Below are 72,089 nucleotides of genomic sequence, written 5' to 3'. Positions count from 1 at the left end.
TATTCAGATACTACGTATTTTACCTAAACTGCATTATCATGTCTCACAATCATCATTACTCAACTCAACATCATGATTATGCTTTCAATATCAACTTTAACGTTACGGACATCATCAAAAATATTGCCAACACTCGATCATTACGACATGATATCCACAATACAAACAGCAAAATTGCTTCTCGCATCTTACCTTAAAAGCATTTTCTGCCATCTGACACGCACGATTTTCTAGAAAAGCTGCTACACGATGAGTACCTGCGTATGACGAAGTTGAAGACACGACCATGTTCACCGGTCACGAAGTAATAATGTCGAATATAGGAGCCTCTACAGCAATTGCATGTAGTTCTGAACAATTCTCCTACTCACTATCAAGTTATTTTATACCCTTCCGCACACATGTTTTACCCTAACATCGTAATCAACGATATCTTTCAACGTGACTATCATCATTCTTCACGTATTTCCTAACTCAGCAACAAATCACACCAGTCGATGCTCTCTCCCCTTCACCCGACCCATTATATAAACGATGTGAACAAGATTGTCAAATTTCAATTTTACCTATGAAATACCGTCACATTTTCACCGTTTACCAACAATCACTAGCATCATATCTATATATCTCGTACGCCTGACGTTTACCTATATACAATATATCTTTCCCACATTCACTACAACCACACTTTTGTTTCTCTGTTTTCTCATACCCTCACTTTTTTTCCATCTCATCTTGGTTTTGCGCATACCCTATGTACATGTTCTCCATTTTCTTGATGTATTGAAACCACTCCACGACTGGCTTCCCCGTCTGAATATCTCGAAGGCGTTACCCTCCGGGTAGGAGCAAACCTACATTCTTTTTTGGCATTACATTGCGTGTTTACACCAAATAACACGCAGCAGCTATAGTGAAGCATTTTGTAAAGGTATGTATGGCAATATCGTCGGAATCTCTTAGTAATGTCAATAACGAGCGATCTAAATCGGAAGCAGCAGTGACACAAAATATCTAAGTCACTGATAACCTAAATCCCATCTCCCATAACAACTTTGCTTGCCGAAAGCAACCTCTCTGCTAGGGCTTATACCGATAAAAAAAGACAAATATGCCTGGGTTCTGTTACTCAAAACTTTTAGATTGTATAGTTCTGTTATGGTAGACATTGGATCTTTGTATTCCCTTTTTTCTTTCGTGTCAAAAAACAACAACAACAAAAACAATGCAAAAAATATCTTTGTTTCAGCTCTAACAGCACAAATGTGTTTGGTATATCAGCCAGAGGCATAGGCAGAAATATGATAGAGTCGACGAAGCGCGTTTAATTAAAAAAAAAATACAAACATTGGCACGATCTTTTTACCTGTAGAAATAAGATTTGGCGCTATACAGATTCTTTATAGATACTTTTGAACAAAATAACCCGCCGTAGCGTTTAAACTGTGCGCTAAAATCGACTTTCGATTCATCACCAAACAGTCCATTGCAAAACTCGTTGTCAGCGTTATCTTCTGAAAATATTCTTTTTCTTTCATCATCGCGTTATATTTGACATTCTTTCTCCAAATCACAGTCGCAACGTTCGCTGTATGACTTTTGTGCGATGCAATAATTTGGTTGCTGTTGGCCAGTGCTTTGAGTACACTCGAAGTCAAAAATATAAACTTGCTCGGACCAGCTGCGTCTTGCAATTTACCGTATTTATCGTACACTGCGACTATATCAGACTTTTACGTAGCATTTATAATCGTGCCAGTCGAATTTGTTACGTCTACAAAAAACAACAACAAAAAACAAAACAAAAATCAAAACGAAACAAAAAAACAAACAAACAAACAAACAAAAACAATAAAAAGTCGCCAAACACGTGTTATTTGTGTGCGTTTCTGTTATTGCTGTGCAATCATTTCGTCAGTTCGAGGGACATTCTTCAGTCTTGCATAAACGGCATGTAAATTTACACTTCAGCAACATTTTTTGTCGTACCAGACCATTCACAATGCACAAAAAAAAACTAAACAAAGTCAAATCAAAATGCTCTTCATGACTCTCTCAAATATCGCGTGCTCACGATCTTCTGGGCCAGCTTATAGACTGTGTTTAAAGAGGAAGTCCATACAATTTTCATAATGTCAAATAATGTAGTATATAAATCGACAGCAACATGTCTAGATTTGTAAATCTATTGTCGTGCTTGAGCCGAAATACCGCTACTCTGAAAAAATATGTATATACATCACTCAACAAGGATACTGACATAGAAGCTCACATATTTCAGAAATGTACCAATGTAAATTCCATTACACCGCCTCTGTAAATTGTATGCATGTTTGTTTTCTTTTCTTCTGCTTCCTTGAGTCCGCACTCATGCTCTCATATGGCAAAGCTGCCAAGCTATCATCCTTGTTCGTAGTAATTTGTCTTAAATTTGTGAAAATACTCTTATTCCTCATCCAAAGCACTGATCCCACACACCATGGACAGCAAATATTTTTATCATTGTCTGCTATCACCAACTGAAAATTCCTTAATAAAAAATAATCACTGTCAAAATTGTCGTCTCTACAAATGCAATACATTACACCTGTAGTTCTGATGTTTCCTCCCTCCACATTACCCAAGTTATTCATACACTTTACAACCACAGCTTCCCCCTTTCATCATAATCAATTCTATCTTTGAACGTAACTACCATCATTCTTCACGTATTTCCTTGCTCTCCCACCTTTCACACAACACGCTATAAACGATGTGAACAAATATGTCAAACTTCAACTTGACCAATAAAATACTGATATAATTTCACAGTTTGTCAACAATCACAACCATCAACTCTTTCTCATACACCTGACACGTTACTCCATTACCCTTATATTTTTCCCCTTTCACTACCATCATATTTTCATATCGCACCCCATTCATACCCTCATCTTTTTTACGACTTCCCCCCAGAGCAAGGGATTAAGCCCCCAACTCTATCTATACGCCACTCTATCTATATACCAATACCTATTCTTCTTCTTTGGGGTATTAGTATTAGTATCATTTTTTTTGATTTCTCCTTTTTTTCTTCCATGTAGTTCAAGTTTAATATATACCACTTGTAGAATTGTAATTTCATTAATTATAAAAGGTTATAAATTTGTTCTTTTTTATGGTAGGGCTCTTCTGGTTTAATCTGGAGTGTAATTACTTTGGATCTATGTATGTGACAATACTGTATTTACCTTTTGATTTTTCCAGCTGATTTGGTTTTTTGTGTTCTGTGCCAAACTTGTTCATTTTGTTACATGATTTTGCACTTGTCAAGACTGTTTTGCTTGATTTGAAGTCTTGACTACTTGTGCTCTTGCTCTCTTCAGTTTTTTTGCCTTGATAATACCGTATTTGTTTTCTTTTTCTCTCTTTTTATACATATTTTTCATTTTGTGTTTTTTTTTCTGTGACAAGATGTGTTTTTATTCAACTTTTCATTGTATACTTAAGATTATTACAATCTGGTTAGTTTTATGTATATGTGTGACATTCAACCAATGCACTTTATGTTTTTTCCGTGATCCGGGGTGGTACTTTTGTGTGTTTTTGTTTAAAGAACAATGGTAGTGAAATTAAGTACTTTCAACTGTAGGGGTCTACCAGACTTTGTAAAAAGAAGAAAGATTTTTCATTATTTGCGAAATACTGAATCTGATATAATATTATTACAAGAAACTCATTCTGCCAAAAATGATGAGAAGTTTTGGAAATCCCAATGGGGTGAACAATGTTGGTTTGCAATTTTTTCTTCGAATAGTCGGGGTGTAGCAATACTAGTAAGAAACTCAGTTGTTTTTAAAGAAAATGCAGCATTTTATGACGTTAATGGTAGATTCTTAATTTTAAATGCTGTTCTTAATGATATACCTGTGACATTAGTAAATATTTATGCCCCAAACAAAGATGACCCAGATTTTTTATTAGAAGTTTTTGCAGAAATTGATAAATTTGATAATTCTGTTTTGATTATAGGTGGAGATTTTAATGCGGTAGTAAGCCATTTAGATTATCAGGGTACTCGTCAGCAACATTCCAACGTTAGGGTTAGTAATATATTTTCTGATATTATTGAAGAATATAATTTAATTGATGTTTGGAGACATTTTCACCCAACACTGAAAAGACAGTATACTAGGCACCAAAAGACACCTCAGGTGTTATCTAGATTGGACTATGTTTTGGTATCAAGCAATTTCATTGGAAACTGTATTAAATCTAAAATTTCTCCAGGAATTCAGTCGGACCATTCGGTAGTCTCAATTCATTTTAATGATAATCTTCCTTCGAGGGGTAGAGGTTATTGGAAGCTTAATTGTCATTATTTACACCATGATGCAGATTTTATTAAATTGATTAAAGAAAAAATAATTGAATTTAAACAAATTCATGAAGAGTCTGATTGTAACCCAAATACTCAATGGGATGCCCTGAAGCGTGTTATAACTGGAACTAGTATTGAGTATTTTGCTAGGAAAAAAAAAGAAAGGAATAAAGAAAAGGAACATCTTATAAATGAAATTCATAAAATTAACTCGCAGTTAGGTGAGGATGTCTCCAAAAATAAACATTTGTTATTAGATTTAGAAAAATTAGAAGATAATTTAAATAAAATTCATGATTTTGAAACTAAAGGTTTGATTATAAGATCTCGGATAAGGTGGTAAGAAGAAGGAGAAAAAAATTCAAAGTATTTTTGTAATTTAGAAAACAGATCTTGGCAAAAGAAAACGATTAGTAGAATGAAGGATGAAAAAGAAAACTTGATTTCTGACCCTGACAAGATTTTGCAAGAAATACATGCTTTTTATAATAAACTGTATTCCAACCCTGAGCATCAAGATATGGCTGATGAAAATGTACGTCAGGATTTGTTCAATGATTTGAATATTCCAAAATTGACTGATGATGAAAAACAACTTTTGGAAAAACCTTTATCTAAACAAGAAATATTTGATGTTATCAAATCGATGAAAATTAATAAAACTCCTGGATTTGATGGACTTCCTATTGAATTTTACATAGTATTTTGGCCTGACATAAGTGACATGTTGATGAACTCTTATAATTTTTCTTTACAAAATGGAATGATGTCTGTATCACAGAGAAATTGTGTTATTACTCTTCTTCCTAAAAAAGATAAGGACCAATTGTTGATAAAAAATTATCGTCCTATTACACTATTGACGGTTGATTATAAAATATTAGCAAAATGTCTCGCAGAACGTATTAAAATATTTATGCACTCTCTCATTCATTCAGATCAGTCTGGTTTTTTAAAAGGCAGAAATATAAGTCATAATGTTCGATTAATTTTTGATATTATTGAGTATACTCAGGTTAATGAAGTTCCTGGAGCTATAGTATTACTTGATATTGAAAAGGCATTTAATAGTGTTAATCATAACTTCCTTTTTCAGACATTAATACAGTTTAATTTTGGAGATACATTTATTGAGTGGATAAAGACATTATATTCTGAACGGAAGTCTTACGTTCTAAACAATGGTTTTTTAACCAATCGTATATCTATGCAAAGAGGTATTTTTCAGGGCTGCCCCATATCTCCATATTTAGTTTTGTTTGTTATTGAGGTCATGGCCTTATTAATAAGACAGAATGAGCAGTTGAATGGGATAAAGATAAATAATCATGAAGTGAAGATTTCTTTATTTGCTGACGATTCTGTATGTTTTATAGATGGAACTAGAGATTCTTTTGGTGTATTGTTTGATATTTTGAATAGGTTTGGTAGATATTCTGGATGTAAGATTAATTTAACCAAAACAGAGGCACTTTGGATTGGGTCAAAGAGGGGATGTAAAGATTTTCCTTTGAGAAATCAAGGAATCACATGGAAAACCTCTGACTTTAAATCCTTGGGGGTTAATTTTTCTTTGGATTTGGGTTTGATATTTGATCTTAATTATAAAGAGAAGTTAAAAAGAATGGCACAGACTATAAACTGCTGGCGGATGAGGAATCTCTCTTTAATTGGTAAAGTATGCGTAATAAAGTCCCTTGTTTTGCCACAGTTAATTTATCTTTTTTCTGTGCTTAGTTTAAAATCCCTCAGAAATTTTTTAATGATTTGAATATTCTCTTTTTAAAGTTTATTTGGAATGGTGGTAGGGATAGAGTTCAAAGAAAATGTTTGTATAATGACTATATTCAATGTGGTCTTAAAATGATTGATCCATGGGCTTTTGCACTTGCTCAAAAAATGACATGAGTTAAATGTTTGTTAGATGAAAATTATGAGTCTGTCTGGAAATCTATTGAATTATTGGCCCTAGAGAAATTTCATAGAGACCCCAAGATTCTTTGGAAAGCATATGCCCCAGAAACAATTTTGTGATCTTTGCAAAACTCACAAGTGGCTGAGTCATTACGTTCTTGGTATATTTAAAGAGAATATGCCACTTTAGAATCCTATTGATTCGTTCAAAATCAAAAAAAGTATTTCTATTATGAAACTTGGTACGAAAAAAATGTTTTGGGAATTTCCGACTTGTTGAACCCACCCCTCCCTGGTCATAAATTATTTGAAGAATTGATTTTAGATTTTGATATCCCCCAGACAGACAGAAGAAAATTCAATTTCTTATTAAGGAATATTCCTAATGGATGGTTGGACGATACTGCATTGAATAATTTAGATATTTGTGATTCTTTGGTTATTATTTTGAATGCCCAGAAAAAAGTACCCAGACATGCTTACAAAATATTTAATGTGCTACATGTCCCTGAGAAAAGATATGAATATTGGAAAAGTCAAATAACAGTCCCTGATGATATCATTTGGGATAATGTACACAAGGTTAATTTTACTTGCACTATTGATACTAGGTTACGCTCTTTTTATTTTAAAGTTTTTCACAAATCCATAGCTTTGAATGCTTTTTTAGTACAAAATTAAAAGGAAAGATTCACCAAACTGTACATTTTGTGGGTAAATGGAAGAGACTATGGTTCATTTGTTTTGTGATTGTGAGAAGGTTGTACCAATTTGGAGATATGTAGTAAACATAATAGAAATCCACATTAATAATTTTCAGCTCTCCAATTTTGAAAAATTATTTGGTTTATTATCTGATCAGTTTTTAACATACCTTGTATTAGTTGTAAAATATTACCTTTATATTTGTAAATTTAGGAATGAAGTACCAACTGTTGATTTTTTTAAGAGTTTCATTAAGAAGCAAAAAGAAACAGAGTATTATTTAGCTAAGAAAAGAAATAAGCTTACTTTACATTTCAAAAAATGGAGATTTGATTTATGATATGTTTAAATGTTACTTAAAAATTGTTTCATACCCCTTGGATTAAGTTTATTTCATACTGTGTATTGGTATGCTGAATACTTGTCATTGTATTTTGCTCATTGGAATCACCATGATCTGTCGCTGATACAAAGTACAACCATGTGTAGTACTACATTGTAGTTAGTGAATTTGCCGGCCCTCTGTCTGGCCTTTATGTTTTCTCCAGCTTTGTTGGCGCGCCTTGGATATGAATTATTTGCTCAATGGTTTTGGAATTTTTTTGGCTCTATTTTTTTTTTTAACAGTCTATAATGTAATCTTTTCCTGTCAGGGATCTCCAGGTCTGATTTAGGCTTTATGTAGTGGTTTGAATTACAATGCTAAAGATGTCTCGAGATGAGTTGAGAATGTGTAGTTTTGAGGGATGGTTAGATGAGTAAATTTTGATTGTGTAGGATAAGGTGTGACTTTTGTCGTCGAGTAAGAGGGTATGGTCCTCTTTCAGAGCTGGGGACCCCACTGGGGGAGCCATTCTCCCTGGGTGTGCTATGAGTCGGGGGTCTTTGAGGAAGCTTTGCCTTACTACTTATTGATGAATCATGGTGGTTCTCTTTTTATATTATCTCTGAATTGCTCTTGTCACTTTTTTCTTCTTTTTTTCTTTTTCTCGTGTTTGCTGATTGATGATTATTTGTAAATATTGTGATTTTATGTGATTTCGAAATAAAACATATAAATAAAAAACAGTTTCACAGTCTTCCTCGACATCTTGTATCACTCTCTACCGTTTGTGTGTAGAGCTATGACTGTTTAAGTCAATAACTTGAATTCTAAGAAAAAAAAATACAGATGTACACATGAAGAGGATTATTCATGCATGGTATGATAAGACAGGTATAAAATCCTTCATAGTGTCCTTGTGTAAACTGACATCTTGCAACGTCTTTTATTGTCGTGACTGTTCGAAAACTTTGCCAATACTTGTTTCCTTGTTTGATGCATTCCACTACTTTGTATTCACTTAAGCAAGCTCTCCATTTCTCTTACCATGAACAAAGACTACACACATGATATAGCAACATTGCAAGGTACACTGCTTAAGAAAAAAAAAAACCAAACAAACAAGCATGGTGTTATCATTCGTGATTCTCTGTTGGCTCGACAAACAATTCCCAAGTCTCCTTTTTAAAGGGACGCAGTCCTCACGAAATAAAAAAAAAAATATGTTGTTGTTGGTACCACCAATGAACTACTTTCATCAAAAACAAACTTTCAAATCACCAAATAAGCTCGTACATTTCGGTTAAAAAAGTGTGACTCTGCAAATGAGCAAATCTTGGCGGAGAGTCATACGTCATCGATGCACAACTCTTTCCAGCGGTGTTCTGCTCGTCATCCCTAGTTATTTATAAATACATGTTTACTATTTATTTTTGTATTAATTGTATATATAAATAAGCTCGAAATATTTTGTTTGAAATAATAAAAGCACATATTGTCACATTTTATGAAAAAATCAGATATGATCATTTTGAACACTTAAATTGGTTTTCTGAGGCACGGCTGTCAACTTGCGAGAGTAGGGCATCAATGACTTTGCACCTTTTGGCAGGCTCTTACACGATCGCTTGCAGGAATTACTTTTTTTTTTAAAATCGCGTACGGAGACAATTTTTGATGTCCACGCGTATAAATTGGTGAAAGGTTATATTTTTTTTACTCTTCTCAATTATCAGTACAGTGAAAATCTCAGGACTGCTTCCCTTTAACTTAATCGCAGCTTATGTGGAAACGTTTTAAGCGTTTTCATAGAATGTAAACCCTTATGCAAGATAATATTAAGTAGAAGGGTGAAAGTTGAGGTTTGAATTTCCTGCATTTTGTCTCCCTTCTTGCTAGAGTGGAAAAAATGGAAGAAAATTCAAACATCAATGTCAAACATTCTTTAGACATATTTGTGTTTTCTTTTGGTCTTCCAATGATCTGCTCAAAGACAATGAATATGAATTAACCTTTGAGTAAACATTGAGATGAATTGAAATAAACTACAGGAAAGCGCAAAAAGTGATGGATCTACAATGAACTTTTAGCAACACACTAGACTTATCGACACTTATATTCAAGAATGTCTCGTCTTACCACGGCGTTATAAGACCAGGGAATTGCTGAAAAGAAAGTATTATGACAATGCATTAGTTAAAAGTTTTTGAGTACAATATTCTGCTCTGAAGAAATCGCAGACATATTATTTACCTTTACGACTGATCCATCCACCTCAAGGTAGACTGTCCGAGATCTTTTAAGAGCGCCGTTTCCCATCTTACGGGGAGAGTTTACAAAACAACCTGAGAATGCTTTCCGGTTTATCAGCCTAAATCTCCGCAGCTGATTTATGTGCCTTTAAGTAGAGCAAAATTTCTCTGTGATCTCGATGTTTTGTTCTCAAAAACTGACTCTGATTCAAACTTCCAGAGCTAGTTGTGCCCTGCCGTGTGGATGGAAAACACTGATTGGTTGCCGGACCTTTCATTACCGTCAGATGCGAGTTGCCATGGAAACGTCTACGTCATGGAAGCCATGGAAGATTTTTAGCGAAGCCACTTTCAGAAAACATCTTCATGATACGACACGGCAAAGTCTGTTTACAACGAGAAAGTCACTTTACTCTCATGCACGGTGGATAGGCCTACTGAGCAGTTAAAGAAAACACCATTAGGAGAAGTCCAGTTGACTAATCACCTCGACGTAGCTAATGGTCCGATTTTGCAATATTCTCCTGAAAATTGTTATCACAAACTGATTGTAGTTTAGGTAATGTAAAGAAACATCTTTTCCTTTCCTTTCTTTTTCTTAAACGGCAAAAAAAAAAGACTTCAAAATAACACTATAATAAGATTCATATACAATATCTGGTTACTATCTGCAATTAATTTGGTTTCAGTGGGCAAATCTGTCTGACTTTATATAATGTAACAATTATAGCCCCTAGCATAGTTATCTTATTGGAAATTGTTTATCAATGGTTTGGGATCCACGTTCTTGCAGTGACATGCGAAAAGCACACACAAACACTTACACACGCACACATAGCAAACAGACAAAGAAATAAACAAACAAACACAATGCACTCCATCGTCTTTCCAGGTCATAATTAAGAAAGTTGGCATGTAGTGATTATAGTGATGTAAGTATCTGCTTGCTAACTATACAAACATACAAGACACACAGGAGACCTCATCTCTTAGATGATCGTTATGTGGGGATGGGAATGCATTTATGGTAACAATGATTAACTAAGAAATGATTTATATTGAATCATTTGTATTTTCCATGATAGATAATAAAAATCCATATACTGTTTATTTTCATCCTTCTTTCGAAATTTTCTGTTTCTAGTTGAAATTTAATTCAGAAATCTTTATTCTATCGGTATCTAACACACAAAGCAAGGTTTGTGGGAATTGTTATTTACAGAAGTTTAGTGGTATTCTAGATGAAGTGTGAGGAATAGAATTCCGGTGACAATGATGGCGATCAAAGGATAGAACTTCTCGTCCGCGAGATTCTGAGAGATTATTAAAATGTAATATCATTTATTGCAATTGGGATGTTACAATTGACCTTTTTTTTTAGCAGAAGAAGACTGTTTTCATATAAGAGGGGTTATCAGAAGGTATAATAACAACAACAGCAGCAGTAACAACAGCAACAACAGCAACAACAACAAAAACAATCTCACTAAAACACGTTCTTCTCCCAAGTGCACGAGCATCGCTCAAAACAAGCAATTGGAGAAACATACTCAATTACAGGAGCTGCTATGGTTAATTGGATGTGACCAGGGACTTGCGACAATAAGGGTTAGCGGTTCGAGTCCATTGCTATGAAAAAAAAAAAATCAATACTAACGAATATACTGCCACAGCAAATCAAAATCCAAGTCGTAACCAACGTACGCACAAAGCACAAGCAAGACAGAAATTTTGTTACTCAAATTTTATTACTCCGTAATTCGAGTCACGCGTGCAAATGATCAAACGTTATACAACAAAACACAACCGCTAAAATTTCCAGTCTACCCGTATACAAATTACAGGAATTTGGTAACCGCACCAAACAAAGCACTTAATTTGATTCTATGCAACAAATGATTCGGATTTGAGAATAGAGACAAACATTCCATTAACACTAGCACGTTCTTCAGTTAGACGAAAAGAAATGTAAAAAAAGGAAAGGATATCAAAGGTATTTATAATAACGATAATTATAACAATAATATATATATATATATATATATATATATATATATATATATATATAGATATATCTTCCTTACACATTTTGTGTCAAAAAATGCGAAGTTAGTCAAGGTTAGGATAACCAATACAGAACATGGCTTTAGAATAGACAATTTGAAATGTTAATTTCACAGGGATGATGAAAGATCGCTCAAGAATACATTGTAAATCGTGAATTAAAGGCAACAGAGGGCGACCGAATCTAAGCAGTAATTTCTTTCAACACCAAGGGAACGATTAAAAAAAAAATCTCTAAATACTCTGTGTAGGTATTCACCAAGCTCAAACTTTAATACTGCATTGTTACAGATATCTTTTGCTTTATTTCTTTATTTGTCTTTCGACTTTTTTGTTGCTGTTTGTTCGTGTTTTCTTTCATCTTTATATACTTTTTTCATACCTCTTTTCAATCCACCAGTATTTTTCACTGATAGTTTATGTGCTATAGCGTTCGTAAACAACCTTTGTTTTGGGAGAGTATAACGTAGTCATGCTTTGGGAAAACATTCTGTTTTTCAAATTAATGCATACTTAAACTTTTATTAATTTGTGTTACCCTGGACGTGTATCGAGCGAAATTGTAGAAAAAAACAAAACGTCAGCTTTCCTTTGATGGAAGTTGAAGGACAAATATAATATGATTGTGTTTCTTTCAAATGATCAGTAGCTATTATTGAAGAGGCATGACACTATTTTGCACAGAAAACAGAAACTTAGAACTTACAAATTCAGTAGGAAACACCGCTTAATTGTCAATCACCGCATAACAACATTCTATCTAACAAAATAATCAAAACATTTTTGTTTGATTCAGTTTTCACATTTTTGCGAATGCTGTGATAGATATGTGGATGGATATTTTTACCTTGTGGCAAACGTGATGAATCACAGAAGTCAAAAATGGAAAAAATAATAAAAATAAGAACAAATAAAGGATTTATGTCAAGACTAAATAAATTTCACCATGATAAATCAAGGGCCCTACTGAGTTTTTAAATACCATTTATTGGTATCATAAACAATATCAACGACTCTACCAAGTAAATGATGTTAACTATCGGCCACCGTCGCCGTCAAGTAATCAGCATCCTGCATATATCTGATTCCACAATCTTATTGTTAGAATGAATCTAGAGTCGATGTTGTCTGTTGAAGTGCAGTGTTCGTTAAGTGCGTTAGAGGAAATCAAATTGAAAAAAAGAAAATAAGCCAATATTAAATGTATTTTGATTTATCAAGAACTCCATCAGAATTCATGCATTGAAGATCAATCTAACAAACTGTACAAAACACTTACATATTTTTCTTTCTTCCTGCTATGTATAGCGAAGAAAAAAGAAAATACTATATAAAATTGTTAACATATTAATTACTTGAACATGATGGCAATCCAAACAAAAAAAAAACATCAAGATATGTTTATGGTACGTAAGTGCATGGCTTGACATTAAACAGTGACGTATAATTACGACATGAAAAAAAAAAGCGTGCTGGCAAAGTCGCATGATGTGAAATCGTGTAACAAAATATACAAGTAAACATTTTGTCTCTGTCAAGCAAATCGTGCATTCAATAAATTTACATCCCTGTATGTAGCACGCTTTACATTCTGCAGAAATCTGAATTAAGTCTGCGTATTCATGTATTTCAATCGCTTACCAATTTCATCAGGCCACACCATTGCTTTCATGTATCCTAGATAACATACTCGTTAACACAATAATGTTTTTTAAATGAAGAGTTTGTTCGCAAAAACCGATAAGTCCATTTTTGAAGATTTTGAAGTATGGTCTCTGTCATAAAGTACAAAATAATACCTTTTGAATGATATATTGGTCACTACTATAAAGGTACATTTTTGAAGTTATGGTCAAAAGAAGCAAAAATTTTCTTATTATTCTCTCTTTTTTTCTTGACCTTTAATCGCAAATATCTCCATTTGGCAAATATGGACTTATCGGTTTCTGCAAACAAACTCTTCAAATATATATATATAGGCAACACACACACCGTAATTTACTTATTAGAAGAATGCTACATGGTATAATACAACTGATATAAACTTTTCACATCTGTTTCATACAAATATGACATTCTGGCAGTGCTTTTATACTTTTGTAAATTCTACACAAGTGATTGATGTGTTCCCACCGATGCGGTCTGTACAAAGGACATGTGTTTTTTTTTTTGTCTTTGTCTCTGTCTTCTATCGACAAGAAATCGACAGAAATCGACAGACATCGGCAATAATCGACAGGAATCGACACCTTCAAAACTTGACCTTCCACAGAAAGCATTCCTCGCTGCCGAAGCCTTTGATACATATCATCGTGTTGCATACCGAATTAATAAGCACGCTCTTGCGACCCTGCATTTATCAATCAGGCATAATATGTTTTGTTCTTGAATATTTTGTTCTGATGTAAAGTAATTCATTTCATCCATCCATTCATTCATTCATTCATTCATTCATTCATTTTTCATTTCCAGCAGAAACATACAAATGTATTAGAGAAATGGAACACAAATACATAGATTTCATCATTTTCAAAATAAAGGATGAGTTTACAGAAAAATTGTAAGTATACGAAAATGTAGCGATCCCTCTAGTTTTTTGTTTTAGGCACAACGTTTGATAAGCAGACGCTACCACTCACGAGCGTAAGACAATACGTTTAATGAAGAATTCACCCCCTAGAAAAAGTACGGTTGTGTGCCTGCTAGTGATTGTGCAGGCGTATTAGGTTCTTCCTCTTGAAAAAAAAAACAGCTATTGAAAATAATTGAAAAAAAGTAGTTATCTAACCACAATTTCTTGAACCAAAATTGAAAGCTGGCACTAGGACAAAAAAATACTTTGCAGTATTCGCTTGTCATACTTGTGATTTTATGATCTCTTCACGCCTGCGTGAGATAAGGGTTATGATGGACAGAATTGTGTGGCGCTATATCCCTGTTTAGAATGGAATCAAAGATCCGAAAATTGAACATAATTCATCAATTCAAGACACCGCAATGATCCCCACGAAAAGAAAAATAAAAGAAGCCTTTATTTTCTTTAGGAGCACATTCTTTTCCTTTATATGTGTGTCTCTGCAAGATCATCCTAGCTGACATTCTTTTTGTTCCTGTTGCTTTCTCGTATAATATTATTCGTGCTTTTATCAGAGTGTTGTGGTAACGGATATACAGTCATTCAGAATGTAAAAGTGAGGACAAGAAAAGTCTTGCCGGGTAAAACAAGCCAAGAACAAACACAGTGACTTGGATATGTTGTATCTCACACTCCCTCTTCCTCTGCCATGATTCTTGCACTCTGCAATGGAAACAAAATAAAACACAGACGCAAAAATCAGTGATGTTACTGTTTGGAATATAATTGTAGACCTATTTCAACTGTTTGTAATTTCAAAAATTCATAATTCTTAGGGTTCGCAACTCCCAATATGAAATAAAGTTTGGTACCTTGAAGGCTCGTTAATCCAAAAATGATAAATGGAGGTCTGTTGTCCCAAAGGTTCGTTAATTCGAAAATGATAAGGTTGTTCCATCTAATCGTTCATCCAATTTCATTTCATCTAACCTGCAGAATGATGAACATTTTCCTTTTTAAAAAATTGTATGTCCAAAAAAAAAAAAAACAAACAAACAACCTGATTCAGTATCATGAGGAAGGGAATCAATGCACAGACAAAACTTACAGTTCCTTTCATTCCATACATTTTTGCCTACTTGTTTTTCTATTAAAGATTCTAGATTATATTATATTCTATGCATAAATTTAACTCACGCAAACAATCTGATATCTCAAAGATCATGAAATAGTTTCTTCACAAGTTTTTGAGCGCTCCCGATTTTCAAGTATAACTAAAAGTAAAGAGAAGTTTCTATAGAGACTTGTTTGTTTTTTTCATATATCAAGACAATCAAACGTCAACCATTTGACTGTTAAGCAAAGCAACGACACAATCAAAATGTCTGACAGGTCCCTGGAAACTCAGATATGAATGATAAATGCCAAAATGTATGATGTGACTTTGGTGTCGACTGGAGCATTCTTTAGAGGGATAGTACAGAAAGGTTGAGATGGGTTTTATGGTTGCAATATGATGACGATGATGATAATGACAATGATTATTTTTTCAGTTACAAGAAACATTTGATGAAATTATATCAGAAGGCATAACTTTCTAAGAGGATTTCAAAATTTATTTGATAAAAACATGCTTTTGAAATGATTGAAATATTGAAAACAAAGCGATCTTAATAAAAGGTGGGACCCACCTTTCATTAGGATGGCTTTCTTCTACTTTGTTTGTGAATATCTCAGCTATTTCAAAATCGATAGGTCAATCAAAAAAAAAAATGGACTCTGAACATAACCCTGGTTACAATAAAGAAAAAAAATAATTTTCTCCCTACAACACATTAAGTTTATTATGTTTTACATTCCAAGGTGTTTTGTATAGGCCTATATCATAATTCAAGGAGAAATAGAATAGACAGGAATTTCCTATAGCAATGCAATAGAGTCTGAGCTGTAGATATGTAGGCCTACCTAATTATCATCATTGTTTCGAAAATTTGATCAACATTTATAAACACACACACACCGAAACACACTTTACCTGGCATCTGTAATGCTCTTATGCAGCATGTTTTGTAGAAGAGTAAGGACATGCATTGAATTTAAGTTGATTTCAGAAATGTTGTCCAGTGACGTAAGGCCTCACCTCTCGAAGTTTCTCTTTCAGCTGGTCTTCATTCAGCTTCTGCTCTTCATACCGATAGAGGGCGTTCCTCAGAGGTTCAACCATGGAATCATCCAGTTGAGGGAAAAGCTGTCGAAATGACAATATAATCGCATGCTTTTGACTTTTGACATTTACATTTATTCAGACTCTCGCATTTAAGTATGACATATGATGAACACTTCGTGATTTGGAACACAACTCTCTATTTTTCACACAACGTAGTATACTTGTAAACAAGGCAATACCAGTTTTCAAATTGAGAAAATAAACCTTAAAGACTAAATAATGCGGTTTAGGAATATTTTGTTTGTTTCTTTGTTTGTTTTTGCATATTGATTCGCGGAGAACAAACGAGAAACTAAAGTGTCTATGCAACTATTGGAATCATACTAATATTAGTGATTACGACACGATTCGGAGCCATGACGTGCGTGGACACGTGTGCCTGTAAGACTGTAGTAATGACTTGACGGATATTTTGGTAGGCCTACATGTACTGGTATCACGGCACGAAAACCCGACTACCGTAAAAGTTTTTCTACTGCGAAGCATTTTGCTCTGTTCTGTAATGGCTGCCTACTTGTGGGAAAATAACATTTGTGTATCTGCATGTGTTTGTTGAAATATCCGCGTCTTCTCATCGTTATTTATATATTCTGTCGTCGTGTCCGTGATAGTTAATTGCTGTGTTTTATTGATTGCTTACTGAAATCTCTGGTGAGCTGCCAGCCGTTAATAAGATTCCAATTTGTGTCGTGATGTACTAACGGAAAACATGCATGAAACAGTATCAAAACAGATTAAACTGGTCCTTCGAATCCGCATTCACATTCAATTTTTATCTAATTGACATGTATGACGGATACTTATATGGTAAAGATTCTGCGTATGGCTGCATGCTAGGCACATAATGATACTCCTTTGTTCTATTTCTAAATCTGTGAAGACCTAAGTAGAGTTAGGCGTAGGACTATCGTGTATATTAATGAGACGTCTTCTTTTCTCTTACCTTGGATACCACCTCGAACATCGGGATGAGGACATACTTGATGAAGCCTACTTGGGCTGTGGGCTTGGTCACCTTGTCTCGATCCATGAAGGCAGCCACGGGTAGACCTTCCATCTTTTCCCGATCACTCTGTTCCATACAAAAAGGCAAACATTGGAAAAAATAGTAAACTTGTAATTTATAGTCTACAGCAGGACACGGTCTATTGAATTGGACATCTATTAGTCAGAATAACCAGATGATAACTAAGAACGTCAACATATGGTATCTGCTAGAAACAATTATTAAAGTGTGATACGTCAAAAGAGTCAAATGAAAACATTGCAAAAGTCAAGAATTTGGTATGACGTTTGGATATAAAAACCAATTACTCACAATATTTTATATTTGTATATTCAATATCATTGTCTTTATTACTGTTATTATTATTATCATCATTATCATTATTATTATAATCACTATTACTATTATTATTATTATTATTATTATTATTATTATTGTTATTATTATTATCATAATTATTATTATTATTATCATCCCCATCATTGCCATCATCATCTTTATTACTACTCCTTCCGCTATAATTACTATTGTTGTTGTTTATTTAGTTGTCCTTCATTTGGGATGTCTCTTCATAGACAAAAACAAAACAATATGATACAGTGTGACAGAACAAAATCAATCATAACACAGCAACAAAACAGAATAGGGAAAGATAATAATAGGCCAAGATCGTGACATAACAACAGGGTTATACACATACACACATAAAAGTATGCATTGTTGAGATTTATTCATGACTCTTAAGGTCAACAGTTATTACATGGATATTTACCGTGTTTGTATGAGGAATATGTGAAATATAATATTCCACTTAACTTTCGTCTGCGCTGTATGTTGAAGATAATTATAACCCTCATGTTATCAAAACTATCATTTTGCAAAAAATGATAGTTGTATCTTCCCCTGGATTCGATTTAATATAACTTTAAGAGTTTTACTGCAAAAATGAGTTAAGCGCCGTAATTAAACACCTCAAAGTAATTACATCATCAGATAGAACAAAATCAAACCTTTCCAGTAATACCTCACTGTTGACATAGCGAAATATTCTAGAAGTTATAATGATAAATATCCTGTATTTCCTTATCATTTTCTCTCTTTTTTTGGTCACTTTAATCTGAAATATCTCAAATCATCAAGAATGGAGTTAGGTCGTTTTGCGATAAATTTCACATGCTTGTGTGTCTGTGTGTCTGTTTGCAATTACTTTTATCTATATGTAAGCATTTACATTTTATTTTTCCTCGTAAATATGAGCTTCATTACCTGGATGAAGTATTCCTCTAGGAGACAGTCCACCCATGGCTCTGACACGTCAGATGGCCGCACCTCGTTCGAGATATCACAACATTTGATGAGAACCATGCGGAGCTAAAACAGAGAAGAGAGTTTGATTGGAAAACATTCTTAATCATTACTTTAGAATACGTCCATCATCACATACCGAAAATTAAGTCTTTCCAAATGATACCTTACTAATTGCATAACAATATCAGACAAATATATCACCAGTTTCTTATCAATTTCTTTATTTTTTGGCAGGTTTTATTACAAAGGTCCGAAATTGACAAGATTTTAGTTCGCTCGATTTCAATCAAAATATCCAGATGGCCTACTGGCATGTGCACAGTTTTTTTTTTTCATTGAAGGTACAACAAAACACTTTCTGACTTGTTAATCCCGTCTGAGTAGCTCCAAGGCACAGAGTCAAAATATTAAGGTGCAAGAAAACATTGAAGACCCATGAAATGGAAAGTATACTTACGATAGAACAAAAGAAACAAAGTAACGAACCATAATAGGCCAATTGTGACCCTGCACCTCAAAACACACAAAAAGTCGCCAGACATGAATATTTAGTTAAGACCATATTCTAAAAGAGCAGACTGTAAGCTTTAAAATGATGTATAACTCAAGTCAAATGGACTCTCCTAACCTATCTAAATATTGGAAAGAAAGCACAAACTCAGGAAAAGTGTGAACTGAGAAAAGAGGCTCTGAAGTACAGTGTCTATTCAAGCGCTTAATCTTTACCAAACTGTGCTGGCTGTGCGATGAATGGGACAAAAAACAGGAAGTAAACCACCAGAGTAACAACAATGAAGGGATTATCGGATTAAATTGAAATTAAGCATGCCTCATTAACACATTCTGTCCATAATCAATGCCAACTTTCAAGGCAGTAATGCTATCCTTTCAAAAGTTATTAGAGTTGAAAGTGAAGAGTGTGTACAAGGTTTTTCAGAAATGAAAAAGGGACTCTAAAGAGACACCTAATCACACTATTCTACCAAAAAAATGTTCAAGATAAACTGCCAAAAAACACACTTTCCTGCTCGTTTTATGATACTAAATTTTAACATAATGTAAAAGAAGACCTGCTCTTTCAGAAAATATGAAAAGGTCAAGATCTGCTAGGTTGACCCATTTCACTTATTTTCAGTCCTCACGCAAAATCAGTGTGTGCGACTTTATGTTCGTTTTGAGGTGCACGGTCACAATTGAAATAATTTTTTTTTTATCAAAAAGAGGTTGCGTAGATGTTGTAAACTGTATGGAAACTTGAAGAAATAAAAGAAATCCAACATTCATTTATATGTCCTCGGCTGAACAAAACATACAATATCAAATATTGTATCTCGACGATCACGAGGAAATAATGATCAAATAAACTAATGAAAATAATTCATGTCAAAGTGAGGTGATAAAGGAAGCTTAATTCAAAACATGGACACATATACATATAGTTTGAACCGAAAAGTTGAAAGAAACACAAAGACAAGACGGCAACTCAAAAACTCATATAAGCAGTAGAAGCATGAAAGAGCGAAATTTATTATGAGATTGCTATTTTCAGTTTTACTGGGATTTTGCTCTTTTATAACACTTTTGTCAATGCACGTATTTTTTGTACATGTACATGTGTCAAACTGTTTCATTTAACGAAGCTCTTCATGATGCTGTTAAAAAACATTTTGCCTGAACAAGGATATCACCTCCGTAAGAAGTAGATTCTACATACTAATGTACAAAGGAAGACAATGGAATGATAATACCCGAAAGGTCTCTTTAGATGTTTGTCTACAATCAAATCCATGATATTCTAACCGGTAACAGCTTTCCAGCAGCTGCAGCAAAGAGTACTTAAAGACTCTCACAAAGACAATTTACTCGATTGCAAAAGTACACTACGTCAATCAGGCGGAATAAAGAAGCCTGCTTATCTTCACCGATCTGGAAGACATTGAGCGGTTGTCATGGCAACATGCCCCAATCCAGAGGAAAGCATCTCCATCACATTTCCCAGATATTGGATGTTTCATTGACACAATAGCATTAGCGGCAACTATAACAACGACAAGAAAAAAAAGTGGCGCACTTAAAGGGAGATATGTATCTTTGGAAAGTCGGGGTCAAACATACGTAATTGATGTGATCCATGTTGTTGAAGTCGAATCCCTCTTCAACCTGTGTCTTGAATTGATCCAAGATGTCCGAATGGCGAGCCATGTCGGTTGCCATGATCAACATAATGATGCCCTTGGAGAGAAAAAAAAAAATGGAGAGAGAGATATGATTGGCCAGTTTGGTAATATATTCAAATCTTATGCATAATTGCGCGCTGCAAACGTTGACCGTGTCTTTTCTTCTCTCTCTCATTGCCCCTTTCTGATGTTTTGTTGTTGTTGTTGTTGTTTGTGTCTACACATCATAAATATTTGTTTCCTCTATCGTTTTGTGCCTCTGAGTGTGTTCTTCTGTGGACTCCTTACTCCTTATTCCATTTTTTTTTTTTGCTTGTTTGACATAAGAACAGTGCAATCTCCACATATTTTATATATGAAGAGTTAGTTCACGAAAACCGATAAGTCCATATTTGCCAAATGGAGATATTTGCGATTAAAGGTCAAACAAAATAAAGAGAATAGTAAGAAAATTTTTGCTTCTTTTGACCATAAATTCAAAAATGTACCTTTATATGTAGTGACCAATATATCATCTAAAAAGGTATTATTTTGTACTTATTGACAAAGACCGTATTTCAAAATCTTCAAAAATGGACCTATCGGTTTTTGCGAACAAACTCCACCTATCATTGACTTGTAATATCGCTTGAAAGAACCTGGCTGATATTTGAAGGAAAATCTGAATTGAAATGAATTGAATTGAGTTGAATAGCAAAAAACTAAACGCGTCCCCGAGACTAATTTCCGGATATGGAAACACGTTAAGCATATAGGCCTACAATCGATTTCAAGGATTTAATGTTATTTTGTATAATGCATTTGTATGTACCAATGAAGCTTGCAGTTGACATGGGACAAAAACCCAAAACACGCTTATGTGAACCTTGTATGACACAGAAAAAAAAAAAACGATCTCGGCATTGTCAAAGTAACGCGTTGTCGTGGCAAATCACGTCAGCTAGGCAATTTTCTTTGTAGAACATTTTGATATGATAATGCAAGCACTTAACAAATGGTGGAAGGTGGATCTTGAGTCCGTCTGAAAAGAATGTTTCACTTTTTAAATCAAGTGTATCTTTGTGAAAGGTCAGGATCTAGACAAGGGGTCATCCGCGTCTACCTGTCTAACGGCTTTGAACTCGTCCTCTGGCAGACTCCGAAAGATGTTACACTCCGGATTGCTGAGGATCTTAAAGGCCACGGCACAGTGATGGTTCTCAAGGGGAGAGATGTCATTGTAGCGAATGGCCAGGTCCGTCCGGGCATTGATCTGGTATCTATTGGAGATGGAATTGGTGTACAGCGCCATTTTATAAACACAAACATAAACATAAACATAAACATAAACATAAACATAATAATAATAATAATATCAATAATAATAATGATAATAATAATGATAATAATAACTTTAATACTAAAAATAATATTACTGTTGTTATTATTATCATCATTATTATTACTATTGTTATTATCATCGGTTTCATTATTATCATTATTATCATTATTACTTTTATCTAATACCATTATCATCATCGTTATAATCATAATTACCATTATCATCACAATGGAAGCAACATGATGGTAGAAATTTTAATTCATATCTATACACTAACATTGCTGAAATCTTCAAAACCAAGATTCTGCCACCCTGTTGAAAGGACGACAATGTCCCACAATGTGAAATATAATGTGAAACACAGTGTGTAATGTCTGCACACTGTTAAAAAGAAGCGTGGACATAGTATGAACACATTGTTAATCGTCATTTTACAGTGTGAAACAAAACGTTACTATGAGAATACCCCATGAAAAGCCACATCACAGGGACGAATAATGATTGCACTGTTAAATTCGAGCGTTTTCACAAGTAGTTGACAAAGTGAGCTGCACAATGTGACAACACTGTGGGACACTGTTTTCGTTCCAACATGGCAGTAGCTTTATAATCTATGTCAGTCATTGCTAGATTACGGATGTATTTAAAGGAAATCAACGAAATGCACAGTTACCTATAGACCGAGCATAATTCTCACTTTCACCTGCTATTTTATATTTGTTATTCATATGAAATTGAACACGAATGTATTTATGTTGACTTCAAGGCAAGGTGCACTTAAAGTTTTTAGTTAATCATAAAATTTCCCTAGCAATGATTTGTAGATGATACAACTGGCAGAATCTTGATCTAGAAGGTTTTTTTTTTTTTTGAGGGGGTGGGGGGGGGGGGGGGGTGTATGCGAGTAATCTTAAGAAACATAGTAGAAAATACCCCTGTGAGATGTATATCACGTATTCACATTATCCATTTTGGCCACATACATGTTGTTTACGGGTACATGAATCAATACAATAGTTAAAGAGCATTGGCATTAAGATTTTTATAGCTTCTTCAACGGTCAATCTATATCATGTGACTGAGAGAGGCTTTTTGGATTTGGGAGGTACAAAGCTTTTCTTGTTGGATCTAGTTGTCTTGCATATCATAGACGGTATGTAGAATTGCTTTGGGAAATTCAGCAGTGGAGCTGTCCATGCCCTTTCGGTCTGTTTAATGTCAGCAGTCACAGCAAGCTTAGATTCCTTGTGTTTCATATCTGAGTCAAGATATGTTATTCTATCGTGATAACGTATGTTTTGATTCAAGCATAGGTACGAAAATTACGGTTACAGCTTGTTATTCCGAAGGTTCGTTATTCCGAAGGCTCTTTATTCCTAAGATTCGTTATTCCGAAGGTTCATTGTTCCGAATTTCATTTTCGGATTAACCAGTCTTTGGAGTAACGAACCTTCGGAATAACGCCACAAATTTTCGGATTAACGAACCCTTTTTCATTTTCGGATTAACGAACCTGAAGGTGTAGGGAATTTGCGTGTTTCGAATTAACGACCCTTCGGAATAATGAACCTTCGGAATAGCGAACCTTCGGAATAACGACCAGCACCCAAAATTGTTTAGGATCCACTTAACTACATTTACAGCAATCTCAGCAAAATCAAATCAATCCAAGTGACACCAGAAGTTCATGATAGATGATATTATGATGGTAGAACATTTTGAAAGCATGCAGGAAATTGGTAAACTCTTACTGCAAGGAGAGCGATTTTGAGTGAAGATCATTTTTATAGTGAAGGATCGTGCAGTATAACGAAAACAATGCATGTCACGTGCTACAAGTTCAACCAATTACATAGTACCATGCTGTAAAGTTCTCGTCTAAGCAGCATCGTGTTCCTTCAACTCATATAATGGTTGACCTTTATATGAGAATACATTACACACAATAAGCAATAACTAAAGTATGACGAAATCATTTATTCGTCTGTCACTTAACTTACATCCTGTGGATTTCCATACCTGAAGAACGTAGAAAAAAGGGAAGCAGCTTGCTATTCCGGATGTTTGTTTTACCGAAAATGAAATACGGTACAAAAAAAAAGGCTCACCTTCAGAATAGCGAATCATATTTCATTCTTGGACTATTAGGCGAACCTTCGAAAATCATCGAACAACACCCTCAATGTGTAATAAAAATATTGTGAAACTGGTCATTGGTGTTTCGAAGATGATTTTACGTACGTGTTGTTGAAGCCTGGATGGTCCAAGTCGTGACACACGGCCGCTGTGAGGAGAATACCCAGGTCTGTAAGATTGAACTTTGACTTGAGGTCACACAGGTAGATCATGCCGTACATCATCTGGGTCACACAGAAACAATGCCGGAAGTTGTGGAACGGGTTGTTCCGGTAGTTCTCCTGAACACAGCACTGCATCGAAGCAAGGCACACAAAGATACTTCTTAGATGTATTAAAAATAACAACGACCACTTTCATTTCAATAAGTAACTATTTGAGTATCTAAATAATTGTTTATTCAGCTATTTATGATTTCTTCCAAATAACCAAGACATAATTTTCGAGAAAGTAACACTCCCCCAAATATCAGTGGCGCATGTTGACAGTAAATCCCCGGCCTGAAAGAATTAAGTCATAATAAGTTAATATTCTTTATATTGCCAGACAAATTAAATTACTTCATATCTTAAATTTTATATTCTTTGTTTTTTCTTAAGATATAATTAATTATCCGAGATATCATAACTGTTGGAATCCTCTTGAATATTCAGAGATGACGGTACTTAAACTTAAGATGTTTAATTTCAGGTGGAATCTTAAGGCTAATGATCAGAAAACACGAGATACAAGTAAAAAAAAAGAGGTACAACAGTAGCAATAACTTTAGAACCTGGACAATGGTTCAAACATGACAGAGTGTGGTGGTACTGAAGCCTAGAGTGAAGAACTCACCAGGAACCGACGCAGTACAATAGGGTTCATGTGAAACTCTTCAACAAGGCCAAGATCGTGGTACATGTGTTCAAGGAGACAAAGCATCTATATAAATTGGATAAGAGAGAAAGAAGGTAACTCAACAAAAGCAACAACTTCACTCTTCTGATAAAAGAAAAGTAGACGCAGGCACCCCTTCTCTGATATCATGGCATATTATTGAGGTTTTGGTGGCGGGTGTAGATTTTCTCTGGCAACCTTTTAAAGCAAGGCATGCGGTGGATGTTAAACTTAAATTTGTACATTTTTGAATCGTGAAGTTCTTAAAACACACACACACACACACACACACATGCACGCACGAAAACAAAAAAAACAAAAAATCTAGGACACAGCGTTCTCTTAGACAATCACCACCCCTTCAAAACTGGAACATGCGTAATGTTTTCTGCCTTTATGCCTTGTTACATTAAAAAAAAAAGTGTCAAGTGGTTGTAGTCCCCGTAGCCAACTAGTTTTATCTCGGCAACTTTCTCTACACTGTGCGTTTAAGCCAAGAACATCCAGGGCGATAACGTCAGGAACACCTAGGAAGAGACATTATAATTTCGAGTAACAACCATTATTTATTTAATAGATATAATATATTACATTATGACCGTTCTGTAGCACTCTTAAGCTAAACAATACGATGACGCAATATTTGCTACTGCTCCGTCTTATTTTCCCCAAGGACCTAGAATTATGGTGAAGTTTGTAACAGGTTTTAGGTTCAGTTCGGTTTGATGATTATGATAAGGGTTAAAGGAATGTCTATGGGTAGAATATATGCTTGACTTAGAGTGCAGATACTAAATTGGAGTAGATATAGCAGGAACAAATTTCATGTAACCATACAATTTCTGTACTTATTACTGAAAGCATGATCACCACAGACAAAACTTAGATGTCGATATCGATCTTCTTCATGAGATCATTCCTGAACAGAATCCTTAAGTTTTGTTGCAAATGTGCTAACCCCGTTCTTATTAAGTTGAGATCATAACTGCTTAAAAAAGAATATAAAAAGACAAATAGACATGAAATAGTCAGTCATAATTACGAATATGCTTACTTTAGAATGCACAAACACGGCGCTTTAAGACATACTCTGCTATGAAACTCTTCAATTATTGTACTGACTTCAGGTTTTGCACTGTGAGGATCTTTTTTTTTTTCCCGAAATTGTGACCCGCTACAACAAAAGGATCCTAAAGTCGCTGGCGGGCGAGCCAATCATGGCCCAGAAAAATGCTATTTTCAGGCTTTTCCTTTGATCATTTAGCTTCGAAATTTCGGCAGATGATAGAAGATACATTAGACTACAAAATGATGTTGAAAACAGAAATCCAAACGTTTTGACAGATTTTGGTGATCTGACTTCAAACTCGATTTTCACGGCTCACCCGTCAGCGACTTTTAGGATCCTTTTGTCGTAGCGGATCACAATTATTCGGTCTTCAGGGATAGTTTGGTCTTACCTCGTTCGATTCCCAGTGCCAGATGTCAAAGGTCGGCTTTCTTAGGTACTCCTTGGTTTCACGTGACAGTGTGTACTGGAATAAGTATGATGATGTTTTTTTTTCTTTACTTCATGTTCCATATTCCACATTATTACAATTTGTATATTCCATTTGATTTCAGAAAGGGAAGTGTTTTACAAAACAGTCAATGTGAAACGATATTGTATAAATGTATAAGGACATAATTATAGTGACGTGTGATATGAGGAACCTACTAAAAAGCAAAGCTTGTAGGATGAAAGTTCCAAAGGTATAATTTGGGTTTTTAGTGCAATATGTAAAAATGACGAAACATGACGAATGCAACAGGTTGAGAATATAATAAAGTTTGATGAAGTACACAACGTATTGTATGATGTTGATGATTAAACTTGAGGTATTAATGCTAAGTAAAGTAACAAACTGATCAAGCAAAATGAAGTCAATCTAGAGAGGCATCATTGTGAGTATGCAGAGGTACTTCAAGTCATCATAGAAAAATAATTAAACGTAGGATTTGAGAAAAACTGGCTTTAAGATTTTGCTTAAAGGAACTTAGAGAACTTGATTGCAACCGAACAGAATGTAACTCATTCCAGAAAGAAGGGCCCGTCGATGTAATGGTCTTAAGAGGTAAATCAGTACGAACGGGATAAAATGATAGGATTCTCTTTGTCTTGTATAGAGTAAGTATGGATACGCATATATGTTTTTAACAAACATTGGGGAAAATAAACTACGAAGATCACCACAGCTCTGCTCATAGTAATAACACGACTGGATAAATGATGATGACATCACAAAGACATTGATAATAGTAGTAATGACGGTGGCAATATTACTTGTGAAAATATAGATTGTGCTTGACAGAAAAAGATAACTTCATTGATAATAAGAACAAAAATGACAAGATAAAAAGAGAGAAGGAAAGGAACAATATGTAATCTGATTTGATGTTGAATTTTCCTCCATGTCTGATCCCAAAAATAAAAGAAAGATCCTTCAAACAACATTTATTTTGTCAAACACACACACAAAAGTAAACATTCCATGTGTGGAGAAAATCTCAATTTCACATACGAAACAACAACGTTGTGCTAAAGAACAACAGGTAACATGCAAAAAACAAAGATTATATTTCTATAAAAGAACACGAACGAGAATGCTTTGTCCTTTTTCTGAGGTATGAATGCAGCTCTGCTCTGTAAGCCATTCAGTATTGCTGATTACCTTTTTGATATTCCGCTTGGTAATAATATGATGGGTAGGTTGAGGTATTTAAAGGCCTACGATTTTGCGCTGATGACCCTTTTTTTTTGCCTGTAAGCTGGAGAAATCCAGAAGTGGCACCCGATGTTACCCTTGCGCTGAATTTTTTGTCTTTTCTATTCTTCTTTTTCTTCTTTTTTCATGAAACAGACACCCGATCTTTCCACCCTTCCTTTTTTTTTTTACACACACAGCTGGGTAGAGGGAAACATTCAATATCAAACAAACCTTCGGGTATTTCGGAACGTCTCGCTTTGCAACTATCCTCGTGTCACTGCTGTTGGCCGATGGAATGGTGCACTTGCAAAAGTTGGCGTGTCGGCTGAAATAAATATGACGGAAATAATTATTTATTATAATTATGATGATGATATGAATAATTCCTAACCATGTTATCAATATTGTAGTATGTATATATCTAGTAATAGTAGTATAAATAATAAGAATGATGATGATAGCAGAAATAGTAATGATGATAATAATACTAATAATAATCATATTGATAATGATAACAATAATGATTATATTATCATTATTACAATAATTGTATGCATGACTCTTGAAATTGACTATAAATCACGACAAAACAATGATAACAAATAGAATTATCCCACGACTAGCACACAATTTACGTTTTGGTATCAACTCCCACTAATATATCATTGTTTTCGACGAATTTTCTTTTTCATTTATATTTGTGACCGTGCACCTCAAAACGAACATAAAGTCGCACACACTGATTATGCGTGAGGACTGAAAATAAGTGAAATGGGTCAACCTTGCCGAACTTGACTTTTCCATACTTTCTGAAAGAGCGGGTCTTCTTTTACATAATGCTAAAATTTGGTATCGTAAAACTGGCAGGAAAGTGTGTTTTTAAGCAGTTTATCTCGAACATTTTGGTAGAATAGTGTGATTAGGTGTGTCTTTAGAATCCCTTTTTCATTTCTGAAACACCTTGTCCACACTCTTCACTTTCAACTCTCATAACTTTTGAAAGGATAGTGCTACTGCTTTGAAAGTTGGCATTAATTATGGACAGAATGTGTTAATGAGGCATGCTTAATTTCAGTTTAATTTGATAATCCCTTCATTGTTGTTACTCTGATGGTTTACTTCATGCTTTTTGTCCCATTCATCGCGTAGCCAGCACGGTTTGGTAAAGATTAAGCACTTGAATAGACACTGTACTTTAGAGCCTCTTTTCTCAGTTCACACTTTTCCTGAGTTTTTGCTTTCTTTCCAATATTTAGATAGGTTAGGAGAGTCCATTTGATTTGAGTTATACATCATTTTAAAGCCTAAAGTCTGTTCTTTCAGAATATGGTCTTAACTGAAAATCCATGTCTGGCAACTTTTTGTTTGTTTTGAGGTGCAGGGTCACATTTTACAGTATAAATAAATTATTGTCTCCGATACCAGTGGCAGTTTCCACACTAGAATAGGCCCTGGGGAGAGTGGAGTGAACTGGGACGCGGGCGAAGTGGGACACCTCTCATATCACAAAAAAAAAATTGAACTATACTATCAAATCTTATCGCCTATCAGGCATTTGTCATCAGAGTACACGCCCATGGTAACTGCCCCGCAACAGCTCTGCGGGAAAGTGTATTGTCTTTTTTTCAGACACTTTTTGTTATTTATTTATTTATTTATTCTTTTTTTTTTGCATTCAACATGAAACGCTTTCTATCATCGCGCGGCTTTAGCAGGCACTTAGCGTGCAATACATGTATGTAGACCTTATAAGTTCCAATAATTTGCATAACAAGATTTTGCAAAAATTAAGTACTAGTAATTAGTGATGTCAACCGCCATATATTTATTTTTTTTGGGGGGGAGGGGGGGGGGTGCTGGGGTGAACTTGGACAGCATTACTGTCCCACTTCTCCCTGTATTCGTAGTTATGATAAAAATGTCAAAGAGTTTTTTCATTATTTTCTTTTAGCTCTGGATGCTTTTATAGATTTCTCTGATTTACCAGGAATATAATCATGTTTTGCGATGAAACTCTCTTTATGGGTAAATATTCAAACGCACACACACACTTTATTATGTGATATGCTTGTATTGTGTCTAGCCTATAGATACTGTTGTCCCACTTCACCCCGTAATGTCCCATTTCTCCCAGGGGATCGTTCACTTCCCCCCATTGAGAAGTCTTTTTTTAAATCCATTATGACACAAATATGAGACTTTTCGGAAAATGAACAAACAACCCATCATGTGGACCAGCATCAGTAGTATTTGGGTACGAGACATGAGTGCCCCATTCCAAATATCAGAAAAGTTATGCGGGAAAATTCATCAAATCAAATATTTTTGTCCCACTTGTCCAACCATATAAATGCATAATTAATCATCTCAGTAAAGCGATGTTGTAAAGCAATATGTATGTTAAGAACAGTGACAAACTAGACTCCCTCTATAATCGCAGCGGCTTTTTATGATTGCGTAGCGAGATTCAATCTGTTGATCAGTACCAGATGAAAAAAAAATGCAACCCACAAGAAAAGTTAGAAAGATAAGAAGAAGCTATATAAAGGAGAGAAAGAGAGGTGAAAAAAATGAAGGACAGAGTATTAATGTCTTCCAAAGTTCAAGTGCCAATTTATCGGCTTTTTGTGTTGCTGAGCTGTTGTTCAGGTCAGAAATTGAAAATAACCAGCGCCCTGGCAATCATCATGCAATAGACCCAAACTTGTCATGCAAGGAATTATTATTTCCCTTTAGATCCGATTACCTACACAACCTGTTCACACACACACGCACACACACACACACACACACACACACACACACACACACACACGTTTTCTATGAATTACTCCAAGCAAGTATTCCTCTGAATAATCATCTCAGAGGACCCACGAACTTTGCTTGAAACGTACGTTTTTGCCGCTAGGAGCTCATCCTTGATCGCCCGAATCTCCATCTTGTTCTTCTCGATTTCGATGGCCTTGTTCCCCTCGACTGTATAGCAGTAACAGAAACATGCATGAATACTTTACAAAGATTTCTACTTAAATTCAAGCATGCCTCGATTTTTGAAAACAAGAATTTGATTTTATAGTCTATAATCGTGTAGTAAAAAACAACAACAAACAGACTAAAAACAAACTAACATAAAATCAGCTAATTTGCTGGTAGGAGATTTCATTGCTCCAGTACACCCAGTCTGTATTCATTAAAGATTTGACAATATTGTGGCTAGAACTTAAAACATAATTCTTCTACACTTTTGTATTTTTTTAACTTTCTTTATCATTTTTTCTCCTTAATCTATTATGCCAATTTTCTCATGTTGAATCAGCAATTGAAACGGAATAAACATTAAATCATACCTGTCGTGTCTGTCTTGCGTAAAATATTTTCTGCATTATGCAGTTCCAAAAAATAGAGAATAAAACAAAATCGAGAGGATTTTTATTTTTTTGGGGGGCCGACATTCTCTTCAGGATTCACGTAATTTCTCTTTGGCTAAACTTTGCGTAGATTATAATTATAATTATATATATATATATATATATATATATATATATATATATATAGGGGAGGGAAGGATTTCTAAAACAAGATAAAAATAGTCTTTATAGCGTTTCTATATCACTTGTTTCAATATTATTTTCTTTCACCTTTCGAACGTAGATTACATCAGGCTGGGAAACTACAATTATTTCTTTTTAACAAGGGATACCTTCATTAAATGATATGTGCACAATCTTAATATTCGTGACTAGTAGGCCTGTCATGTAACTAACTTAGTATAAAAAGACTACGATGAGGGTATAAAAGGGTATAAAAACACATAGGCCTATTATTTATTTTATTTTCTCACATTGACAGTAAAATATTAATATTGGTGGATGGTCTGTGAAGTCAATTGAAACTACGTGATGTCGTCTTACGCTCGTCAAACTGGCAACAATGTCATGATGAGTGATGTACTAAAATTTGCATTGTTTCTGACCCAGGTGATTTCGATCACTACCAAAATTTGATCATGTATTCTTCGTGCCATCAGTAACGTGTTTTTTCTCCCGAAAATATCCTCCAAATCCGTTCAAAATCAACAACAACAACAACAACAACAACAAAATGAAAATCGCACAGAATCAAGCACACAAACAAGAAATCAAACCAGAGCCGGCAAAAACATAGGAAAATACAGAGCAAGGACCTAGGAAGAAGGCATCACGGTGGTTCACACGTGAGCTGATATACACTGGCATTCAAAATGTATGGCTCTGTGAAGTCAGTGGAAACTAGACGCGATGTCGTCTTACACTCGTCAAACTGGCAACAATATCATAATAAGTGATATACTAAAATTTGCATTGTGTCCGACCGAAGTGATTTCGATCACTACCAAAATTTCATCACGTATTCTTCGTGCCATCTTTAACGTGTTTCTTTTTATCATTCCCGAAAGTGTGATCCAAATCCGTTTCAACATCAGCACCAAAAGAAAAAAAAAAGGATCAAAAATCGCACACAATCAAACACACAAACAAGAAATCAAACCAGCTTGCAGCGCTGGCAAAAACATAACCTCCTTTATAGTGGAAGAAGGCATCACGGTGGTTTACACGTGAGCAGATGTACACTGGCATTCAAAAGGAATAGAGGAAAGTACAGAGCAAATTGTCACAAGGTGACCTAATATTCTAAGCGCTGATAGATTGCGGGCGGGGGGGGGGTGTAAAGAACATCAAATCAAAATAGTGTAATTGCCTAGAAATGCTATGTTCGACGGAAATTATGAAAGCGATAAATAGAGCATGCGTTGGAAGTAAATAAAATCACGAAGTTACTGATTAAAGTTGTCTTTGATGAAAAGAGAAGGCACGGCTACAGCCTCCTTTAATCTATTATCACTGAGAGCACTTTTGTGTAAAGTGGACGAGGATAAAGAACTTTGCATTCAAAGACGCGGATATTGAATCGAGATTCTCAGCTGAAGGCCGCATGACGTGATGCCATGGCAAGATGTGAAAACGTTAATTTCAAAACGTTTTAATTTCAGCCAAAATTTAGCCTAATCAAAGGACAAGTTTACCTTCATATACATGTGGATTGAGCAAATGTAGCATTATCAGTAGAGCACATCAGTGAAAAATTGAGGAAAATCAGAAAATTATATCACGATGCTTCGAGCAATGCAAGGAAAGCCATCCATAAAGATAATTTCTCAAAATGTCATTTCTTAAAAGTGGGCCTACACATTAACTCGACTTTTCACTCACTAATTTTAAGGGAAATATTTCCCCTCCCCTCCCCTCCCCTCCCCCCTTCGACTTTTGAAATTGGCAAGAAAGTACATGCTCCTTTATTACGTGAGGAAAGTGTAAGTGGGATTATTTATGCGCGTATAACAATGCCAAAGGTTATAGCAGGTTCTCATTGAGAGAAAACGGCAGTGAAACTTCAAAAATTCATAGATTTTGAACAGATTGTCCGATATACCTCAAACTTTCAATGACATGTCCTACCAATCCCCCACCATTATCACAATTCACATTATAATATGATGGTGAACTTGTCTCTTGATTGCAATATTTCACTATGATATCTGGTATGTGGGATTTTATTCTTTTCATCAAAAACAACGTAAGACTATCCCACAAATCGAAGCCTCGTTGTAACTTCGTGTGGATCGTATATTCTACTAATGCAACTAATACATATCAGAAACCACTAAGTTCTAGTAATAATTACAAATACACCATACGTGTAACAGGAAGCGGGTAGAAGCGGTAAACTCATCTATGCAATGCAAGTTTAAAGCAAATTGAAAAGAAAGAAATAGAACAGGAAGTAAAGTAACACATTCGCCGAAGACAAGTGATCCTTATGTAATGATTGCAAACGGATATCCATAATATGTAGCCATATTGCAAATAGCCAAATAAATAAATTTGCTTTAGTGTAGTTCCTGTCCATTAATGTAATCATTTGCCACTGTGGAAGTACGTATAGTTTGAAATGCTTTCTAGTTGATCTAAACAGTATTGAGAACGGTTTGTCGGTAAAAATAAAACAACAAATCAAAACAACAGTCGAAAATGAAAAACGTGCTCTGCAGGTAGTATATATATATATAGATTTTTTTTTTGTTTTGGTTATCGCGTTCTTGGTGAATCATTAGTGAAAGATGAAATGAAAGCTTGTCTTCCTTATTTCAGTATTGGCCAAATTATTTCCTTTGCAATTTTGATGATTTCATACGCCTAGCCACCTTTTGCATTACCTAATTACACGAATAAAGAAAAAAAAATGAAATCATATTCTAGCCTTCATCCGTTTCCTGTATTTCAATTCTTGTAACCATGACTGGTTTAAAACTCTCTGGAAATTCAAAAGTTTCTATTCAGAACATCACGCGCTATGTTTAGTAACAGTTCTTTTGTAGAACTTGAACGCGTGACTAAAAGTGAATTGTGATCAAATTAGTCTCCGATTTAAATTATTCTGTTTTCCTGTTGTGAAGTAAGTAAAGTACCTTTATTGAGGACTTTTGTTAACTATAGCAGTGCATTCGTTACAATCTCCTCTCCTGGAATGTATCAACATTGCAAACTATTCATGGTAAAAAGGAACACAAACGTTCGACACTAGAAAAGTAAAATTTAGCAAAGTGTAGCACTATGCCTCAAGGAAAGCGAGTATAGCAAAAGGAAAGTAGAGTCTAGAGTAAGCCAAACCAGAGTGAACGATACGTGCACATAATTCTTACGTTGTTCAGGAGCCTTCTTACGTTCTGCACCTTATTGAACAAACATGTAAAAGAAAGTCACATTCAATCGTTGATTACTACTGCGAGTGGGAGAGGGACCTAAATCTTCCAGTCTAAAAACACAAGCATAATGCTATTTTTGTCAATGTTTAATTACTTGATCTTCCCACGCGGCATTACGTTTTGTTACCAAATCTTGTTTTACGTTAGACAAGAAAATGTAAGAGAAACTGTTAACAACCTAAAATGTATACGTCCCACTTTGAAATACGCATAATTCTGAGACAATGAAATGAAGGAACCAAAAAGGAAGAACAAAAATAGCAAACATGTGGATGAAATGGTATGATAAGATATTAAATGTACATGAATAGAAACATTATGATATGCTCATTTATGTTTGGTTGTGTCATTCCGGCAAATACGTTTGGTACAGGTACCGAGTCACTTACTATCAATGCGTTTCTGCATGGCATTCAGTCGATTCAACATCTCCTCCTTCATCTCATTAATCCGACAAGCCCTGAGGGTGAAAAAAAAAAAAACGACGGTGAAAGAGAAAAATGATTGTAGATGCGTATCATAGTTACGAGGATATCGGACTGTTAGATTTGCAAAGAAGGAGCCTCAGCGAAAGTCAAATTCGCCCCCCCCCCCCCCCGCCGCCGCCTTACCGCTTTCTGCCAAGGAAAATGCGCCGCCGAGCCGCAGCTAGGTCACACCATTATCGCAATATTATCATCTTGATGTAGAACGTATTGTCGAGGCTGGCGTGAGCATCGGCGTATGTCTGTATGTGATTCTGTATGCTCGCAATACACCACTGAACTTGAACTTCCAGTTAATTGAATAGTCCACAACAACAGAATCATTCAAGTTCGTCTTTTACGCGGGCATCTGCCATCCAATAACAGCACAAGTATTCTGCTCGCACACTTGTACTTTTCTATTAAAATGGTATGCATTTGCTTCTATCTTTCAGTTTTTACTGTATATTGATACATTTTGTATTACACATAGTCCCTGTAATTATTTATGTGCAGAAATTTATGTGATGTTGGAAATAAAATCTGGCCTAAATCGAATTAAAACACATCTGCGAAATATTACGAGTCAAAATTGTAGCCAAGGCCATCATAGCTCCAACCAGGTAATGTCGTGTATTTCCATTGATAGTAGGGCATCGTGTCTAATAATAGACAGAAGATGATGCGCTCTTTAGTGCTGTTTCAAGAGGTCTCCCATTGCTGAAGTTGCCATGGCAATTAACTGAGTGTTCAATCGTGTTGCTTGTGTTCGGAAATAGGATATCGTTGTGCCTTCATACAACAATTACAGTTGCAATCGTATTCGAAACGCGAGTATATCATGTCGAGCCATTTGAACCAAACAAAACCCTTCCGTTTTAAACTAAAGGCGTCTTTCTAGCCGATTTTTTATTTATTGCATTAGTACCTGCGAATTCATTGTTTGATATGAATGCAGCTAACGTTTAATGCTCTCCTTTAAACACAGCATTAACGATTGCCTGTTTAAAAGGGATGTCATCGATGCTACAAAAATAATATACTCTGTGGAATATAACGCATAAAACCTGCACTTATTCATAACCCTATAAGCCACATTAGTAATTAACCCTCGCCGTCGGGCCCCTCTCAAATGAATTGGAGAGGGAAAGAGAGAGAGAGAGAGAGAGAGAGAGAGAGAGAGAGAGAGAGGGGGGAGGGGGGGGGGGGGGGAGCGAAAAAGAGAGGAGAGAGGGGGAGAGGGAGAGAGAAACAAATTATTTGTATGCACCGGACTGCGGCTCTCTGTGTTTATGAATACGTCTATCATTCACTTAAATGATTTCGAGTCATGGACATTATTTGCAATTGTATGTTATACTACCTCCTGCTTTGAATCAGATATGGAAAAAATGGTGAGGTGGGTTTTTTTTTAATTCTTATACTAAACGCCAAAACGAGACAACCTCTGCCCTGTTGCTTTGAAATTGACAGCAAACATACACAACAGAAAGTCGAACATAAAGTCTCTAATCACCCAATTTTTATATCTAACTGATACCTGATTATGGGGCCTTACATGTTTGATTAATGCATGTTTTAATGCAACATATACCCTGGACGCTCCTAGAGTTTGTGGCTGATACTGCACAACTGCATTTTGAAGTCGTGGAATGTTCTCTATCAGTAACAGGCATGTGACTTCAAAGAGTAGAAAGGTTATTAACATAGCGTTGATAGCCTCAAATTCGTAGCAAAACTGTACTCTTAATTGGCCAATAATCAGCTTTATAGACGGAAAGGAACCGCATGCCAAACAGACGATTGTCTGTTGCAATGACGCAAGCATACGGGGATAAGATGCCTGAGGCTCACAGCAACATTTCAACTACCCGTACCACCTCCTCCTCCCCCCCCCCCCCCCCCACCACCCCCTCAGCCTCGGCTATGAAAGTATTTAAACCCGAGGCGTCTGTTCACTTTCTATCAAATGCATATAATTCACTTTGAATTATTAGTATATACGTGTCCTTTGTGCCGCCAGCAAATTGGCTGGTCTAAAAATAAACATAAATTTTTCACATAATTATCATAAAAAGTCACAGACAAGACCTTGTACCTGGAAATGTTGATATGAATATAAATATGAATACAAAATGATTGTGAATATAGATATGCGATCATATGGAATAGAAAAATAAGTATAGATAAACAAAAATGTAACTCTAGAGGCCCATGTAGATAGAAATATGGATATAAGAAACAAAAACAGAGCTCAAGCTCATGCTGTCGATTCCAACAGGCTATTCTTTGACACACACATTTTCGGGCCTCTTGCCTTTTGTTTGTCAAGTGATTTTCATTCACTTGACAAAGGGTAAGGAGCCTTATAGTAAGCCAGTTCGCAGTTCCACTTTGCGCATGAGCAGAATAAAGGTCATTCGTATAAACATGCTGGTTTTTAGATTCGCTGGGATAAGCATCTGTGACGTAATGATTATTCATGTAAGCTTGCCAGCACATCCACCTGACAGCAAAAGTGGTACTTAAATGTCAATACAAAGAGATTGTTAATGCATCCAATGCAAAATAATGGCATGGATTCTTTCAAAAGTGCTAATTAACAGATCATTCTGGTCCTTTGGTTTACGCAAGTTCATTCTTTGTTTGAACAGGACTGATGAATCTCATAGATTGCAAAGTAAAGCTTATGCATTACTAGTATGTCGTGCTGAAAATGAGTGAAGTACCCCTAACCGACTTTAAAAAAAGAAGGAAAGATCATTCGTATCAAATGTGCCCACGAGCTAACTCCGAACTGGCTTATTCATGTATCAAAAATTATTGATTGGCTAGACAATGTTTGACAGTATGAGCTTGAGCTACATTCTGTTTTTGATATTATTGTACGAACACGTCGACTACTGAACATTATTTACTCTCTTTTCCTCTCATGAATGTATGTATTCATGCACACACACACACACACACACATATGAATATATATATATATATATATATATATATATATATATATGAAGAGTGTGATCGCAAAACGAGCTAACTTCATTTCTGTTAAGGTGTGATATTTGTAATTGAAACCCTGCTATAAAAACAGAGAACATAATAAGAAAATATAGGATATTTTTAATCATAACTTCTATAATATTCCTTGCTATGTCACTAGTGAGGTATTGCTAGAAAGGTATGATTGTGCTGTATCTGATATGAACTTATTTTGAAATGTTTAAAAATGACTCTAAGCTCATTTTGCAATAAAGCTCTTCATTTATATATATATATATATATATATATATATATATACATATAACACACGGTCATAAACACGCACACATGGAAACCGTAGAGACAAAACACACCAATATTTCAACTCACTTGGTGACCTGCTCCGACACGTGACTGAGAACTCCGTGCAGGACCTCATCCCGAGCTATGTTGGTGGTGAAACGTTAAAAGAAGACAAAATCATTTGATCAGTAACCTAACTACTGCACACATCACTGCGGTGAAGCGCTGTTCAGTTCAGGGGTATATGTGACCTTGCATCACAAAACCAACAAAAAGTCGCCAGACATGGGTATTTATTCGTGGGCAGATTCTGACAGAGCAGACTCTAAGCTTTCAAATGTTGTATAATTCAATTCAAATGGATTGTCTTAACCTATCTAAATATCGGAAAGAAAGCATACACTCTGGAAAGTGCGAAACTTGAACAGAGAAAAGAGCCTCTGAAGTACACTTCACCAGGTGTTTACCAAGCCACACTAGCTGTGCCTTGAAAGGGAGAAAACACAGGATGTAAACCACCGGAGTAACAACATTGAAAGGATTATAAGATTAAGCTAAATCTTAGCATGTTCTATAAACACATTCTGCTCATGATTAGTGCTAACTTTCAAAGCAGTAGCCTCATCCTTTCAAATGTTATTAGACTTGAAAGTTAAGAGTGTGCAAAGGATTTCAAGAAATGAAAAGCGGCCGTGAGACATGTACCTGACCATTCTACTCTCCCCCCAAGAAGGTTGTAGAAAAACTGTTTACAACACACTTTCCCATTCATGTTAAGATCCCAAACTGAAGAATAATGTAGAAGAAGAATAGATCTTTCAGAAAATATTAAAAACTAAAGATTGACTCGGTTGAAGCATTTTACCTTTTAGTACTTACGTAAAATCAAGCTGTTCGACTTTTTGTTTGTTTTGTGATGCACGGTCACATTTGAACTTATATACAAATGATGCACAAGATAGAGTGCGTTAGTGGACATGTAGCGCACTCGAAGGTATTTACAATAATATTGTGAAACATGCACTACATAGTAAACACCCGAGAGTGAGCTGCATCTCCACTAACGCCACGAAATAATCCTGTGCATCAATTGTTTTATAAAATGGGTCGAAAACTAACAGCATTTTTCACGTACCTTTGTTGGTCAATACCAGTCAAAGAGTCAAGATGTCCGAAGATGTTCGTCCCAAACATTTACGCACGTCGCACACGGAAATCCCGCACATAATAAGTACTGTGCGTATAAGAGTATACGTACGCCACACATTTTATGCACACAAGAAAGGCCGGCCGGTAGTCCGAACTAGAAGTTATTTACAGGATTGACAGCGCGTATAGTAGCGCGCGACGCACTTGTAACAACTGATTGAGTGCGCACTGCTAGTGTAAACATTGTGACGTCAGGCCGCGCATGTTAGTGAGAAATTAATGGAGGCACACGTGACTCATTTCACCGCTTCCAATTGGCTACATTCTTGAACCCATTTTATAATAGATATTATTATTATTATTTTCTTTTTGTAAACAGAGTAAATAGCACTTTGGAAAAAAAAAAGAATCGATCCTTGAAATAATTCAACGTTTGTGTCAGCAAAAATGGCCGAAATGTAGAGTCGTTTCTACTCTTTACATCCTTGAATTTTCGTCGGTTCTTCATAAACGCCTTACAAATTCCACGATTGTTCTTGTTTTTGTTTGTTTTTCCGTGCTACTTCCCGCAAGTGCACATTTCGCTGAAATTTCGCTTTTTTTTTAAACCTATGGGCAAAATCAGACTTTTTTTTCTTTATTATGTAAATACTTTCAGAAAGTACCATAACCACACACACACACACACACGCACACACACACATACACAGGGATATAATGCCCGCACCGTAATAGTAAGATTATATAAAAAAACAACAACCAAGAAAAAGATACGACAAATATCTAACCTTATATAAGTCATTATCATCAGTATATCTCATCATTGAGTTTACGAAAAAAACAAAGTGTTTTTTTTTTTTGGATAAAGCTGCAATCTAGCAATGAGAGCTCAATAGTCTTGATCGATTAATTGATTATTATTTTCTGATAAATGTTAACATGATGGTGATGGTAATGATTATTCATAGTCATTTTATAACATTGAAAATGGAGTATTGTACAGAACACTTCTAGTGATGACCTATTGATAACAAGGGCAATGTCAAGATAAACTTGGTGACTGTTTTTTGTTGTTTACTCAAGGGAATCACTTGGTCTGCGAAATTCAAAATGGAATGGGTATGTGTTTTTCACGAGAAGTAAAGCTGATTAATAATAATTGTGTATATTGCTGCAGATCATGAAAGTTTTTCATATGTTACGGCGGAGACAGTCCCATTCAATATCAAAAGATTGAAAGATAGACATGTACACGGCATGGTGAATGCACTTTGATAACTCCTGACCATGAAAGCCTCAGTCTCGTGTGAGCCATCACTCAATGTTGCTATTAAATTTATACTACACCTGTATACGCAGGCTCTTGCATTATACGAGAAGTGTCGGGATTTGACTACATGCAAATTCAATTCACTCTGCCACGCCCAGGTTTTGGCTTTTGGCGAGACACCAAGTGGAACGTCCATGGGTTGCTCTTAAATCAGAGAACGTTTGGGGTTTGGGTCATTGATATCTTTCAAAATCAATGAACGAAAAATTATATTTTCCATACTTTGTCTCATCATGCTGGTTTGTTCGCATTCTTTTTTCTTTCCTTTTTCGGGGGGTATTAGATTTATTTGCAGATGTTTCCGTCATCTATTTGTTATGTCTTGCGTTTCATATTGTTTCTATGTTTTGTTTTCTTTTTTTTTTTCATTATCATCATGCCAAGTCCCCACGCTCTCGTCTCCAGGGACCTCTAAACCACCTGATTTAGAATTCATAGAATCAGAATATAAAACTCAAGCCATACTTTTGCAGTTGGATTAATTTTATATTCAAGGACAACGGGCGTTCAGTGGATATCAAGGAGACTGTTAGAATGATGTGTACTGACCTTGGTCCAGCCATGTTTAATATTTCTGATGGGTGTACTCTTGTTGGATACTCCTAAATGTGAAATATATGCGTGTGTAAATGAGAGTACCATGCACTTTTTCATTTCCAGGCACATATCTATACTGTTACCAATAGTGACATTAAAAAAACAAGATCCATCATGGACAGTCAGGTGCCTTGCATTTTATCATGTGGCCCCGCACCCCTCTAGTAAATCATAAGGCTCCATGTATCCATGTTGCTCTACTTTATCGATGAAAGATTTGTTTTTCCCTTCATCATGTTTTGTTTGAGGGGTATAGATGTAGTGACGTAGAAGGTAAATTTAGGCCTAGCTGGATATACTACTGTTTACTTTGCGCTATACATACTAAATTTTAGCACATCCAAGATCAATAATTTTGTGGTTTTCTGCATCGTGGTTCCCCATCTGCCTAATTTAAGCGTGTATGATGCATATGATTATATCACACATGACATGACTCAATTTCATCACCAAACGAGTTGATTGGACTCGTGTCAATTTGATGCATTTAAAAGAAAAAAAAAAGCGAAGGAAATGATGAAAAATATTGGATATTTCTAATCGTGTGTGTGTGTGTGTGTGTGTGTGTGTGTGTATGTGTGTGTGTGTGCGCGCGTGCGTGTGTGGGTAAGTAGGTAGAGACATACTATTAAACACAAAATCACTGGTAAATGTGGGACAATCAAGGCCACCGTATTCCCGCCCTTCCACGCATTACATTTTCACACTTGATTGTACACTTCCCTTTAATAGCAGTCCACCGACCGCAACGCAAATGGAAAAAAAAAAGTATTTTAGACAATCCACAATGCCCATCGAAACTGATAATTTGATATAGCATGTTTCTGCAGTGCGTGACGAATAAAGATTTGATTCGTCCATATCGAGAATAGATAGAAAGGCGTGCAGCGCCTAACTTGATCATCGTGAATGGTCGGAAGAAATAATGCATTTGTTTGCCATGGTAACCATTTTTTCTCTCTCTCGCTTCCACTTTGTTAGGCTTGAGAATGATAATAAACACAATCAAAAACACTCAAATAGATTTTGTGTTAGGATGATTTTTGTTTTGTTTTTTGGTGCCCATCCCGTGATGGAAAAAAAACAAAAAACCTATTGTTCTGCTATCACGATTGTCAATTTGGTTGACGCAAATTTTATGGCGACACAAACAGCAACGAGACATCAACAGACAATGTTGCTGTTTGATAATATACTAGATTAGAGAGAACGTAAAAAAACAAATTAGAGTGAAGAGATGAAGTAAATAGATATTAATTTATAGGAAAAGAACGTGAAGAAATGTTGAGAAAAAATGATTCAAACTACTTTAAACGATCAAACATTTTAAAGATAAGAAATCGGCAGGCGGATTGCGAAGAGATTGGAAAAATCATTTATGTTTGACGGATTCTTATAGTATGTCAGACAATGTATGCGATGGCAGTTTTAGAGACTGGACTAAAAGAAGAGGCAAAGTGCGTCTTTAAAACATGTCATTTTCTCTTTTTTTGCCTGAGTCTTGTCACCGATAATTCAATATGAATTTATGATTTATTTGGTGCTTGTCTTGTATGAATTCGATTTGACAGGAATTTTGGCACATGAGTTAACTTTAATCAAGAAATTTGCTACCTTTAATCACACTATGAGGGTATTACAAGAGACAGTCCATCAAAATCTGCATATATGATATAAGATGTGAAGAAATGTAAATCTGGAATGAAACATATAATAATTTTGTACCATCTGTTATGAAACACTGAAGACGAATACCAAAGAAGAAGAAAAACAAAAACAAAAACAAAAAGCAATGAAATGCACAATACAGTTACAATTAAAAGACATATCCGGCCCCGAATCGGATGTACAGACTCTATGCAAACGAACCGTTCAGGTGTTTTATCAAGAAAGGCCCCTATCGTGATTTTCTGCAAATCATATTTCGCTATACACCGCTGTCAAACGACACGCGTTTTAATCGTCTGTAATTTTTGTCAGTGGAAGGGAACAGGAATTCAACAAATAACAAAATGAACATGAAACAGACAATGTGAGTTAACAATAAACAAACAAGACCACATGTAACAACCCGGGCACTGAAGAAGAAGAAGACGAAAAATAAAAATACGTTTTTTTTTTTTTTTTTTTTTTTTTTTTTTTCTTTTACGACAACAACACACAAATATCAGAAGCATTAAGATGCTTTAAAGGCAATATCGAAGAATTTATGACAACTGCGACAGATAATTCAAAGCATTCACAGAGGAGAGAAAAAAAAAAGAAAAAGAAGAAAGAGAGAAGAAAATACCATCTTCTTCCACAAATCATTGACCTACCGTCTCCTGAAGAACTCTGTGCTACGATGACTTTATAAGGTGTTCTGTAGAGAATACAGAAAGAGGAAAAAATATCGTCATAAGTAATGTGTCGGCTTTTCATAGAGTCCTAAATTGTCTTTGTTAATCAATTATGGAGAACCTCCTTTCTCCCTCTCTCTCCTTTAAGGTTAAAACCCGTTTAGGACGGACTAATTTTGTTAGAACACGGTTTTCCAATAGAAACCAGCCCGAGTTTACTCGGGACTCGTCCTCAACGGGTTTTAACCTCTACTTTTCTGTTTGACTCTCTGTCTCCCTCTCTTTCTCTCAATCTCTCTCTCTCTTCCCCCCCCCCCCTCTCTCTCTTTCTTTTAATACCTACATGTATGGTTAGTGCGCGTAGGTGTGTATAATACCTATACGACCCATACGTACGTACTAGGTGACTTGTGTCAATATCGTGAGTAAGACTGACCCAGAACCGAGTGCTTCGCTAAAATGTCGAATTTGATCCCAGGCTAAGACAGTAATTCGACATCGGAAAACACGAATTACAATATGTCAGTTGATGGCTTTAATGTAGCCTTCGATTTTCCGCCTTTCACTCCGCCACTACGAACATCATCTCTAATATAGAAATACTTCAGGAATCAAAATGTCTATTTTGACAGTGTCTATTTACGCTACCTAAAGATTCCTTAAAGTTTTTCTCGTTGAAACTGAAAAAAAGAGGTTCTCCACATCCCCCACTCATAAAACAAAAAAAAAAAAATAAAACAATTAAATATGAAGGAAGTAAAAATATCTTCTGGTTTCATGTCAACTGTACGTGTGTTTTTTCTTGTAATGCTTTCTTTTATTTTCTCGCATCTTTTCCTTTTCCTCAGAGCCAAGGCTGACGCTTTTCAAAACTTTTGTTGTTGTTGTTGTTGTTGATAGACGCATCATTTGTGTAGCAGAAATTCGCAGTGCATGACATGGGAACTTCTCCTGAGACGAGAGAATGCAATTTCACCGCAAAAGAGAGTATATTATATCGTACTGTTCGAAAAATTATTATTTTTTGGGAGAAAATATTTGATATCAATAAGACCCAAACTGTCTGTTTTATGTATCGGTTTAGAAATAATATGTTGCCATGTCCTTTTTTTTTTGGTAAAGAACAATGAAGTAAGTGGATATTGCACAAGATAGGCGGAAGATATAGATTGCCCAATTTTAAGTATGAGTTTTCACGATCCACTATAAGATATATCGGCCCTAAGATGTGGAATAGTCTTCCAAATGATATTAAGCAGTGTGTTTCTATGACTTCATTTAAGAGAAAACATGAGGAACATATTGTAAAATCATATACGTGAAATAGTGCCTTCCTGCCATAATCCCCTTATCATTGATGCTAATTATATCAATAGTTTTCGTTTTGTTTTGTTTTGTTCTTTTTGTATTGTGTCATGATTGTTACTGTTTACTAGGGAGAAGCCTTGAGAGGTCAAATCCTTTGCTTCTTCCTCCACACTCTGTATTGCATATGATTGACAAGTTGTCGTGTATTGTTTATTCTTTTTTACTAGTTGTGCAAGTTGCGGAGAATCGCTGATAAATGAAATGAAAGTACTTTTCATTTTGTCATTATGTTTCATTTTTACTCTCGTGGCTTCGGGTTCTAGCTATTGCATATGTGACGACATGCCCTGTTTCTTTGGTTTCATGTATCTCATCAAGAGACTACATGATTTAAAAAATAATAACAATAAGAAAAGCCATGGGTTTCACTGGAGCTAATTATTCAGGTAATGAGTGTTGCGTGAAAGCGTTCGTCGTGCGTCAGTGAGGTGACCCGTAACGAAGACTTGTTTCAAACACGCTCCACCGATCACCGCATAGCTGCTACAACCAGAGAGGTGCAACAAAGTAACTAAAACAAAAGAAGGAGAGAATTGTAATCATCGGCAACAATCGCCAAGGGAGGTAAATATAATCCACATAATGTGGCCTTCGGTGTCATGCATAGCCTTGCTATCTCATTTTACGCAATCAATATTGAAAGACAGTGACAGGCGCCACGTTTTATAAAGCACTCGACACGGATCCTGCTGCTTCGTTTTTATTTTTATTTTTTTATCATATTCAGGCGAATTTTCTAGCCTTATCCCACCCGTCAATATAGCCTGGAGAATGACATGCAGTTTCACTCATGTTCGACATTTTTTTATCCTCCAAAAATGGAAAGCTTTTCAGATATCTACAGTATACAGAGTAGATTCAATTTGCCCATGGAGGTGAAATGAAAACCTCCCTGATTTGCCCGACAAAACTGCCAATATAATGTCCTTGTCGGAGTAAATTCCAATGTATCACATTGTGTTACATCGATTCCCCCACCCTCACCCCTTCTTCCAAACTCCCCGCTCACGCACACACACACACACACACACACACACTAAAGAAAAGGATTCCTTCTGCTGGACAGTAATTATTGTCATAGTTGTTTTATGTTGTTTTAACACGAAATGATGTAAAATCTGATTCATCAAGGTAACGATCAATAAAGGTACAATATTAAATCAATTCATCTGGACTATTATACTGTCTTAACCGAGAGTGGTTTCACGTCCGATCCTGAACACTTCAACAATAATGTCGGTAGTGCGTTTGCGCCGATAGGCAACGACGCCTTCCCGCCATCAAATCAGACGAACTAATGCAAGGATCGGACGTGAAACCGTTCTCAGAATTAAAACAGTAAGTTCTTTTTTTATCTTACACCGTTTTTGATAAAATTAACTTCCCATAAAAAGTCGTGGTATCTACCTCATCATTGTGTTACCACAAGAAAGTACAATAATTATACTGTACATAAAAAAACATAGACATAAATGCCTATTCCAACCACAACACATTATTTTGCTTTATTTCATGGTACTCAATCCTAAAGTCATCATAAAAAAAACACTCTAAATTGTGCCGTATTTAACAGTGTTCCATCACACATTCAAACAATAAATTACAATGTAAAGCGACACATCTTTCACAAAGCATTTGAAACGATTAGTGGCTAGTTGAAGAAAGCATGGTTTCCATGGAGACCGACAGACGTAATCGAGATTTTTACCGCCTTTATCGCAATCTATAGATATTTCTTTCGCTCCTCTGGGGTTATAAAAAGGGAAGAAATCTGTTGTACTTACCTGGCTGTATTGATCGGCATTGTGGGGGCGATCGATACCAATGCACCTTCCTGATCCTTTAGGTTTATTGTTGACCATCTACCAAAATACAGAGAGAGAGAGAGAGAGAGAGAGAGAGAGAGAGAGAAAGAGAAAATGATACAAGATCACCAAGGATATTATTACGGCCACAATCAATAACAACCAGAAAAACACAAAGTAAACCAGTTTGGTGGCTTTTCACGGCTCGGGCGAGCGAAAACCTTATTCTCACCACCTGTCACGTTGGTGTCCCAGATTGGGGACGTTCACCGGTACCTTATCAATCAAACAGTGTTTGTGTGGGGAGGGGGGGGGGGGTGGTGTGTGTGTATGTGTGACTGTCTGTGTGTCTGGGTGTTTGTGTGAAAATAATGATAATAGTAACAAGGAAAAGTAGAAATTACGCGGTGTGTAACATATGTCCCCGCCGGAAGTAGCATTTAGTGGCAAAATGTACAATATAGGTAAACAATCAAGGTCAAAGGTCAAAGAAGTCAAAGGTCAAAATTCTGTGTAGAAGTTTTGAAGCCCTCACCTAGTGCCATCACATAAAGCAAACGGAATCGAAATCGGGTTAGAAATGGCGAAGGAGTAGCATTTTGTAGCCAATGTACATTATAGGTCAAAAATCAAGGTCAAAGGTCAAAGAAGTCAAAGGTCAAAATTCTGTGTAGAAGTTTTGACGCCCTCATCTAGTGCCATCACATAAAGCAAACGGAATCGAAATCGGGTTAGAAATGGCGAAGGAGTAGCATTTTGAAGCAAAATGTACAATATAGGTCAAAAATCAAGATCAAAGGTCAAAGAAGTCAAAGGTCAAAATTCTGTGTAGCAGTCTTGGAGCCCTCACCTAGTGCCATCACTTAAAGCAAACGGAATCGAAATCGGGTTAGAAATGGCAAAGGAGTAGCATTTTGTAGCAAAATGTACAATATAGGTAAAAAATCAAGGTCAAAGGTCAAAGAAGTCAAAGGTCAAAATTCTGTGTAGAAGTTTTGAAGCCCACACCTAGTGCCATCTCATAAAGCAAACGGAATCAAAATCGGGTCAGAAATGGCGAAGGAGTAGCATTTTGAAGCAAAATGTACAATATAGGTCAAAGGTCAAGGTCAAAGGTCACAACTGAAATTTTGTGTAGAAGTTTCAAAGCTCCCATGTAGTGCTATCATATAAAGCAAACAGAATCAAAATTGGCTCATTAATGACAGAGAAGTAGCAAATTGAATATTTTGATCACACACGGACGCACAGACGGACGGACGGACACACGGACACACACACGTACGGAGCCCGTTTCAGAGTCCCCTGCTCGAACTCGTTCGGCGGGGACAATAATGGCATTAATGATAATGAAAAACTTGATTTTCACTTATAACTTATCTTTTTTTTTATGTGTCACTTCAGATTGCCATTGATGGCTGTTGTAAACACAACACTGTATGATTTGTGTGGAAACCTAATAAAAGAAAGGAAATGAAATGATAACCAATTAGTTATTGTCTAATCAATTTAAAAGACAAGCCTAAATCAATTAAACTGTGTGCCAACAAATAAATTTTCCTGCATTTTCGAGTATGTCAAAAGAAGAAAAAAAGGCATGTCCGATGATTGTGAATGAAGCTTTAAAAAAGATAGGTTGTCATTACGTCTGCCTAGAAGTAAAAAAAAAAAAAATGTATGGTTAAGATAATCCGTAATCTGATAGTTGTAACTCTGAGTTATTTTTTCCTTCCCCTGCTTAAATGTTACACGAATGTTTGTATAGTTATGGTGACGTACGTCCGCGTGATGAATTTTAATTTATCGCATTATACTTAGAGGGTATATTTCACGCATATGTCTGAGGTAACTGTCACGACCAATGGAAGAGATCTATGACGTAGCCAGTTAAATTATTAGAAAATTACATTTAAAAATGAAGAGTCAAGTTGTGTTATGAGGAGCCAACAGGCTAGGGCCCTCGAGTTTGAGTTCTGAGGAGCCAACAGGCTATGGCCCTCGAGTTTGAGTTCTGAGGAGCCAACAGGCTATGGCCCTCGAGTTTGAGTTCTGAGGAGCCAACAAGCTATGGCCCTCGAGTTTGAGTTCTGAGGAGCCAACAGGCTATGGCCCTCGAGTTTGAGTTCTGAGGAGTCAACAGGCTATGGCCCTCGAGTTTGAGTTCTGAGGAGCCAACAGGCTATGGCCCTCGAGTTTGAGTTCTGAGGAGCCAACAGGCTATGGCCCTCGAGTTTGAGTTCTGAGGAGCCAACAGGCTATGGCCCTCGAGTTTGAGTTCTGAGGAGCCAACAGGCTATGGTCCTCGAGTTTGAGTTCTGAGGAGCCAACAGGCTATGGCCCTCGAGTTTGAGTTCTGAGGAGCCAACAGGCTATGGCCCTCGAGTTTGAGTTCTGAGGAGCCAACAGGCTGTGGCCCTCGAGTTTGAGTTCTGAGGAGCCAACAGGCTATGGTCCTCGAGTTTGAGTTCTGAGGAGCCAACAGGCTATGGCCCTCGAGTTTGAGTTCTGAGGAGCCAACAGGCTATGGCCCTCGAGTTCGAGTTCTGAGGAGCCAACAGGCGATGGCCCTCGAGTTTGAGTTCTGAGGAGCCAACAGGCTATGGCCCTCGAGTTCGAGTACTGTTAATTTTGGGAGGAGTTGTGTGCCCACAATTGTGGTGTGTTGAATAGTTTTCTATCAGTTTTGCAGTCAGCGCTTGAGAAAGTTACAGCATTATTTTGTACTTTGAGAATATTATCTGAATGTCAGAAAATCTGAGGAAGCTGAGATAGATGTGTGTCAGAACAGAATACAGAATAACAGAATAACAGAATTTAACTTTAAATAATTATGGTTGTGATAAAATCCGAAGGAGGTTTATCAGTAAATGTTATTTCATAGAGATATTTGATATTCATGATATATGTATGTTGATGTGGAACGGATAATTGAAGTAGGGATTTGTGTCAGGGTAAGTGATAACTGATCCAGCGGTAAATTGAATTAGTTATGGGTTAATTTATGGCAAATGTATATGAGATGTATGAAGCATGGGTTGAAAATGTGGAGTTATTATATGTACAGAATTTGGGTAACATTTTCAGGTAGTGGAATTTTGTTCCAATTTCTTAAGGGTTTTATCCTGAGTTCATACTCCTACCCCGAGTTCCTGTGCTGCACCTACTCCGAGCCGAGTTCGTGCTTCACTTCGAGTCGCACTATTGAGTTCGTACTCCACATCGCACAGAAAGAGGGGTCAACTTGTTTTAATGCCATGGTGCCGTCAACGCAGCATTGATAAGAACAGCACCACAGTATCTACCCACACTGGGGCTGCAGTATGCACGCTGCCTCATGAACGTCGAATGTTTCTTCTGGGCCGCCGTCATCGCACGAGCTGCCCTCGCACGAGCCGTCATCGCACGAGCCGTCATCGCACGAGTCGCCATCGCGGTTACGCCGCTTCAATGATGTCATAACGTGGTCAACTATAATCGCTGAATGGACTGGACTTCAGTCGTCGATTAATACAGGAAAGAGCACTTATATTCTTTAAAACGCATGAGACAATTTAATTTCCGAAAATTGATGGCAATAATATTGATAATAATTCAGTTGCAATGGCAACCATTCAAGTGTAGTACACAATTTAGTTATAATAAATGTAATTTTGTAATAATTTAACTGGCTACGTCATAGCCCTCTTCCATTGGTCGTGACAGTAGCCCTGAATAACAAAACAGAATTTCGCTAGATAACAGTCATTTCTTCCCTCCTTTTTGAATGGTTGAAATCAAGAAATCAACACTTAAAAAAAAGCTGCGTCCGAGAAAACCAGCTCAAAAGTTATGGGCTAATACCAATGGACTGAGCGATCCTCTCGGCGGAAAAGTCATGCAATCGTAGTCTGCTAGAAGACAGGACTTGTGACCGTGTGCAGTTTCCTTCTTGGTCTCTCAGTGGAATGCACTGTGCGACTACAAGTTGTACACCAACAATCCCCATATCAGTGTGTGGAAATGCATGTGGGAAAAGTTTCAGGTTCAAGCTAAATGAATCAGTGCCCAAAGAACGCTCTACAGTTGAAGAGCACATGGTTAATTGAACAAAATGAAGTACTATACATCCCTTAATATTCCAGAAAATTAATGTGTAATGACTACATGTCAACACATTGGTTTCGTGGTTTTTTTTAAAGCTTACTTCCACATTATTTGGAAGCTTCAGATAGTCTAACATTATTTTCTATCGGTTTTGCCACGGTCAGCTTCATGTCTTAGGGAGGTATTTGAAGTATAAAACCAATAACCCTTCCTAGCAATGACCGCGTAACTTGTTAGTATTTGGTAGTGGAGACATACTCGGTGATAGAGAGGAAGAGAGAACAGGAATGATGATGAGGAGACGAAGGAATGGGGGTGGGATGGATAGGATAAATAGGCATAAACAGACATCCTTTTGATATGCTTGGAGCCAATCGACGAGTTTTATCACAAAACGACCTAACTCCATTCTTGTTAAGTTGCGATTTGTGTGACCAAAGCTGCTAAACACAAAGAAAATGATAAGAAAAAATGAGACATTCTTAATCATAACATCTAGAATATTCCTTGTTATTTTGTAACCATGGGAAATGCTTTATGTTGCTCTATCTGATGATGAACATACTTTGAAATGTTTAAAAATGGCGCTTAGTTTATTTTGCAATGGAACTCTTCAATTCTGGGGCTCCACCACTCCTCTTTCTTGTTCGAGCATTATTAAAAAAGAGAGACATGGATTGTCTTTCCTCCAGCGACCCATATTCGAAAGCCCTTCGGGTGATATTCAAAAGGAGAGACAACTTGAGTTGTCCAAGAACAAACGCTTCACAAAATATAACACCCTTAAATCTAGCGTGTCCTAGCAGATAAATAAAATAAATCTGATACTCCTCCCCAGAAGAACGACAACGAAATATCTAACATCATATTGTTGCGAAATCTAAGGGAATGATGTAAGGCGCGATATCGTCTACTGGTATACTGATTGCACGTAAAAGAGAAGCGTAAATTGTATCAGATTGCGTTGGCTTGAAGGCGGGAAACAAACATAATCCGTAACCAATCAGCTGAGGTTTTCTTTAGAAGAGACTGTGGAAACCACTCCCTCGCTACATAGCACCATACCTTAAGGGTAACGTAGCTCAACATGGCTTCACAGCCGCAACAAGACTCTAAACTTCAATTCCGTCGAGAATAAGAAAGAGAAAAAAGGATGACAATAACCAGCTGTTCCACACACAATGTCGCCAGGAACAAGAACAAAAAGAAAAGATTCATTAAGACCAAACCATATTGGAATTGAACAGGAATTTTGTTATTTCCTAAAACCGGTCCTTAATTTTCTTCCGCTATCCCATCAACTGCCAATAGCGGCAGAGATCACGTGTTTATTTCATAAGCAAAACACGTGATTAAATGGAGAGAGAGAATTCCACATATTCCCAATTTAATTTGTAGCACGATGATTCTCATCCGCAGCGAACCATTCGTCCTTGCTTCTGACTCTCAATATGAATTTATTCAAGACAGACGTAGTCTTTTTGAAGTCGTCGAGACTGTTATGTATCGGGGACTCCATGTAGTGTATACCATATATGATCAGATTCTGACAGCTTCTCAAAGCTTTTACCTATTTATTCTTATTGATTTTTTAATACTTATTATTATGTTTATAGTAAATATCATGGCACGATTGATGTAATTAAACGATGTCTTATCTTTTATTTTATTTTTTTTTAATTACGATAAATCAAATTTGACATTACATTGATCTTTATTATATGATATGGGGTGACATATGAGGGCTTACATGCCCCCGGGCAATAGTAAAGAATTTTACTTTTGTGAGCCCTGGCTCATTTATCACTCCATCATATTTAATGCATATGTACCCTGTATGTATGTTAGGTGACATTCTACTGTATATCGCAATTGTACGGCCAAAAAATGATAATGATAACAATACTCTTCGAAAGCGCAAAGCAGTAAGTTTTATGTAAGCACTGATATGTTTCCTTGATTGCACTCCACAAATTGTATTTGCACCCCACATAACAGTTAGAATGAACTGGGTGATTTCCTTTTTTATCTAAGCTAGTATACAGGTGGGAGCATTATTCATTATCTGCAAAATAATAGAGAGAAATCCAGCAGTTGTGGAATTAGTATCATTGTTGTTTGATTATTTTGATGGGCGTGACGTCATGTCACTGTTGTGCTCTCAGCTAAATACCCAGTGGAGACATGTGCCGTGATACAAAATACTTTTTAACTCTTTATGTGCCATGGTGAAAACCCCCTGTGTGCCACGTTATTCCGAGACACGAAGGTAGTCATACTTTGAGAAAGAATTCTGTTTGTCTAATTTGTATGACGTCTACAAATTTCTAGTAAGGTGGGCACAATAGTAGGCAAAGTTAAAGAGGAATACCCAACTTTGTTTCGATATAAACTTATAAATCTATTTCCAATTTCTCTTTCGAATGACCAGTTGCTACATTACTGTAAAGGCATGACTACAACTTCGAATGTACGAGCAAATCTAGTAGGGAACACCGCTTGATAGTCAATCTCCACATAGAATGCAAGCCGTATATGAGAGGAACAAAAGCACGAAAAACGTTTTCATTGTGCCGCGGGATTAGCAGTGATTAGGGTTTTATCGATCGGTTTTGGCGGCTTTGTTTGTTGAGCAGAATATGCGAAGTTGGCACGCCGTCGACTGAGCCGGACGTGCGAACGTGGCACATAAAGAGTTAAATGAAAAGTATAATTAAAAAAAAATGGCAAACAGACTGAGGTGGAGGCCAGTAGTAAAATGAACGTCATTGAACAATTAGATCTTACTGTATAAGGCAACGTGAGTCACAGGGGAATGGAAGATGATTTATTCATTTGAAGATGGGAAAGAAGATATTAGCAATGAGAATGATATATAGACGACGCAGAAAAGCTGGATATTATTTCAATGATAATTTATTTTCGAAAGTAGCCTTTTACAGTGGATAAAAATGCTTTGAGATTTCTTTCTTGTATATGTCAGCTTTGGAGTCAAAATACGTATGTACAGCCTTATTGTTTATAATGTATATTTGGAAGGGAAAGTGCAATTTGGATACACGTTTCTTTTTTTTTCAGTATTTATACGTTTTCAAATTGCGTTGGGATTGTACAATAAGCTCTAAGCTTAGGTGGATTATCATTTCACATGACGAATGCGTTTCCATTTCCATACCTTTTGGAGAAGATTAAAAAAAGAAGAAGAATGCATTGCTTTAAGACATAGCTCATTCATTAGTCACTGACGTTGATAGGAAAATGCACGTTGAATAGATCTCATGGGACACTCGGCGATGTTATTTGAAGTCCTGTTTTAGCTCACTTTGTTTATATAAAGTAGGAGGATTTTGAATGAGATTCTGCTCTTGTCTCTTAGAATGTCTATACCATACACCAAGGATACAGGAATTTTATTACATTTGTATGCTATACGTGATCAGTCGACTTAAAAATACGCTTTTTCAAGAGCAGGGACAAAACAAAAAGAAGAAGAAAGAAAGACTGATATGTAGTCTATGTACTTGTTTCTATGAAACAAGATTTTCAAGTTATGCCATCCATGCATAGTTTGATTTAGACACACGATTACAACCATTTAGTTTGTTCAATAGAAAAAGTCTTTTTTTTTTCAAAAGAAGATAAATTGAGTAACAACAACAACTGAAAACAAGTACGATGGAAATCTGAAGAGTTTGTTTGCAAAAACCGATAAGTCCATATTTACCAAATGGAGATATATGCGATTAAAGGTCAAGAAAAATAAAGAGAATAATAAGAAATTTTTTGCTTCTTTTGACCATAACTTAGAAAATATACCTTTATATGAAGTGACCAATATATCATTTAAAAGGTATTATTTTGTACGTTATGACAGAAATCGTACTTCAAAATCTTCAAAAATGGACTTATCGGTTTTTGCAAATAAACTCTTCATCTGGAAGCTTCAAATTATGTTTCCCCGACAACTATTGGAAACCTTATTGCGATATATCATGACCGTGCTTGGATCCGGCGAGTATCATTTATCATCTATAAACTTTATCTTTCCGAAATATTGCAACAGTCATATATTCTTCTTTTTTTATATTAACCAGGGAGTAAGAATTAGTAATTAATATCTTGACGTTCAATCTGTTATAACTATACTATAGCGAATTTGCATATCTTCAAAGTCTACCTCAAATCTTTATTAAATACGAGAGTGAATTATAGCCAGTCAAATACCTCTGGCATCCCCCTATCAAAATAGACGAAAACAGCAACAAACAATTTCTAAGAATAGAATGCAAAACAAATTGACGGAGGCCTGTCAAATATTCGCAAGTAAAAATACGTTATTATGAGTCATTTTCGTCTTCTCTCTTCGTCTCTTAATACGGCCAGAACAAAACTATCCTGTCTGTCTGTTTGTTTGTGTGCTTGTTTGAAGGATGTAGCAATGTTGATATTTCATCACAACTGTCCATTCATTCATTCATGTTTTATTTTCATTTCCGAACAATTATATAAGTAATACAAACGTCAAAATGATGTCATGTCCTTGTAACATACAATACATCTTGTTTCATAAAGGACGTGATGAAAATGAAAATTGAGGGGCTGCTAAAAAGCGAACCGTTCCCTTGATCTGTTCACACACACAAAAAAAAAGTCTGACAACATTACATCGATATGTGTTATTTATTACAATAGTATTACGTCTCATCTTATATATTTGAAAAATAACTCTTTCATCAATTATTCATTCGTTCAATACTCCAGTGATTTATCTATTTACTTGTTTTTGTAACAATGGCGGTGTTGTTGACAGAATTTTTACGAAGTGTGTCGAAGGTTCTGTCACATAACATAAGCTGTTGGATTTTCTTATACCTTTTGATATTATCAAAGTACATTAATTAATCACACACACATGCACAGATACATCAACCATTACAAACACACACTCAAAAATATACATCAAAATAGCAAAATATGAGTTAAGGTATGTATTTGAAATTCATACATTAATTATCATTATGACGTATAGAGCCTATTGTACCTATTTTCTTGCATCGGTATAATTGTTTAACATCTGATTGATCATCTGATATTTAAAAAGAGTTGTGTCAAAACTATAAGAAATGTAATATTTCATTTTGGTCGTTCCTTCTCTTTTCAAGATGCTTAATTTCAAGACACAACTGAATGGAACCTGTAAAGAAGCAAGCCTGTCTTCATGTTGCTCCTATCATTGAGGTATACCAACATTAACTGTGTCGCAAACATTAAAATAGTGAATTTTGTATTTACGCTTTAGGGGTATTGATAAATATCTCATTTGTGTCCTTATTTATTCTTTATTTGAAATTTCATATAATATAATTTCTCTGCGTACGTCGTGAAAAATTGAATGAAAATGACACGAGTCGTATGGATTTAGATAATAAATGACATCACCAAACGAACATCAAACAGCCAAAAAGTTTAGATATTTAACGCGAACAGATGATAGTTCAAATTTCCCACCTGCTTTTACCGGCTGCCGACGTTAAAAGATCGTGTATGTCACGTGACCCACAGTGGGGACTGAATACAATCTGTAAAGAAACAAAGAAAATAGGATAATGAGAAATAACATCATACCCACATAGGAAGAACCGTTAAGGGACTAGAAAACTTAGGGTTACAGTTCAGATTACGATAAAACTCAAAGTTAAGGTGGAAAAAGAGAATAACAACATTATTTGAAATAGATGTAATCCTGTTTAGTATGTTACTTTTGCCTCTGATTTGACTTGATTTTAATCATTGTAATTATTGCACATGCACATTGTACACGTGCATACACGCATTTATGGTATCATATTATATACATAAGGTCAGAAGATATGTGCATATTAAATTTAACATGGCAGTCATGTTTGTTTGTTTTTTCACATGTTCGTTAGCCTTTCGTCATAAGTCAAGGATTAACTGTCTTCATAACTGATGTCATTTGTTTTTGCATTCAGTACGTACAGAGGAGGAAACAAACAGATATGGGAAATGTCAAACACACAGCGGGAGAAAGTGGAGGGGGGAGAAAAGGCGGATAAAAGGGAGAAAGAAAGAAAGAGAAGAACGGAAGAACGATAGAAAGAGAGAGATATACACCTGCGGAAAAAGGTGAGGAAGGAGAGAAAGAGAGAGAGAGAGAGAGAGAGAGAAACTGCCAGAAAACAAGAAGCCTCTGTAAACGTACCACTGATCAAGAAAGAATAGCAGGAAATACCCCGATAGTCCACTTCAGACTCATCGTATAACGTTTATGTTATACAATCTGTACTGACATTGTGGATTAGGTGCAGTATTAATGGAAGCTTTTTGCGGAGGCCCTCTCGCTGTATGGTGCTTCGCTCGCCCGTTACAGCGAGATGGCCTTGACAAAAACCTGGATTAATGGAGACCACTCATTCTAATGTTTAATATATTATAAACAGATCGAATATCAAGATATTCAGGGGGAAAAATAAATGAAAAAAAAACAAGAGCGCAGCTGATATGAGCAGATAAGGGATCGGTTGCCATAGCAATGATCCTTCGTAATGCTCTTCTCATTTCCAAGTGTGCTTTAAGAAAAAAAAACGCGTGTTTCCTCAAGAGGTCGAGAAAAAGAAACCAGAAAAGAAGGGGGTGGGGAGGGAGAGAGTGGGTGGATGGGGACTGCAACCCTCCAGTGCTGTGAGGGTTAAAGAGATAAAACCACCATTGTGCTACCATGGTAATATATAACCACTTCACCTTGTCCACCTCCTCATTCCAACACCAATAATCATCATCTGCTTTGTCATTCTGCTAATAATCGTTTTTATTCTTTCTGTGCTTTGTTGCAATCATTTCTGCGTGCCAGAATGCGGTTCGGAGCGATTATCATCGATCAATATTTGGTAATTGGATTTGCGCTAGCGGTAATTGACGGTTAACAATTACATGCAGCTTGGAACATACTAATGCACATATTAAAACAAAAATAAAGAGGGAGGGAGGGGGGAGGAAAGAACACGCTGTTGTAGAACGCGTCGAAAGAGAAGTCAGCTCATGCAAATTCTGCACTTTTATTAAAGGCCACGTGCCACATTCTGCGTAGACCATCGATGATAAAAAGAAACAACACGCGACAAAAGCATTAATTTTCATCTGACTGAATAAAGACGTGTTCACAGTCGAAAGACCTAGAGAGGAAAATACAGGAAATACAACTCATTTAACTCCGTTCGTGGTTACAGCTCATACTTGTTACTCTATTATCTGCGCTTTTTCCTTTTTTTTCTATTCTTTGGAATAGACGTTGAAATGAGAAGCTTTTACGCGTCCACACGTGATCCATGCGCCGCCAGGCGAGCTTTACCTTAGCATAAAATACCCTTGTGTACAAAGCAAGATGTGCAGGAAGCAACGCCGGAAATTCCACGCGAGCCGGAGGCTGATTCCTGCGTGACGTCTTTTGATGCTATCAATTCAAAAATTGTCTTTTTTTTTTTCGCCAGGTGAGCGAGTAAGCTATTTCATCGGAGAGAATTCCCTTGATGTTACCTTTCGAGGGACTCGTACGACATGGGAGAAAGGAACACCAAAAGGACAAAGAGAAAGACATCTATGGTCTCTGGTATACTTTCGAGACTTCAGCATGGCCACTGCCAATCACTCGTATTTCCACTTGGTTGTGTTAGATATACTTTATTCAGACGCTTGAGAGCTCTTCCTCTCGGCACTTAACACACTTTCATCTGTAGAGAGATCCGGGGGTTGTCTCCCTGGTTTCGGCTAATTTCCCTGTTAGCCTATCTCATGTTTCGTGTTTTGTTTCTTTTTTTGTTTTGTAAATCAAATGACCTCGAGTATCTTTGCTACATCCGAAATGATTCTTTGGAGAAGATGGGCAAAGATGATGTTAAACTAAAGGAAAGAAAACTCGTTGCAAATTTCGAGCCTATAACAACAACCACTAAAAAGAATGCAAAAAGAAACAAAACGATAAAGAAACCAAGACAAATGTTCCAGAAAAAAAGGACATTATAAAAGCAAACCAACGATTTGTGGAATCTTGCTTTGCTGTAGCTTTCACAAATAGTTTCGAGTCCAAAACCTCCGAAAACTTTTGATATTGTACACAAATGTGACCCTGCATCACAAAACCAACACAAAGTCGCCAAACATGGATTTTTAGTTGAGGGCAGAATCTTAAAGAGTAGACTCTAAGCTTTAAAACGACGTATAACTGAATTCAAATGGACTCTAAATATAAATACCAGAAAGAAAGCACACGCTCTGGAAAAATGTGAACTGAGAAAAAAGGCTTTGAAGTACAGTGTCTATTCAAGCGCTTCATCTTTACCGTGCCGTGCTGGCTGTGCGATGAATGGGACAAAAAACAGGATGTTAACCACAGGAACAATAGCAATGAAGGGATTATCAGATTAAGCTGAAATTGAGCATGTTTTATTAACACATTCTGTCCATGGTTAATTCAAACTTTCAAAACCGTAGAGGTATTCTTTCAAAAGTTATTAGAATTGAAAGTGAAGAGTGTTTAAAGGATTTCAAGAAATGAAAAGGGGACTCTGAGACACACCTGATCATTCTATTCCCCCCCCCCCCAAAAAAAAAAGAGTTCTAGAAAAACTGCTGAAAACACACTTTCCCACACATGTTATGATCTCAAACTAAACAATAATGTAGAAGAAGGATAGCTCTTTCAGAAAATATGAAAAAGTCAAGATTGACACGGTTGACCCATTTCACCTTTTTTGAGTCCTCACGTAAAATCAAGGGGTGCGACTTTTTGTTCGTTTTGTGATGCACAGTCACAAATAATCTGCAAACCGTACTAAAAGAGTTAAACCACAGTACTGTTGTCAGGTACTCTGTTTTATTGAGCACATCGGGCGCATCCCAGCAACCTTGAACATCCGATTGAGCGATGATTGATTAATGTGAAGGACAAATGAGTAGTGGAAGCAGGGAATCAGACTCCGAATAACCGTTGTCATAATCATAATTAAACTGACGAATATGGTTGAACTGAAAGAGAGAGAGAAAAAAAAAACATGCAAAACACGCATGGCCACAATTATAATTATTATGATGTTCACAGCAACCGCAGAAGGAAGCAACTTGTGTGATGTTAAAACGGACAGAAACTTTAAAAAGCTGATGCAAAACATAATTTCTTTTTTTTTTCGTACAATATTCCCGCCATCATCAGCATTTCAACGAAAACGATGTATTCATGTCATCATATAACAGAGAGATTCTCTCAGAAGTCGTTCACATTTAATAAAGCAACCAATATGACGTTTGGTATGAGAACATATTGTTATTCAAATTCATGGATTTCTTCCGTCGATGTAGGGCAATTTGTCAATCAGTTGCAACGAACATATGTGACCGTGCACCTCAAAACGAACATAAAGTCGCACACACTGATTTTGCGTGAGGACTGAAAATAAGTGAAATGGGTCAACCTAGCCTAACTTGACTTTTTCATATTTTCTGAAAGAGCGGGTCTTCTTTTACATTATGCTAAAATTTGGTATCATAAAACGGGCAGGAAAGTGTGTTTTCTTAGCAGTTTATCTCGAACAATTTTGGTAGAATCGTGTGATTAGGTGTGTCTTTAGAATCCCTTATTCATTTCTCAAAAACCTTGTCCACACTCTTCACTTTTAACTCTAATAATTTTTGAAAGGATAGTGCTACTGCTTTGAAAGTTGGAATTGATTATGGACCGAATGTGTTAATGAGGCATGCTTATTTTCAGTTTAATTTGATAATCCCTTCATTGTTGTTACTCTGGTGGTTTACTTCCTGTTTTTTGTCCCATTCATGGCACAGCCAGCACGGTTTGGTAAAGATTAAGCGCTTGAATAGACACTGTACTTCAGAGCCTCTTTTCTCAGATCACACTTTTCCTGAGTTTGTGCTTCCTTTCCAATATTTAGATAGGTTAGGAGAGTCCATTTGATTTGAGTTATGCATCATTTTAAAGCTTAAAGTCTGCTCTTTCAGAATATGGTCTTAACTAAAAATTCATGTCTGGCGACTTTTTGTTTGTTTTGAGGTGCAGGGTCACATATTGTTGTTCTTTTCTTTCTTTCTTTTTTTTGAACGAAGAAAATTCTGCTGATTTTACATACACGAAGAACCCAATCAGAAGTCGAGATTACAAATCAAATGGACCCAGAGTAGGCTCGTTCCGACGAAAGGAATAATATTTGGATTCTGAACGCGATCCAAATCATACTTTCGTATGAATGAGGCGAAAATTCTTCTTTAGAACCGCGATTAAAACATCGAGTGGGAGTTGCTGCCGGGACAGGATTGACAGTGGTCTTGATTCTGAGAGAGTTTATCCAAGGCTCTACTCCTACGGAGAGCGCTGCGCACATCAGATTTTTTTTTTTCCTCGGGCATGCTCCACTTGATCTGACCGCGTTATTGGAACGGGAGACTAGGCCGACGGTGGGGTGATGATGGCCGCGCACTCCGGAAGTATAGGCCTTTAAAGGTCGTATATCCCTTTTGTAAAAGTCACGAAATTTTGAATTATTAAAGCATGGTCTCTGCTATTATCATATGTCATATCTCGCGGTAATACCCCAAATACATTTTGAATAGGGAATGCAGAACTTACATCATGTCACGTAAATGTACTCTCCTTTTTTGTACCTAGAGTAACAAGCAGATTTTTTTTTTTTTTTTTTTTGGGGGGGGGGGGATCCGAATATGCCGCTGAAAACCTGATATATTGTTTCTTCCTCATTGACATGTTTCTGATTTTATCACTTTGATGAAAGGCCTTGGGCAATAACAACCTTAACGACCTTAACAATAATTTCAGCTTATTGAATGAATATAATTATCAGGGCTTCAAAATGGGCGCACGAACTTTGATATTAGTACATGTCTGATTGAGGAGAAGTTTCGGCATGGAGACCATAATGTCCGTACAATCACCCAAAGTACATTGTAATGAAAATTTCCATCTTTATTGTTATCGTTACCACCACCATCATCAGAGATAAATCACATGACTTAGATTTATTGTTTTGATACTTGTTTATGTTGGGCAATGCAACACAAACATCTAGCCTGTCGTTTTGTCTTTACCACACTGCGCCGAATCACATGGTGCATTGTGCACGTCGAGACAGTAATTAGTTACGCAGAGATGTTTACCAATATTCTTGAATGACGTTCTTGTTACGACTATCCTTTTCAAAAAAAAAAGAGCACAACAACACACTCACACACAAACACGGTAAATTGCGTAATATCATTAACTTCATTAATGACGTGGGAGCGTCACATTATGTCGTCACAGTCCTCTTATCTTTCTCCATTGTATCAAACAATGGTCAGCTGCACCTCATTTTTTTTTACATTATAATGGCGGCCATTCACTCTCTTACATCAGCTGCCCTGACTGGGATTGCAGTTATAGTGTATATATAAAACAAGATAATGAATTTTGTGTGCATATTTTTATCCATTCCTCCACACACACACACGCAAACAGTAAAAGCCTACACCTAAACACGGACGCCTACACACACGGACACGGCACACATATATTATACACACATGCATACAGTATTTCTACTCAAAGTTTCATTGACTTTTTGATATTGATAAGAGCAATCCAGGGTACTGGAACCACACCGAAGGCTTAACCGTGAATGATGTACATATAGTTAATTAAAACATTAAAAAATGCCCACTTCACGTTTTCCACAGTTTTTATCTTCTCCCTTGTTATATATACCAAATTGTTTTGAAGAAGCAACGTACATTACACATAAAATACAACCCTATTGCAGCTGATAAATGCCAGATATCACCATCCCAGAAAGGTTATTTACTTTCAAGCTCAAGCAAAGAAGAATCAAAAGCGAAGATCATACACACCAAGCACAAGAGAACAGTCAATATTTTATGGATTTTTTTTTTCTTTTTTTTTCTTTTATTGCAGGGACAACAGGTGATGTAAGGCTTATCATTCATTTTCGGATAATGTACGACATTTTGGACGTCGACGTTTACAATATTTGTGCCTTACATACCATAATAAGGAAAAGAAATATCAGATTTCACACCATTTACTGACAATCAACCTTCAACAACAATAACAATGATAGCCATTATAGATTGTAATTACCAGCTATTGTTGCCATAACGCAGTTTTAGTAATGTTTACTGATCATAAAGACATACGCACACACACAGATGCATTCGGCGAGACTACTTACATTTCAGCGTGTGTGAATTTTTGAGGGTGTGTTTAAAAATATCTAAATAATGTCTACAAGGCTTTTAATTTCTAATCGAAGTAGCGGAAGTTATTTGTGCCAAACAGAAGTGTCCCTGTTTGAGATATGTTTGTTATCAACACCAAAAAATATTAAGCATAGAGTCCAGTGATGTCATGTTTAGGGTGTTTTCCTATACAACTTGAATTGTCATCGACATGTTTGATTCATGTCTTGTACGTTTTGAATTTCATCTTGTGGTTGAAGAAGTATGTGGATTTCATTTAGAATATCATATTTTAATTTTGAATATGAAAACATGAATGATAATAAGAAAAAATGTAATTTAGCTCTTGGTAGTGACAATCATTCATTTTGAGAATACTGAGTCTCGAAACGGGGAGGCAAAGTATACGAGCACATAATGAGAAATTAAAGGGTTCGAAATCTAATATTTCTATAGCAATCACGTGAAATGAAAAAGCGTGTTCTGATATAAAACTTGACTGAAAAGCCATCATGTACACTTTATAAACATGCAAACACACAAACAGACACACCCTCCAACACACGACCACACACACCCACAAACACACACAGTATTTTGTACCCTTTGTTTGCGAAATTGTGTAGAAACTTGCGTTGATGATAATAAAGAATGATAAACTCGGTGTCTTGAAAGACCAATATTTCTTGATAGTGCAATATTATCTGGCTATTATACTGACTGCAAAAATTAAGGAATTACAAAATGAATGCCTCCTTAAACTCACATAAACTGTAATGAAGCTTCACTAGTTGAGAACAACTAAATATTCCCACCATTTAACTGTTAGACATTTGTTATGTATGGTGCTGTCATTATTTTGTAAAACACTTTAATCTTTAAATATTATCAACCTTCTATCTTCGGAATGGGCATTTGGTGATTTCAGACATCTCTATTCCCCTATACTTTACTGGGCAAACTGTCGTCTATTATGTGATACTTACATTTTCCGCTTTATTCTATTTTATTGACACATGATTATTGATTGGTGCTAGTAAAACAGAATATTATGTATTTTCATTTTATAACTTATTCTGTAAACGCAAAGTTATTTTCTATGGCGTGCATTCTGTCGATGTATGTCTATTTGTCTTTATCATTCTACGCCTTTTACGCTTGTGTTACCACAAGAATACACCGACATAAGATATAAAATCTTTCATTATCCGTCAGTGCTTTCATCAAAATCTTAATTGAAAAGATTCACTCTGAAGGACATGGCGCCAATACGCCTCTCGTAAAACTAAAGTCATGCTTACATGTACAACAATCTCACACACCAAACACTTTCATCTTATCAAGATGTGAAACTCCCCTTGTAAACACAAAACTTGCATTTGCAATATTGGAAACAACAACGGAACGAGGCATTGGAAAACGCCATATTGAACTGTACAAACTCACAGTGATGTGGCACAGAATATCCACGCTTCATTTGACTTTCCATACGAGCGTCCCTTTTAGAATACATAATCTTTCAAAAAAAATACCCTCCCCTAGGCAATTGAGCTATAAAGAGACATCCGCCATTCGGAATCCTCCAGTGGCTTTGAACGGAAGAGAAAAACAGTATGAAGACTTCGGTGTGTCTTCACATGCCGTTCGTGTGGTTTCGTTCCGTTTGTATTCGTGTACATTCACCACTAATCCCCCTCCCTTTGAAAGACGTGTTTTCTTATTTTGGACGAATGCCCTTTTTGTAATATTTAGACTGTTTTCTCTGTCGTGAAAACCCATGAGAAGAAAGGGCATAAAAAGATTATGCTATCCATTTTTTGGTTTGAATTATGATTTCTCTTTTCATTCTGCTTAAACGTTTCAGATATTCTTTTTGTCCTTATTTCTTTAAAAATAAAATTGTGAATCGAGCTCTGCAATCACAAGTAGAGGCAAGGGGAAATCGTATTGACGTCTTGATCTTTGTCTGCTTCTGGTTAATGAGTTACGTGATGGAAAAAAAAAGGTCATTATTTACCTCTCGTTCCTACCGTTGCTTTAATTAGTTTCGGCTACAGTTGCCCTTCTTTGAATGCGTGTTATATGTTCCAATTGTCCATGTATGTGGTGTGTGTGTGTGTGTGTGTGTGTGTGTGTGTGTGTGTGTGTGTGTGTGTGTGTGTGTGTGGTATGTGTTTGGCTATTGTTCTTTTACTTTTTTTTTTTACAGAGAAAGAGTAAGATGAGAGCAGATATGTCTTGATTGCCAGTCCGAAGGAAGCCCATGGGGTAAACATTATGCCACTCGATACATTGTGACTATGCAACCTTACCTACTCACGTAGACTTGCTCAACTGTAAAACAGCTAAAAAAAGCGCGCACAGCATGAAGATAACAGAGGTAGAGGCGATGTGAAATTTGAAGCTGTTGTTTTTTTGCAACGTTTTGTTGTTGTGTGATCATATATCGCCTGAGGCAAATTGCACAGCAAAAAAAAAAGAAAATAAATAAAAATAAAACCTAAACCTCTCCGACCAGGTAAAAAAGAAAAAGAAAAAGAAGAAGAAGAAGGGGAAGGAGAAGAAAGAAGCAGAGACACGATATGAGAGCGTATGCAAGCATTAACGTCTTGTGTCGCATGAATCCATAACTAGATTAAACAGTATCCTAAAAGTCAAGATCCAGTTTGTATTCAATAACTCCTTATTGGATGGTTGGGCTATCTATGTAATTTTTCCCTCTTTTTATTCTTTCTTTTCATTCCCTCTTTTTCAGCGTATCTTATAATATACTTAAGATCTCAAAGGGGAGTCCAACCGTAGAAAGACCAACGGCCTCTACTGGCTCCTCCATTTTCTCTCTTACAATTTCCTTTTTCATTCTTATTTCTCTTTGTCTGCATTGTGTGTTCTTGTTTTTGGACATGTTTACTGTTCCCTAATATAATGTTTTATTCTCACTTTGTTCTTTGTTGTTGTTTTTTTTTTTGTTATGAGAATTTGCAAATATATGAAATAGATATATATAATGAATTTTCTCGATATTATTCTGTAGAATATAATGGAAACATCAAATAATAACCTAATAGCACCAGCTTCATCTTCTTCACTTCCTATCACGATATCTTGTTAATTCTAGACACTTTGAGTCCTTTGTTGATTTGTTTAATGAATCTGTCGATATTACTTAAAATGATACAATGAACAAATTAAAAATATTCTGAAAATACCAAACCAAATTTCTTTAAAAGGCATTATAATGGGATGGTTTGATGATAAATTATACTATCATCAATAGCGAATCCTATGACTTAATTAGCGACGATTGGAAAGAGAGTGCGAGGGGCATTAGAAACAGTCGTAGTTATCATGATGGTTATATCTATGATCCCATGATTATAATGGACTTTACTGCTACAAAGACTTTTAGGATAACAAAGTGTAACTAAACACAAATGTAATTTAACACAACCCCAAACTTCATTTTCTACAGCAGAACTCTTATGTAGTGCAGCATTCTCGGGATTCTTTCAGCTCCGAACATGGGCCGAATGCATAAAACAAGCAATTGCTTGTAAGCAATTGCTTCAAGCAAAAGCACAAGCTCGTCTAGCAAAAGGTCTAGCTCAAGCAATTGCTGAAATCCATATGCATAACCTTTTGCTTTTGCTTATACCTTTTGCTTGTCCCGCTTGCCTGCGTTTTCAACAAAAGGGACGTCACGCCTGTGCGCACACAAGAACAAAGGCGAGTGTGACAGCATGTATTTGAAAGGGCGTGTGTGTGCGAAAACATTTCCTGACATAGCAGAAGAGCTATGAAATGACACTCATGAATGCACACACACACACACACGTACTGGCTGATTCCCATCACTGGGTATAGTAGCCCGGATGTGCCAGATCGCAAGTGGAGAGAGGTCTCCTTGCTCTCCACCGAAGTCTGACATCCTATCTGTTTTTCATCACATTTTGCGTGCTAACCGCTGGACATTCCCGTTGTTAAAACGGAAAAGTTTCTTACACTACTAAGGAGTAATTCTCGTAGATTTATACCACTCATGCACAAGTGTGGTCTTTCTTTTAATAATATGAATATGATACTTAAAAGGGAACGTCCCAAATAAGCAAAAGCTTAAGCTCATTTTACAGTGCTTGCAAAATCGTAAGCAAATGCTAGCAAGAATAAGCAAAAGGTATGTTTTATGCATACGTTTTTAAGCAAATGTTTGGTCTCTAAGCAATTGCTTGCGGACAGCAAGCAATTGTTTGTGCTTGCTAGCAGATGCCTCTGCTCGCAAGCAATTGCTTGTTTTTATGCATACGGATTCGAGTAAAAGGCTAGCACAAGCAATTGCTAGCGTTTATGCATTCGGCCCAGTGACCCAACATCTAGTATAAAAACAAAATCCTGAGTGAAAAAAAAACAATATAGAGAAAATGCATTTCACTACAATTGTGACCCTGCACCTCAAAACAAACAAAAAGTCGCCAGACATGAATTTTTAGTTAAGACCATATTCTGAAAGAGTAGACCTTAAGCTTTAAAATGATGTATAACTCAAATCAAATGGACTCTCCTAACCTATCTAGATATTGGAAAGAAAGCACAAACTCAGGAAAAGTGTGAACTGAGAAAAGAGGCTCTGAAGTACAGTGGGTATTCAAGCGCTTAATCTTTACCAAACCCTGCTGGCTGTGCGATGAATGGGACAAAAAACTGGAAGTAAACCACCAGAGTAACAACATGAAGGGATAATCAGATTAAACTGAAATTAAGCATGCCTCATTAAAACATTCTGTCCATAATTAATGCCAACTTTCAAAGCAGTAGCACTATCCTTTAAAAAGTTATTAGAGTTGAAAGTGAAGAGTGTGGACAAGGTTTTTCAGAAATGAAAAAGGGGTTCTAAAGACACACCTAATCACACTATTCTACCAAAAATGTTCGAGATAAACTGATAAAAAACACACTTTCCTGCCCGTTTTATGATACCAAATTTGAGCATAATGTAGAAGAAGACCCGCTCTTTCAGAAAATATGAAAAAGTCAAGATCGGCTAGGTTGACCCATTTCACTTATTTTCAGTCCTCACTCAAAATCAGTGTGTGCGACTTTATGTTCGTTTTGAGGTGCACAGTCACAATAAAAAAAAACCTAATGATCTAGGACCTACATATTCTACATGACATATAACATTTTTTTTTTCAATCAATAATATTCACTGTAAATCTTACGGATTAATGTATTGTGATGAAACACAAAGGTACTCCATGTTCAACGTTACAGTCAAGTGTTCAAGTGTAAGTTAGCAAAATGCAACGAAAATGTTTATAACTAGAAGGCGTAAAATAATATTATCATATTTTGGTGCATTGTCTTGTCCACAATGCCAATTGTCAAGAGAACTTTAGTTCGATACAGTAAGTAGTGTTTTTATGCTTTTATTTCTGACCCTGCATCACAAAACAAACAAAAAGTCGTCAGACATGAAATTTTCGTTAAGAGGATTTTCTGAAAGAGCAAAATTTACGCTTTAAAATGATGTATAACTCAAATCTAAATACCGGAAAGAAAGCACACACTCAGGAAAAGTGTGAAATGAGAAAAGAGGCTCTGAAGTACAGTATCTATTCTAGCGCTTAATCTTTACCAAGCCGTGCTGGCTGTGCGATGAATGGGACAAAAAACAGGATGTAGACCGCCGGAGCATCAACGATGAAGGGATTATCGGATTAAATTGAAATTGAGCATACCTTATATGAACACATTCTGTCCATGATTAATGCCAACTTTCTAATGAGTGGCATCATCCCATCAAAAGTTATTAGAGTTGAAAGTGAAGAGTGTGTACATGTACAAGGTTTATAAGAAATGGAAAGGGGACTCTAAATTCACCCCTAATCACACTATTCTACCAAAAAAATGTTCGAGATAAACTGCTAAAAAAAAACACACACTTTTCTGCCCGTTTCATGATCCCAAAATTACGCATAATGTAGAAGACTTGCTCTTTCAGAAAATATAAAAAAGTCAACATCGGCTAGGTGGACCAATTTCACCTATTTTCAGTCCTTACACACAATAGTGTGTGCGAATTTTTGTTGGTTTTGTGATGCACGGTCACATTTGATGTTTGCAGCAGTAGAAGAAGACGCATGCACCTGTTTGTAGACGAAGAACTTATGATAGTGCCTAGGTTTAAAGTGGTAGAGAGCGATTATCCTGCCGTGGAAATTGTACTCCATTTCTTTAGATAATTGTATTGCTCTTACATACCATGCCCTTTTATCATGTGGAAGATAATGCATTATTATTTGCATTTTTGTTACATCTATCCCACAAAAAAGACATTAAAAAATCTTGACATTACAAATAGTCAAGTCACCAAAAAGATCTTGACAAAAAGACATAAAGTAATCTTGCCAATTTCCAAATATCTTCCGGTAATGCTTACACCACACGTTGTATGCGTCGCATTGAAATATCGAATTTATCCAAACTCTATATCTGATTAGAAATAAGCAGGAGTTTTTCCCTTCTGGTGCAAAATCATGACAGTCTTGAGCAATATACTGTTGTAATAAGTGCTCATAAGACATTTATATCGGTAACGACACGAACCAATCACTTACAACCAATAAACGATTAGAACATTCTCATACACACAATTTCAAAATCATAAGTTATATGCAGTGTTGGTAAACTTTACAATCATTGGGTACTCACACAGAATACAGGTAAAATGTTTTCGTTGTGTAGATCTTTCCCGTCAAATGCTTGTCAATGAAAATATCATGTAACTTATTTGGCTACAATTAATTTTCCTTGTGAATGAGCAGATGGAGAGTGACTGCTAGTAAATTCAAATCATATAATTAGTCTGAGAGTCACACAGCTTGTATCCTTTTCCTTCTTACCTTCTCGATGTTGCCGTCTATGTCGAGGTAGATGGTACGAGCTTTGCTGTAAGAGGCCCCGTTTCCCATTGCGACTTCTAAGATTGCCGCAGATGGGTACACCAAATAGACAATACAATACGAAACTGTCGCGATCTTAAATTCACCAGTTCTCTTTCTCCCTCTATTTTCCTCACTTATTGAAAGCAAGAAATTCACCGTCTTGTCGCAGGGGTTGTTTTATGTGATTAACGCGATTTTCTCCAAGCGCTCGATGCTGTGCTGGTTGCTGTAGCATGAAAGCGAGTTAAAGAATAAATCGCGCGTAAACGAATACGGCTGGAGCGAGGAACAGCATCATCGTAGCTGCGATGTGTTCATTTTGTTTTTCTTCTGCTAAAGGCCCGAGGTTGAGATTTTTCATCACATCGCTTGATACGCTGCGTCGCCTACGACACAAGGTGTACTGGCGCGATGTATTTTCACTACACCCTACGCTCCTACTTGCTCGCCTCCCGCTGTCGCACGGCGCCAACGAAGCGCGCGCAATTATGACAATGACTATCTGGTTGCCATAGAAACGAGGCTAGGAAGCCACTCAGTCCGACCGCTTTTCGAAGCTTCGTTTCATGCATCTCACAGACGTTATTCAAATGACCATAGCGTGTTGCCTAGCAACTAGTCAAATAGAACTGAATACTAACTACACCACATTCATTCATGAGCGCACCGTTTGGAGTCTCGCACCTTCATTTCCCGGGTGACAAGCGCTAAAGACTTGAACGCGTTTGATACTACTCCCGGGTGCACCGTCCGTGCGAAATACTGGGTGGTGTTGTCAATGCATTTTGATAATGTTAACGATTCTCGCCTTTATCCATCTTGCCTGTAACATCAGCTTAACGTGATCTCTCGCACCATTTCGATGGAGCAATTTAATCTAAACCATCACCTTTATTTACTAGCGGGCGAACCTCACATTGCATGATACTGTGACTATGACAGAAAAGTGCTGTTCTACGGGACATGTGGAAAGCCATGTAACCTGTAAGATATTTTGTGTCCCGTTTGTTTACCGACCCTCTAAAATTATGGTGGTATCAATTTCATTCTTTTTTAGTCGAAATCTGAATAAGGAGCAAAATCATATTTTAAGTTTTCATCAATATCATTCTTATATAGAGCGTTTTGCAGCACCTTTCTTTCTTTCTTTCTCTGTCTTTCGCGAATTGATTCAATATTCTCTTCGTTTCTGTTTTGTGAAGATTCCTGAAGCTTGATAAAAAATAAGGAGTGGATGAAAAAGTGACCCAACTGTTGTTGACAACATTATCATTGAGAGACGTCGATGCAGGAAGGTTATACTACAGTCACGTTGGTGGCGGAGGCTAAAAATCATAACACTAACAAATAACACACTTTGTAAAGTGAAGTGTGTAAACTGTGCATGAAAGTATTAGATGCCATAGGTAAAGAACTACTTAATTATTCAAAGGTTTTTGAATGTGTTGGTTGAAGGTTTGCATGGTGAAATGATTTATACAATCCAACGGTCCTTTTCATACGGACCATCGTATTAATGTACAATTTTCTTCACAGGTCATTTCTCTTGCCTTCTCCCCTCAGGACTATTTAACTTTATTCAATCTCTCATTTTGCCTTTCTCCCACAGGAACCTTTTCGGGATTTAATTGTTAATTTTCCTCTCCACATTTTTTTC

General features: G+C 36.3%; 1 protein-coding gene across 1 annotated transcript; it reads right to left on the bottom strand.

The window, feature by feature from the left end:
* Positions 1–14,879: 14,879 nt before the first annotated feature.
* Positions 14,880–70,459, bottom strand: LOC139722728 (high affinity cGMP-specific 3',5'-cyclic phosphodiesterase 9A-like). Its single transcript, XM_071634018.1, has 17 exons — positions 70,391–70,459; positions 56,724–56,794; positions 47,112–47,189; positions 43,939–43,982; positions 38,632–38,686; positions 35,182–35,252; positions 30,885–30,966; positions 28,222–28,315; positions 26,704–26,778; positions 25,202–25,288; positions 24,473–24,660; positions 22,013–22,169; positions 20,849–20,965; positions 18,692–18,796; positions 17,363–17,491; positions 16,333–16,440; positions 14,880–14,915 (listed from the first exon to the last, which is right to left on the bottom strand). Exons 1-17 carry the CDS (start codon positions 70,457–70,459, stop codon positions 14,880–14,882), a joined length of 1,566 nt encoding a protein of 521 aa, XP_071490119.1.
* Between the last annotated feature and the right edge of the window lie 1,630 nt (positions 70,460–72,089).

Source organism: Diadema antillarum, unplaced genomic scaffold (assembly GCF_040938485.1).
Source record: "Diadema antillarum isolate AM-2024a unplaced genomic scaffold, OU_Dant_1.0 scf00000170, whole genome shotgun sequence".
Taxonomy (NCBI): Eukaryota; Metazoa; Echinodermata; class Echinoidea; order Diadematoida; family Diadematidae; genus Diadema; species Diadema antillarum.
This window is presented reverse-complemented; position numbering and strand designations above follow the sequence as displayed.

Bases quoted from the DNA above. Each gene is read 5' to 3' on its own strand.
- LOC139722728 (XM_071634018.1), bottom strand. From the start codon at position 70,459: ATGGGAAACGGGGCCTCTTACAGCAAAGCTCGTACCATCTACCTCGAC. The intron at 30,967-35,181 runs GTAAGTGACTCG...ACTGCTATACAG, and splicing joins CATGCAGAAACGCATTGATA to TCGAGGGGAACAAGGCCATC. The intron at 26,779-28,221 runs GTTTGTTTGATA...TACTTATTCCAG, and splicing joins ACGTTCCGAAATACCCGAAG to TACACACTGTCACGTGAAAC.